This window comes from Talpa occidentalis, unplaced genomic scaffold (assembly GCF_014898055.3).
Source record: "Talpa occidentalis isolate TD23 unplaced genomic scaffold, MPIMG_talOcc4v2.1 talOcc4.18, whole genome shotgun sequence".
NCBI lineage: Eukaryota > Metazoa > Chordata > Mammalia > Eulipotyphla > Talpidae > Talpa > Talpa occidentalis.
This window is the reverse complement of record NW_023601851.1, coordinates 17,993,005-18,064,431: the sequence shown is the minus strand read 5'-3', so window position 1 is coordinate 18,064,431 and position 71,427 is coordinate 17,993,005. Positions and strand designations below refer to the sequence as shown.

At 48.5% G+C, this 71,427-nt stretch overlaps 2 protein-coding genes and 1 pseudogene across 4 annotated transcripts in view; 2 read left to right on the top strand and 1 right to left on the bottom strand.

Moving 5' to 3' along the window:
* The window catches only part of LOC119250747 (zinc finger protein 43-like), a 9,446-nt gene extending 6,509 nt beyond the window's left edge, over positions 1 to 2,937 (bottom strand). Inside the window, exons 1-2 of one of the 3 annotated variants that reach the window (XM_037518369.2) lie at positions 2,899 to 2,937; positions 1,219 to 1,366 (exon numbers count right to left, since the gene is read on the bottom strand). In XM_037518369.2, the coding sequence (XP_037374266.2) occupies positions 1,219 to 1,233 (15 nt within the window). In that variant the 5' untranslated portion in view covers positions 1,234 to 1,366; positions 2,899 to 2,937. Of the gene's footprint in view, positions 1 to 1,218; positions 1,410 to 2,898 lie in introns of those variants that run through there. The other 2 variants (XM_054697729.1, XM_054697732.1) reach the window with 2 other exon arrangements.
* Positions 2,938 to 33,087: 30,150 nt separating this feature from the next.
* Positions 33,088 to 47,684, top strand: LOC119250746 (zinc finger protein 260-like). Its single transcript, XM_054697724.1, is given in 5 exon segments — positions 33,088 to 33,122; positions 34,063 to 34,207; positions 44,349 to 45,855; positions 45,857 to 46,189; positions 46,191 to 47,684. Coding segments are annotated over 3 exon segments (2,055 nt in total). The 5' UTR covers positions 33,088 to 33,122; positions 34,063 to 34,207; positions 44,349 to 44,461; the 3' UTR covers positions 46,519 to 47,684.
* LOC119250802 (olfactory receptor 11L1-like) lies at positions 42,225 to 59,009 on the top strand (annotated as a pseudogene).
* The last annotated feature ends 12,418 nt before the right edge of the window (positions 59,010 to 71,427 follow it).

Sequence of the window (71,427 nt, the reverse complement as noted above, 5' to 3'; positions counted from 1 at the left end):
TGTTACCCGCTCTGGCTCTGGTGAATTCTCTCACCCTCCCTTGCTTCTGACTGTACTCAGTGCTTGTATGAATAAATAAATAAATCTTTAAAAAAAAAAAAAAGAAAAAGTGAAATGTAACGATTACACTTCCTGACTTCAAAATATATTAAATGCCAATGGTAATGAAAACATTATTTTACTGGAACAAAACCAGAACTCAGAGCAATGGAAGGCAATTGAAAACTCAGAAAGCAAATACTATAAATACGAAGAGTTCACCTTGGACAAAGGAGCTAAAATCATACAATTCAGACAAGACAGCCTCTTTAATAAATAATACTGGGATGGGGACCCCTGGCGGCCAAGGGGTTAAGAGTCAGTGCTATATATACAGCATGGCCATTCCAGGCCAGAGAGCTGACTCACATGTGGCACAGCAAACCTCACCTGTCTCCCTCACTGCTTCCCTCAGCAGTGCATTGCAGTGGATCTATGTGTTCTGCTCCTTACTTTCTTTCTGGTGGACCCTCTCAAGCCCAGAACATCTGGTCTACACCCCAGTTCTTCCATGCATAAATATATCTTCCTAAAAAATGGTTTCAGGAAACATGTATAGTGACTTGCAAAACTAAGAAGCAAGACCCATTCAAAACTCCATACAGAAAACTAATTCCAAATGGCTGAAACGTTTGGATATAAGAGCCCAAAGCATGAAGTACTGAAAGCAAATAAGGGGTACACTATAGGACAGCTGCTACAAAATGCATTAGGGAACACAACCCCAACACCAAGGGAAAGAAAACCAGATTCAACATGTGGGACAACACCAAACCTAAAAGCTTTTGGAACTCAAAAGAAACCAGCATAGAAACAGAAAGGCAACCTATAGAATATAAAAAAAAATATTTGCATGTCACACATCTGACAAGGAGTTCATTCCAAAATTTATAATGTTTCCGGGCCTCCCTTGTGGCGCAAGGGGTTAAGACACAATGCTAGGAGGCTATTCCCAGTCACTGCAGCATGAGTTTGAGCCATTAGAGCAGTACAGTCCCTACAGATAACGGTGCAGAGATTTCTTAAAGAAATAAAAATATTAATTCCATATGATCAGCAATACTTCTATTAAGTTATTTACCCCAACGTGAAAACTCATTACAAGATTCATCTACACCTAAGAGCAGAGCAGCACTGTTCCCAACTGCCCAGCTAAGCTAAAGAAAACAAATCACTCACCAGAGATTTATCCATTGTCCACTGCTCTCAAAGATGCCAGAGGACTCTGGAGGCGGCGCTGGGAGAGGTGATGGAATCCTGCAGGAAAGGACTGAGGCAGCTGGTCCCGGGGCCTGGAGTCTCCTGTCCAGAGCGCTCCACACACTGCCTGGGAGAGCAGAGTCACTGCGCGTGACAGCTGTGCTTACACTCTGAGAAGGAGCAGGAAAGGACCCACTAGTCCATTATTAATACTATTTGGGTTTACAATTTACCGTAAGTTAATAAAAACTGATGATTCCTAGATGAACTAGTAGTCCATGTGAAGAACTAAAAAGAGTTTCAAAGATGATTAATCACTTAAAAAGGGTTTTCCCTGGTGGCCAAGGGGGCGGAGCCCAGCGCTGTGAAACCGTCCGCAGTCTCTGCAGCACGGGTTTGATCCCCCACGGCCAACCCGGGAGAATTCCACATCTCGCAGCAGAAATTGCCTGTCTGGCCCACTGCTGCCCTCTGCAGTGTATTTCAGTCAGTCTGCCTGTTCTGCTCCCCGCTCTGTCTCTGGTGGATCCTCTCACCCTTCCGTGCATCTGGGCCTGTACCCAGGTTCTTGTACGCATAAATAAATAAATCTTAAAAAAAATCACTTAAGGGCCTCCCTGGTGGTGCAACGGTTGAGCGTTGGGTTGCAAAGCTGCCCGCAGCCTCTGCAGTGCAGGTTCGATCCCGGGCTGCTCCCCGGCCACCAGAGGAGGGTCCCACATGGTGCACAGACCTCTCCTGCCGCCCGCTGCTCCCCTCAGCAGTGTATTTCGTCGGTCTGCCTGTTCTGTTCCCTGCTCTGTCTCCGGTGAATCCTCTCACCCTCCCGCGCTTCTGACTGTACCCAGTGCTTGTATGTATAAGCAAACAAATAAATAAATAAATCCTAAAAAAAATTAAAAAAATGAATTAAAAAAATTGGACACAATTTCAAAGGAAATGGTGCACCTTATGCACTTCTTTGGCAGGACGGACTCTCCCAGGAATGGTTCCGAGAGCCCGGCTTCATGTCCTCGTACACCCCGGTGCCCATGCCCTGGATGTGCCTGGGTGTCCCCCCAGAGAAAGAGGGCGCACACGCACGGGAGGAAAAGCACTTTTCCAGGGGTCTGGCCTCCGGGACATCGTCCTCCTGGGGAGACCCGGGGTCACGGGCAGGCACGCGGCGGGGCGGCGGCCACGATAAACGGGCACAAAGGACGGGAAACTCTTACCGCCGGGCTGGTCAGGGCCGGGACCTCCGCAGCCCGCGTGTCCTCGGGCCACGCCGCGAGGGACGCGAGACCCCGGAACGCAGCCCCGTCCGCGTCCGGAGGGAAACGGCGCGCGTGCTCCAGGGTGAGCTCGGGGTCTCCAGGAGAAAACGCTCGGGGACCCGCGGAAGCCACACCCCGGGGCGGGCGCACGTGGTGGGGGGTTCCGCATCCCACGACAGCCGTCCCAGGGCGTCACAGCGCACGGAACTCCCGGAAACGCGGAGGGGCGGCCGTCGGGGGGCTCCCCCGTGTCCAGGGCAGGGACCCCGCTCCCTCGCCCCAGCCTCCCGGCGGACCCTCCGGCGCCTGTTCCGGGCCACGGGCCCCCTCACCCGCCTCAGGCCTCCCCTGGCGCCTCCCCTGGCGCCCGCCCCCGCTCCCGCACGCGGGTCCTCAGCCTCACCCCAAGCCCAGCCTCGGCTACAAGGCCGCTCGCAACCCGCGGCGGGGAGCAGCGACCACGGAGGCCCAGGGGCCCCGGAAAGACGGGGAGGACGCGGGGCCGCGCCTGCGCAGACGAGGCCTGCGAGGCAGGACGCCCCTGGGCGGAGCCCTGGACAGGAACCGCGTGTCCTCAGGAGACTACATTTCCCACAATCCTGCGCGCCGCGCGTCCGGGAGCGTCAGGGCGCGTCCTCCCCCAGTGGGGCTCAGGGACATATTGGGTGGTGGGGCCACGTGAGCGCGGCCTCGCAGACTGCCCGTGCGCCGGAACCGAGTCTGTTTGGCGAGGAAAAGGAGGAGAGTGTTTTGATGCCAGAGAAGTGGGTTCCTCTCACTCTGCTCTCTCCCTGCGCTTGGGGAGCTGCACCCCCAGGAGGGTGTTTAGGGCACACTCCCTGGACAGCATCTTGAATAAACCCATGTGAAGGCCTTTCTTGTGTCATAGCTTTGCCTTTCTGGGCGCTGGCGAGGGTCCCACATGGTGCACGGACCTCTCCTGCCATGCCCGCTGCTCCCCTCAGCAGTTATTTTGTCAGTCTGCCTGTTCTGCTCCCTGCTCTGACTCTGGTGAATTCTCTCACCCTCCTGTGTTTCTGACTGTGCCCAGTGCTTGTATGAATAAATAAATTAAAAAAATAAAATAAAAGTTAAAAATAACCATCTCTGTGAACATCTAAACATTTCCTGTGAATGTTAATATAAAGGCACAAAGTTGCTTTACTACAACACAAAACAAAACAGAGTACCTGGTTTTGATTTTCTGATTGAAATTTCTACCCCAAACAAATTATATAACATTAAAAGAATAGATTTCCTATGGCCAAAACAGGTTGAAAGGCAATCAGTAATGCGTCTTTCATATTGCATGACTTTTTATATTCATGAAGAAATATTTGGTAAACATATTCAATTAACTCTAGATGAAGATGACAGCTAGTAGCATTTAATCTACCATTTAGCCTGCATTCTACTGTTGTTCCTATAACTATGTGACTTATGTGGTACTTTTTGAACAACAATGCTTTCTAGATGTCATCACTTTCCTGGAAAATCTATTTATCAGATGTGAGTGAGGGACATGTTTTAGTCACTTCAGCAAGACTATCACTTTGAAAATAAGGATTCTGCTTCTACTTTTCTTCAGTTTTTACTTCTCCTTGGCACAGGCCATAGTCATCTGGGTTCTTTATTTTTTTTCTTTTTTTAAAGTCACATCATGATCATTGTGGGGGAGAGGGGGGAGATACATTACAGGAAATTCTTTTTTTTATTATATTTTATTTTTTTTAAGAGGCATGTTTTATTTATTTATTTGTTTGTTTGTTTATACATGCACTGGGTACAGTCAGAAGCCCGGGAGGGTGAGAGAATTCACCAGAGCCAGAGCGGGGAGCAGAGCAGGCAGAAGGACCGAGGTACACTGCTGAGGGGAGCAGCGGGCGGCAGGAGAGGTCTGCGCACCATGTGGGACCCTCCTCCCATGGCCGGGGAGCAGCCGGGGATCGAAGCGGCACCGCAGAGGCCGCAGGCTGCTTCGCAACCCAGCACTCAACCGCTGCGCCACTGGGGAGGCCCCCATTACAGGAAATTCTTAATTAAACATTACAATACAGGCTTCTCAGAACCTCGACAGAAATAGAAAACTGGCTCACCCTTTTGTCCAACTTTAAATTCTGCAATCCAGGCCGTGTTAGTCACCATTAAAAAGCAATTTTTATATCCTCTGAAATCATCACTCCTGATAGTTTCACTCCACTCCTCGGAACGAGTGTTTCAATGTGATAATTCATGGCATTGGACCATTTTATCTAGTATTTTAGTTTTAGCTATCTCATACTTACATAATTGGAGTCCCAAGTATGTATCTTATTCTTTTGCTTTCTTCCCAGTGATTCCCACAGGAGGATATATAACTGCACATTGCAAACTGCCGAGATGTGAGCCCCCAACCTGAAACTCTGGGTTCCATGGCTTTAGAAACTACATTCTCCGGTTTCCTCTCCTGTGTCACTGATAATCCCTTTTTCTGCTTCACAATTTGCTGGGTGCTCTTCAAGTCATAGTTTCTGGTGTGAGTGGGGTCACAAGACTCATCGTTGGAAGACTATTCATATTCTAAGTAACATTCTATTCAATACCCTCTCATTCTATCACATTTGAGTTCATCAGCTGTTAAATAAATATACCTTCAACAGACAGGCACAACCTCTAACCCAGATAGATTATATAACTATATACAGTGCATGTCAAAATGCAATTCATCTCAAACTAGAGCTCGACAATGAAAAGACTCCATCTCCATAACTAAGCCTTGAAAGCACGCACTCTGAAATAACCTCCATGGTTTTCTCTCATCCTAGCTAAACATTCTCTGTGGCTTTATCTCACTATTTGATATACTTATTTATTGCATTTTCCTTCCTCACAGAACATAATTTCAATAAAGCACAGAACATTTCTTTGATTATAGTATTTCACAAATACAAAATTTACCAGCGTCTAACACTTCCCATGAAAGTGCTGAAAGAATAAACAAATGGCTGAGGAATATACCTGAACAAAAACGGTCCATTGAGAATGCAGGAATATTGCAAATATGGAAAACATGCCTAATGCAGAAAAAGTTAGAGAACAGTCAGGAAGGAGACACCAGACAGGTCTATGAAAATTAACCACCATTCAAAAACTAGGGGAAGACTGACAAGAGTCATAATTGAAACTGACTGATGAACATGTCTGATTCAGGCAGACAAACTGTCCAAGGTTTGGGGATTGGTATAAGTAGCTCCATATGGTCAATGTCTGCCAGTCTCAGTTCCTTCCAGCCTCCCTGAAAGATGTACATTGACTGACATGAGAAGTGCTGGTTTTGGGGTTCTTTATGGTCATTGGCTCTGCTCCCTCCTTCAAGCTGAGGCTCACCTCAACATTATTAACACAATGTACTTAAACAAAAAACAATTTTAGGGCCTTCCTGGCGGGGCAAGGGTTTAAGCACAGCACTGCAAGGCTATCCGCATCTCCTGCTGCAGGAGTTCAACCCCTGGCCAGCCAGGGAGCCACCCACATGGTGCAGCAGACCCTCTCCTGTATTGTCTGCTGCTCCTCTCAGCAGTGTATTTCAGTCAGTCTGCCTATTTTGTTCCCCACTCTGTCTCTGGTGAATCCTCGCACCTCTAGCCTGTACCACAGTTCTTGTATGCATAAATAAATAAAACTTAAAAAAAACAATTTTGGTCCTTGATCAAGTTGCATACGCTTCAGTTTTGGATAAATGACAAAAGCAGATGCAAGACTATGCATATATTTAACAGTGTAGAAGACAGTGGTTACACTTGAGGATTACAAAGGTGTTTCCTTGCCTGGTGACACCAGGGACTGTAGGTCTCCAGCATCAAATCCCAGTACAGGGTCATCTGAGCATCACTGAGGTCCCGCCACACCTCCCAGATGAAGTTCATAGCCACGTCCTCAAATGACACCATCCCCTGTGAGGGAACATTCTTCTTCACTTCAGGGCCATCAGCCTGGGTTAGAGAACAGCAAGCGTGAAAGCATAATCTTCTGTGGGTCTTTGATCTTGTGTAGGATGTACTGGTGGTTTTTTTTTAAAGATTTATTTTTATTTATTTAAAAAAAATGTTTATTTATTTATACAAGCACTGGGTATAGTCAGAAGCGCAGGAGGGTGAGAGGATTCACCAGAGCCAGAGCGGGGAACAGAACAGGCAGAGTAACGAAATACACTGTTGAGGGGAGCAGTGGGCGCAGCGGGAGAGGTCTGCGTGCCATGTGGGCCCCTCACCAGTGGCTGGGGATCAAACCTGCGCTGCAGAGGCTGCGGGCAGCTTCACAGCCCAGCGCGCAACCCCTGCGCCACCAGGGGAGGGCCAAGATTTATTTTTTAGGAACCTACCTGGTTGTGCAGTTGGTTGAGCGCAGCACTATGAAGCTGTCCACAGCCTCTGCAGCACGGGTTCTATTTCTGGCTGGCCAGGGAGATTCCCACATGGCGGGCCAGACCTCTCCTTTCTCGCCTGCTGCTCCCGCCGGCAGTGTACTTTGGTCCTTCTGCCTGTTCTCCCTGCTGTGTCTCTGGTAAATTCTCTCACCCTCCCGTGCCTCTGGCCTGTACCCCAGTGCTTGTATAAATAAATCAATCTTTAAAAAAAAAAAAAACTGGGCCTCCCGGCTGGCGCAGCAATTGAACGCTAAGTTGCGAAGCTGCCCACGGCCTCTGCAGCGCCAGTTCGATCCCCGTCTGCTCCCTAGCAACTGGAGGAGGGTCCCGCATGGCGTGCAGACCTCTCCTGCCGCCCGCTGCTCCCCTCAGCAGTGTACTTCGGTCCTTCAGCCTGCTCTGCTCCCCGCTCTGGCTCTGGTGAATTCTCTCACCCTCCTGCATTTCTGACTGTACCCAGTGCTTGTACAAATAAATAAATATTTTTTTTTAATAAAATAAAAAACTTAAAAAAAAGATTGGTATTTTATTTGTGCATACAAGACCTGGGATGCAGGCCAGAGGTACTGTGGGGCATTGCAGGGCTTCAAGAAGCTTCACCAGAGACAGAGTGGGGAGCAGAACAGACAGACTGACTGAAATACACTGCTGAGGGGAGAAGCAGGTGAGACAGGAGAGGTCTGCTGTGCCATGTGGGTCAGCTCCCTGGGTTGAAATGGAACTTGTGCTGCAGTGGCTCCGGATAGCTTCATAGTGCTGAGACTTAACCCCTTATGCCATCAGAGAGGACTCTGAACTGTCAATTTACTCTAAATTTTGATAGGAAGAGACTACACAGGAGAAAATATCCTTACCTCTGGATTAACTCATTATTTCCTCAAAGCACTTTTAATAGCTTACCTTATAAATTCACACTTCATCATTTGTAAACCCAGATGTCATGAAAGGTGAGAACAATTCCCTGACCTTGAATTGCATGTCTACTTAGTGAAAATAACTTTTATTCTAACATTTAACATTGTTGATTCATATTGTACTGTACTTACATTAAAGAGGAATTATATCTCTAAAACAAAAGAATGAAAACATTTTCGTAATGTATAAAAGTGTATATCTTCTTGAAAATAGAATAAATGGGTGAATCAGTCAGTCAGAACTGGTCATTAGCTTCCACCATGTCTTAACATTGTTTTCTCATTGCTTTTTGTTTGATTTTAAGAAACAAATATAGGGGCCTGCCCAGTGGCGCAGCGGTTGAGTGCTGGGTTGCAAAGCTGCCCATAGCCTCTGCAGAGCCTGTTTGATCCCTGGCTGCCAGCAAGGGTCTCACATGGTGTGCAGACCTCTCTGGCTGCTCCCACTGCTCCCCTCAGCAGTGTATTTTGTCAGTCTGCCTGCTCTGTTCCCCGCTCTGGTGAATTCTCTCACTCTCCTGTCCTCTGACTGTACCCAGTACTTGTATAAATAAATAAATATATATATTTTTTTTAAAGAAACAAATACAGCACATAAAACTCTGATGATATCCACTCTACCTGAAAAATGCAACCTACAAGAGAATAGAAAGCAGCCCTGGTCAAGGACTCAGACCTTGTAAGAACATATATGCCATGAAAAAAGTGCTAATCAAGAGAAAGTCATTTTCAGAGGGCCCCACAACCAGACAGAGCATGCTTGGATCTTATGGGGACTGTATGCAAATATCATTATATTTAGACAAGCACAGAAATGGTAATTCCAGAACAGTTCCCAGTGTGTTGACTTTCTTTTTGCCCTGATTTATTCTCCCATAAACACAAGACAATCCAAGAATGAAATACAATATGTAAAATATCAACCTTGAGATCACCTATTTTCATTTCTATGAGAAATATTAAAAATAAGATATCTAAGCAGGAAGAAGAATATATTCAATTCTAATCACAATATTTTTAGGTTAAGCATACAGAGAACTGCATCTCTTCACAGATGAGCAAAGGGAAAGAAAAACACAGCAACAAGATGAATTTTACACAGTTTTTTTCCTTGTTTTATAAATATTTTATTTTATATAATTCTTACATCATTTTTCATTTTTGCACAATGTATGCGTTATCATTTTGGTTATATTCCCCATACAATTGCACCCCCTCCTTATTTTGACCCTAGTTCTTCCTCCCTCCTTCCCTCCCCCCACCTTATTGTGTTTCTAGTTTATAGTTGCTTGTTGATTTTGATTTTTTTTTTAAGGAGAACTCTTGTTTTTTTTTTTTTTGTTTGTTTGTTTGTTTATTTATTTATACAAGCACTGGGTACAGTCAGAAGCGCAGGAGGGTGAGAGAATTCACCAGAGCCAGAGTGGGGAGCAGAGCAGACAGAAGAACCGAATTACACTGCTGAGGGGAGCAGCGGGCGGTAGGAGAGGTCTGCACACCATGTGGGACCCTCCTCCAGTGGCCAGGGAGCAGCTGGGGATCGAACTGGCGCTGCAGAGGCTGTGGGCAGCTTGGCAACCCAGCGCTCAACCGCTGTGCCACCGGGGAGGCCCGTTGATTTTGATTTTTACATTGTATTAATTAGTCTTTTTCTTGGTCCTTTATAGGTTTTCTAAATTCCTGCTATGAGTGAGACCATCCTGTATTTTTCTTTATCTTTCTGACTTATTTTACTGAGCATAATCCCTTCCAGCTCCATGCATGTTGCTGCAAACTTCATGCTTTTATCTTGTAATCAGGGAAATGCAAATCAATGAGATACCATCTTACACCAGTGAGAATGGCACATATTAAAAAAACTAGCAACAACAAATGTTGGCGAGGATGTGGAGAAAAAGGAACTCTCCTGCACTGCTGGTGGGAGTGCAAACTGGTCCAACCACTATGGAGAGCTGTGTGGAGATCCCTCAACCTACTAAAGATAGAGCTTCCATAGGATGCAGCAATTCCACTCCTAAGTATTTACCCAAAGGACACAGAAACATCAATTCCAAAGGGCACCTGCACCCCTATGTTTATAGCAGCACTGTTTACAATAGCTAAGCTATGGAAACAACCCAAATGCCCAAAAATAGATGACTGGATCAAGAAGATGTGGTACATATACGCCGTGGAATATTATTCAGCATTCAAAAAGATACAGTTCTTTTTCCACATCCCCCTCACACCCATCCCCAGGGCCTCTCCGTGAAGGGCACATGGGGGGTGATGGGCGACTGTCCAGCTGTCTAGACAGGGGCTCAGGGCACTGTTATGACTGATGGTGCCCACCACAGCAGACACGACAGGTGGGGAATGGAACCTGGACATGAAGATTTGTCTATTCACGTCCATAGAGGTGTGAGCCAGACACAACATCACAGCTGCACACCGAGTGTGATAATTACTCGCTGAGATGCATTGCAGGACACTCCAATTAACACAGTTAAGTAAACACACACTTTCCCTCTAGAGGAAGGTCCCTGAGTGCTGGAATCTGGACAGTGTCCAACACGCGGACACGAGCTCCAGAGCTCAAATAGCCCAGCCCTGAGACCCTGTTCTGTCCATGAGGCGGCGCAGGACGGGTTGCAACATCCTGTGAGTGCTCAGAGGCTCCCCACTAGCCCAGGCCCTGGACTGAGAGGCCGGGACGCCTTCTGTCCCACCATGGGGACAACCTCAGGACACAGATGGACACGGCAGCCAGAACTTTCCTCCCCAATTTGCAAGTATTCAGTTCTTTGGCAGTTTTCAGAATGGAAATCATTCAGACTTGAATGTTTTTAGAATGCAAGCTTCATTTTAGACGTGAGAAAGCAAGGTAATTAAAATGCTCATTTTATAAATCATGAAAACGAATAAATTCTGAAGAGGCACAAGTTTCTCAGTGCCCCACTGCCTTATCATGCTGGATGAGTCTCAACCAGAGGAAATATTCTCTCCTTGAACTTAAAGTGTTCAAAAGATTGACTTGTACCTTTATATATTAGAATGTTTTGATGAACGTGACAATTAATGCTGCATAACTGCCATTTGAGCATTCAGCACCCTGAGTTGTTGTGGGCACTGTGTAAAAGACAACAGCTAATGGAAATACACTGTGATGAAGAAATTCTGGGGGAAATTTAATATAATACTTATTGTTAAAAATCAGATGTTATGCCTTTTGCCTACTTATTATGACAGACCTAAGAGTCAAATATAAATTCTGCAAATTTTACAGCAACATTATTGATTATTTTATGGCTCTGGCACTAAAGAGAAGTTGGGTGTGGACTCAGGTCTCTTTACGGACATGAATTTGGGTAAATTTCCCCAACTCCACCACCGAGGGGTCGTGACTGATACTACACAGGAAGAGAAAATATCAGAGTTTCTGTCATCAATAATGTATGTTTCATATCACTCGTAAGATGTCGACATCTTGGATCACTTCATATCCTGATTTGTTTCCTTGTTTTATTGAATTATTAGGAAGAATTCTACCAACATGTTGTAATTGTTTTAAATTACTATGTGACCTTAAAAGTCCTGCCTCCCCAGGGACTGCCCCTCTGCCACCCCATGGAGGGGGGGTGAGATTGGGGGAAGAAGAGAGGGCAGGGCTGCCCCATGTACACACGTCCCTACTCAATCACGGGCCTGGGGGAGGAACAAACCTGCACCCAGGGGACCGCGGCCCTGGAAGCGGCAGGGACAGCCACAAGCACAGACCATCTGGCTCAGCCCTGGAGCGGCCTCCTCGCATGAGTTTGAGGGGGACTGAGTTTGAGGGGCACTGCATGAGTTTGAGGGGGACTGAGGGGCCGGGAGGGACCCGGGGTGGACGAGCCCATCCTGCAGGAGGGACGTGTGGGGGTGTCCCAGGAGGAGACTCTGTGGGAAATGTGGTCTCTGAGTCCTCAGATGTGGGGAGTCAGGGGCAGGGAGATGAGGAGATGAGGGGACAGACCAGGAGTCAACAGTGAGGCCACAAGGGCAGGAATCTGACAGAGGAAGCATCAGGACTTGCCGCATGGGGCACCGAGCCCAGATCATTCAGTTCCAGGACAGTGTCGGGTCCCGGGGAGTAGGAAAACGGGGAACCCCCACACCCCATCTCCCTGCACACCCGTCACTGTGGGGCATCCCCAGACCAGGGCTGTGCTGGGGGAGCAGGGACAGACTCTCCAGGGTGGGGAGGGGCTGGGCATGGTCAGTGTCCTCTGGGGCTGTGCCCTGGACAAGCTGGGCGGAGACGCTGGGGCCTGGCAGGAGGGGGAACTGCGGGCCTGGGAATGACTAGGCACTGGTGGTCTGTCAATACTGTTCACTGAGAGACCTGATATTCAGGTTTTATCAAGGTTGTTTAAAATTTCATTTCTTTAGAAATTTATAGACACATGTTTGGACAATACATCAATAGCACATTCACATGAGATAAAATATGAATTTGCTCAGATAACGATAAAGCATAAATATATTGCAAGATTGTTTTATGCAGATAACTCATTTTGTGTTCAATATTGAAAGATATGGGAATGTTTTCTTCCTCTCTATTTTTTACACAGATGATGGCTGCTCCAGTGGTGACCAATCTCACAGCTGTGACAGAATTCGTGCTCCTGGGGTTCCCCACCCAGGGGACCATGGGCTTCCTGCACCTGCTGCTCTTCTCCCTGTTCTACCTGTGCGCCCTGCTGGGGAACGGGCTCATCGTCCTCATCACCACTCTGGACTGGCACCTTCACGCCCCCATGTACTTCTTCCTGAGGAGTCTGTCCTTCTTGGATTTCTGCCTCATCTCAGCCATGGTCCCCAAGTCCATTTCCAACTCTCTGAGGCACAGCAGCTCCATCTCCTTCCCGGGCTGTGTCCTCCAGGTCTTCATGATGATTTTTTCAGCAGGTACAGAGATGCACCTGCTCACGTTGATGAGCCTTGACCGCTATGCTGCCATCTACCACCCCCTGCACTATGAGGTCATCATGATCAGGGACAGGTGTGTGCAGCTGACAGCTATGTCCTGGCTGGGTGGGGGTCTCCATGCTGTGATGAACACAGCTGGAACCTTCCCCTTGTCCTTCTGTGGGTCCAATGTGGTCCACCAGTTCTTCTGTGACCTCCCACAGTTACTGGCTATTTCCTGCTCAGGAAATTTAATGAATGAACTTGTCCCCATGCTCATCACTGTGGTCTGGGGTATCTGCTGTTTCATATTCCTTGTCATTTCCTATGTCCACATCTTCTCTGCTGTCAGGAAGATCCCATCCACAGAAGGGAAGGCCAAAGTCTACTCCACCTGCCTTCCCCACCTGCTGGTTGTGGTGCTGTTTGTCTCCACTGGATGCTTTGCTTAACTGAGGCCGACCTCAGGGACCCCGTCCATGTCTGACCTGGTCATTTCTATGTTCTACACGGTGGTGCCCCCCACCTTTAATCCCGTCATATACAGTCTGAGGAACCAGGCCATGAAGTCGGCTGTGGGGAGACTGATGAAGGGGAGACTCACCAATATGTAATAGAGAAGATGACTTCATGTCCCCTTTATGAGAGACTTATTTTAAATTTTCTCATAACATGGTTGGCAGAACCTGAGGGGAACCAGGGAGGCTGGAGGAGGCCTCACCAGGGATGGTGGTGTAAGCAGAAAAAGTGGATTTACTTATTATCCTCCTGCAGGAGTCGGGGGCAGAGGCTGGTGTCTGAGGAAGAGGAAGTGTAAGCAGGTTTTGTCTCTGAACTTGGGGTTTCCTGAGTTGAGGCCCCAAGTTTTTGCAGCCTGGAGCCCAAACAGGTATCCGGAGGAATGCCCTGTAACCTCGGTTCCCACCAGCCCTTGTGGTTGTAGGTGGGCTGGGCCTTGTAGTGACCATCACGGGATCCCCATCTGCCAGGTCTCAGGGCCATTCCATGGGACCCCTCAGTTCCCTGGTCTGTTGGGAACTCTCTGCTGGAACGAGGACACTGACCTGTTACCCAAAAACTCAGGGTCCTGCAGTGGGGAGCTGACTCTCCCATGGGCAGCCGGGTCCAGCCAAGCCAGGGGGCAGGTGTACTGGGTGTCCTGTCCCGGACAAGCACTGTCTTTTGCCCAAATCCCAGTGGACATCATCAGACCTAGAGGAGTGATGGCCACCAGAGTTCTGGCTTCTCTGATGGCTTCAGGCCTCGCTAAGCAGCCCGGCCTTTCCCCTGGGGAGCTGGTCCTGGGGATTGTGGTGCTGCATGTTGGGGTTTCAGGGAAAGGAGAGAAAGGCCCAGGCAGGTCTAGGATACAGGTGGCGGGTCCAGCCCGCCGCTGCAGTGGACACAGGGCTGGGGTGAACGTTGTATCCTGTACTGGTGTAGCTGCCCTAGGCTGACTCCAGGAACCCCAGGTGGGGGTGCACACCACTCCAGAACTACTGGTGGTGTGTGGCCTCAGGGTGGCAGGCCTGGAAGGGGGCCTGTCCAGGCTGCCGGAGGGTCCAGGAACTCGGGTTGTGGCAGGGCCTCAGGAGCAGTGACCACATACACCCACAGCCAGGATGGGACCCTAACACCGCCCACCCCAGGCCTCCAGCTTCACTTCCCCCAGGGTAGTGCCCTCTCGCTGGGCAGCTCTGGACTTTGCCTGGTGGATGTTGCGGACATAAATTGGACAGTGCGTGGGCCCAGGACTGTCCATCCCCTGTGTCCTCCACAAGTATCCCCTGTTGTCTAAGACCCTGACCTTTTGGGGCCGTGAGGTTCTGGGGGAGTCCCACACCCGGAGAGGGCCCCCTACTCTGCTGTGTCAGAGCTGAGTCACAGACCACCCCGAGGACACACCAACAGTGCCGCCTCGGGACTGCCCCGCAGTGGAAGATAAACACAAGCTTCCCTCACACACGACAACAGTTCAAATGTGATGACAGAGTCACTGGTGCTGAGAGTAAATGGCCTTTTTGAATAAAATAATTCTGAGAGACGCGAACAAATTCCCGTGCCAGAAGACCCTCTCGCTCCTGGGGGTTTCTTGGTTTCCCTCCCTCTCCCTCCGCCTCCACATGCCTGTCCCCACCTGCCAGGCCCAGGAGGGCGCAAAGGTGGTGGCGGCGAATTTCCTGCTCCCTGAGACTTGGCTCATCTGGGGTTCTGATAATGGGGCCACACCAGGTTCCCCCTTCTGGTCAGTGGAGGCTGATGGAGCCTGAGGATGAGGAGCAACAATCCAGTCCTCACAGGGGTCAAAGCAACAAAACTGCATCTGGCACACTCAGTGCACTAACGGTCACTGAATGTGTTATAGGACGATGCCAATTAAGACAGTTAACGTCAACAACACATTGCACGTGTCCCTCTGGAGGAAGGTCCCTGAGGGCTGGAATCTGGACAGTGTCCAACCCGTGGACACCAGCTCCAGAGCTCAAATAGCCTAGCCCTGAGGCCTTGCTCTGTCCATGAGGCGGCACAGGATGGGGTGGAACATCCTGTGAGTGCTCAGAGGCTCCCCACGAGCCCAGACCATGGAGTGAGAGGCCGGGACGCCCTCTGTCCTGCCATGGGACAACCTCAGGAGACAGACTCGAAGCGGCAGCAGGAACTTCCCCCGCAGACTGAGGGTATCTGCCCCCAGCCGTTTACAGGGGAGAATCCACTCACACTTGGAAATTTTCAGATTCAAGCTCCATTTTAGACTGGAGAATGCACTGCAGTTAAACTATTCACTTTGTAAATTGTGACAACTGATGCTGACGGGGCCCAAGTTGTCATGTCCCACTGCCCTGTCAGCCTGGGTGAGACTCGGTGAGAGAAAACACATTCTCTTGTAATTTACAGTGGTCAAAGATATTGACTTTTAAAACATTGATCACAGGTTTTAATACATGGGAGCCATGACGATTTCTGCTGCACACCTGGGATGAGCATCGGCACATTCAGTGGGTTCTGGCCACTGAATAAAATCACAGCAATTAATAGAATTGGATGGTGAGGAAGACATTCAAGAGGGAATTAAAAATTACACTTATTGTTCAATTCAGAATGTTATGCCTTTTCTCCTGAACAGGATGACAGGTATGAGTCAGGAAGCAATTCAGTAACTTGTCAGCAACATGTTGACCCCTTCATGGCTCTGGCACTAACATGATGGTGGTGCCCACATCTATTTGTGGATGTGAACTTGGGATTTTTCCCGATCTCCACACTCAGGGATTGTCAGTGTAATTGTGAAATGATTCACAGTATTTAATCAAGGCCAGGAGGAGATATGTCAAGTTATTTTATAAATTTTAGAGATGTATTTAAGTTTACCCGACAGATGTCAACATTTTTGACCACTACAAACCCTGATTTATTTTCTTGTTTTTATAAATTTCTGGAATTATTCCTACCAATGTGTGGCAATAATTTTATATTACTATATCTCCTTACAAATCCTTCCTCCCCAGGGCCCGACCCTCCATCACTCCACCAAGTGGGGAGGGGATGAGACTGGGGGGAGGTGGAGTGAGGACATGGTTGCCCCATGTCCAGACATCCCCACTCACGCACGGGCCTGGGTGGAGGAACAAACCCGCACCCGGGGGACCAGGGACCCTGGGACTGGCAGGGACAGCCACGCGCAAAGACCGTCCGGCTCAGCCCCAGAGCGGCCTTCTCATTGCACAGACTTGCATGAGTCTGAGGGGGACAGAGGGGCCGGGAGGGACCCGGGGTGGACGAGCCCATCCTGCAGAGGGGACGTGTGGGTGTGACCCAGGAGGAGACTCTGTGGGAAATGTGGTCTCTGGGTCCTCAGATGTGGGAAGTCAGGGGCAGGGAGATGAGGAGATGAGGAGATGGACCAGGAGGCAGCAGTGAGGCCACAGGGGCAGGAATCTGACAGAGGAGGTGTCAGGACACGCCTCACGGGGACGCCGAGCCCAGATCATTCAGTTTCAGGACAGAATACTTTCACTGTCTCTCCTGCCTTCCTGCTGGGGACTCTGCCTGGCAGCGTGCTCTCTGCAGTTCAGTTATCATGGCGAGTGTTTTTTATTTTCTCACTCTATGACATCTGCTGTTGTCTCATCCTCATGACAGTGTGATTTACAAGGAAGAGCTAAGCGTTTGGGTCTTCAGTGACGTGTAACCCAACACTACAAAGTGTTGGTTTTTCTTCTCTTGTACCATGTCTGCATTCAGCAGGCTTTTCACACCGCTACGTAGCACGTTATTCCACGTATGTGTCTATTCTACCTGCCAACCAGGTGATAAGCTCTTCAAGGAGAAGATTTTATTCATCCTTGTATTCATAGACTCAAAGACACTTCCAAATTTGTATGGTAAACTATTGTGGTTCTTTTAGGAGCAAATGGGTTAATCTAGAGGTAAGACTATTTCCCCTGAGAATTCTGTTCACAGCACAGTGTGAGTAGGAAGATGGTGCCTCCTGTACAAGAGCACAAGAAGGAGTGTTTACACTTGCTGTGTGACCCAGGCTGACGGCCCTGAAATGAGGAGAAATGTTCCCTCATAGGGGATGGTGTCATTGGAGGACGTGGCTGTGAACTTCCCCTGGCAGGAGTGGGAAGACCTGAATGATGCTCAGAGGACCCTGTACCGGGATGTGATGCTGGAGACCTGCAGTCACCTGGTGTCCCTCTGTGAGGAAGCTCCAGTGTAACACGAGTGCAAGTGCTGTTTTCTACACTGATTAAGTGTGGTCTTTCTTGTGAAATTGGGTGGTGGTGAGGTTGAACATGGCAAACAGACTAGATTGTGGGTGTTCGCCCTAATTCTGAAAAGTTCCAGATCACCTTTGTTGCACAGCTCTTAACACTGCTTTCGTTAGTCTTCAAAACTGAAGTTTGTCTTGACTGAACCAACACTGTTCCTCATCACAGGACATTGTGTTACCGATCCTGAGGAGAGCATCAGGTTGGAGAAGGGAGTACAGCCATGGACTGTGGAGGAAGCCCCAAGCCAGAATCTCTCACGTCAGTCAGTGCTTGCCTGGCAGGAGGCTAGCAGGAGGCTGGGAGAGTGGCCAGTGATATTGGCCACACTGCACTACTTTTCCAGTGTCCAAACCTTGGACAGTTTATCTGCATTTATCGAAGTGATTCTTTATTCAGTTTCCACATAAGCTCTCTCCTAGATTTCCTCCTGCTCTTTTTTTAATGGTTGTCAATGTTGGACTTCACCAGTATGCAGTCCCTGATACTGCAGGAAATTATTCTGCAGTAATCACATTTTCTGTGTTCTCTCTATTAGTTTATTCTCACCGACTGTTTTCTTTAAGGTACTTATTCAGGCTTTTTTTTTTAATTTATTTATTTATACAAGCACTGGGTACAGTCAGAAGTGTGGGAGGGTGAGAGAATTCCCCAGAGCCAGATTGGGGAGCAGAGCAGGCAGAAGGACCGAAGTACACTGCTGAGGGGAGCAGCGGGTGGCAGGAGAGGTCTGCGCGCCATGTGGAACCCTCCTCCAGTGGCCGGGGAGCAGCCGGGGATCCAACCAGCGCTGCAGAGGCTGCGGGCAGCTTCACATCCCAGCGCTCAACCGCTGCGCCACCGGAGAGGCCCCAGACATTTGTTTTTTCACTCAGTATGTTCATGGGAAGTTTTTGACAGTGATAAATTATCTATGAGTGGGGATAAGAACAGTAATCACGGAAGTGGTCTTTGCTTTGTTGAAGTGATATGCTGTGAGAAAGGAAAATATGGGCCTCCCTGGTGGTGCAAGGGGTTAAGCACAGCACTGTGAAGCTATCTGTGGCCTCTGCAGCATGAGTTCCATCCCTGACTGGCCAGGGAGCTATACACATGGCACGGCAGACCTCTCCTGTCTCATATGCTGCTCTGATTTCAGTCAGCCTTTGTGAGGCTGAGGAGAACCCAGAAATCATTCAGTGAGGGATGGGATGTTCTGACATGGGAGGGGAAACCTAAGGTTGTGGTTTCTAAAGCCATGGAACCAAGAGTTTCAGGTTGGGGGCTCATACCTTGGGAGGAGTTTGATCTGTGCAATTCCACCTTCTTGTGGGAATCATCTGGAAGAAAGCAAAAGCATCAGTGAAAGGATGATATAGTGCAACTAACATACTAGATAAAAACTTGAGCTGCTATGAATTATGTAGAAACAGGTACCAAGTATTGCAGTGACTCCAGTAGCAGCCAAGGAGTGTTGATGTCAGAAGGATGTGCAGAAAGCCTTTCACAGTGACGACCACAGGCTGGATGCAGAACTTTTTTTCCCTTCGATGAGCAGGAGAAAGTTGGACAAAAGATGAGGCAGAGTTTGCTGCATATGCTGTCATTCTGAGCAGCGCGTGATGTAACATTTAAATAAGAATTGACAGAAAGGTCTCTCCCTGCCATGAAGGGAAGTACATGCCTTTGAAAACATCTGCAGATGACTGTAGCCAGTGCCGAGGAGACATAAAACTAAGGAAATATATTTATGGGTTTTCTGATTTTCTTGGTCTTCTGCCTTTCCTTTCTAGTGAATTGAACTATCATTTTGTTAAATTTATTGCTTTTTTTCAAATTCCAGACTTCTGTTCATAGAGAAGCCCAAACATTTTTGCCATCATGTTACGTTTATGTATTTCTTCTTTATTTTGAAATGTCCTTCTTTGTGGAAATTTAGAGCTTAGATTGTTCCTTTTCTAGTTTCTTGAGTTTTAGAGTTAATTTAAGCAGCTGAGATCCGTGTTATTGTTAGTGTGCCAGTGCTTGAAATTTACATCTTATTGTTTTCTGAGTCCACAGTTTTTGGGAAATTTGTTTCATCTCCATATTTTCAATATATTCTTTAATTTTTTGAATCGAGGTAACAATTGATTTAGGGAATAGAGTTTCATCTTCTCAGAGGTCTGCCACCACCACACTCAGCACCAGTGCACTCGTGGGCCTTCTCCATAGATCTTTGAACACCCTCCCACCTCTGTACCCACACCCACTCTCCATCCCTCTCTAATACCCACAATTCTGTAGTCATATTTCTAGAGTTTGTTCTGGTTTGTCGGTTCCTTTCTTTTTTCCTCCAGATTTGAAATTGGAGGGAAGTGATCCAGCAAATGTCTTTCTCCTGATTTTCTACATTAGCTATGCTCCTGCTATGTTCCATCCTGTTGTTGCAAATAGCCTGAGTTCATCCTTTTTTATAGCTTAGCTGTCTCTACTCTATCGTGTATGTGAACTGCATCTTGCTTTCAGATTTAAATTTGGCCCTAGTGGTCAACTCACCTTCTTGAACTTACATTATTATTTTCCTTCTAATTGCAATTGGGGCTGGAACCTCTCCTAGAATTGTATTGTCTTCCTCTTCTGCATTCAGTCCTGCCTGTGTGGTCTGCACACATTCAGTGACCTCACGTTAGTGCATGTGGAATATTTTTAATGACTACCCAAAATATGTCATTTTCTATTGTTGTGATCTTCTTTACATTCTGTGATGGTTTTGACTCAGTTTATATTCTTCTGATATTAGTGTGTTCAACACAGCTCCATATTTGATTATCACTTTTCCCAGCATATAGTTCCATCTTCCATTCCTCATGGTGCACTTAAATCTTTGGTGGTTGTGATGTGGATAAGATTGTATTGGTGTCGTTTTCTTATTCATTCAGACACATTGTCATTTCAGTGTGGATTTTTTTTTCATTTATGAATAAACTAATTACAGAAAGGGAGGCCCAGGTATTGTTATTTAAAAATGTTTCCTTTATGATCAGCCTTTTTCATACCTCATTTCCTCTCAATTGCATCTCTGTGTTTCTTTGACTTTGTGTGACATGCTTTTATTCCTTTCTCCTTTTTTGTCTGGTGATTTTTGTCTAATATGTCATCATATTTTTTATGCTTATTGAGTTATATTGATTCATAATACTATTTATTGTGTACAGTATTGTCATCTAGCCTGTGTGCACAGGACATCTAGCCTGTGTGCACAGGACAAAGCCATGTTCATTTCCCTCCCATGTGTTCTCCTGGTGTCTTTATTGTTATAATGTGCATTACGTGCCATATTGAAAAGCTATGAAACCTTTTAGACTGAAAATAATGTAATTTCAATTGCACACACGAAACTCAACTCTTTGACATTCCTACCCTACACCAACATTGTTGCCATCACAACATCTCACTACATCGTATATTCCAGAACATAATTCCATGGGTATTTTTGATGTGGCCTTTCCAAATGCTCAAGCAGAATCAATATTTTTACTACAGGACTGTATCATGCAATTTTGTATATTTTTTTGTATTTACCTTTACCTAAGGATAGTACCTTTTCATAAACTTTTGTGTTGCTGTCTAGAATCCTTTAGGCTTTATAGGAGGAGCAAAGTCATAGTGTTACCTATTCTAACATCATGCCTATGTCCTTTACTTGATATTAATTTTATAGACTATGCATTTAATGTATTTTGTCTTGAGTGCTGTAAATGTGGTAAATAGTCACTTGCTTTCTTCCAGTCATCTCTTCTCATGACATCCAAGTCCTCATGCCATAGTCAGGCACAGAAGATTTGCTTCCAGATATGGAACTGGGAGGAGATGGAATCTGTGCCTTTGAGAATTTACAATTAGTGGAAGACCAGACACGCCAAAGATCCATTGAAGGGCAGAACATTTGTTGCAATGAAGATAGCCAAGCTGGAACAATGACCCAGAATACAACTCTTCCCACAAGAAGAGATCATGTGTGTGAAATGTCTTGGGTCAAGCCGCATTTTATGTCTGTTCCTTGCATAGATAAGGGTGTTTCTGTAAGCAGAGATCTCTACCAGATTTTTAATAATACATATTCTCTGAGAAGACAGTTAGACCATATAGGCAGTCCCATAGTCCATCATGCAATAATCATTCAGTACATTGTGAATATGGGACAGGTGTATACTCTGAGTCAAATAGTACTCAACATCAGAGATGCGAATGGGAAGATAAAAAAATCTACATGGGATCATATTGAGGAGTCCTCAAAACTACTCCAACATCACACATTTCAGGAGAATCCCTGCAACTGTAAAGGATATGGCAACGCTAACAAATGGTGCTCAAGACTCACTCAACATCAGAGAGAGAAATGGCACAAATGTGAAGAGTGTGGTAAAGCCTTTTGTTGGCATCCACAGCTCACGAAACATGTAAGGATTCATACTGGAAAAAGGCTTACACATGTCCACACTGTGGTAAAGCCTTTCTCTACCTGTGTCACCTTTCTGAACACCAGAGAGTTCATAATGCTGAGAAAACGTACAGATGTGAAGAATTTGGGAAAGCCTTTAACCAGCAGTCAAGTCTTACTCATCGTCACTGAATTCATACAAATGTGAAAGAAAAAGCTTATAAATGTGAAGAATTCAGCAAAGCCTTTAAGCAGAAGGCAAAACTTGCTCAACATCGGAGAATTCATGTAAGAGTGAAATGTTCAAAATGTGAAGAATGTGGCCAACTGTTTAACCGGAAGTCAAATCACTCTGCACATCAGAGAATGCACACTGGGGAGAAACCTGCAAATGTAAAGTGATGAGTGGTTTGTACGAATAGATATTTTGCAACCACCATTTTCATGCTAGCATGATACTTTGAAGAAGTAAAGATATGGAAAATTAAGTTGTCATAGAATAATCAACTCTAAATATACATTTAAAAATTGCAGTACAATAATAATTCAAAAACTTCACTGATATTTAAATCAGATATTTTAGGGAGCATAAACCAACATTAAAGCACTAAGTATGTATTAGTATCATTTAAATGTCCAAGGTGATGTGTTGGGGACCAGTATAATTACATTCCACGTACTTTTTGTCAGATGCTTGAGATATTATGAAGAGGTGATGAATATAATTCAGCTCTAAATCAGTTCATTCTCTGGCTTTGTCCCCTTGTGTATGTGAAGTCAGGTGTTTGATTTTTTTTTTTTTTTTTGCTGCCTCAAACATCTGAGAGACTGTCCTAGTCGATGGATTTATTTATATCTAACTTGCAGGGTAAATTTAGGACAGTAATGTGCCATGAATCAGGAACATATGAATGGACATGCTGCTTCTGGTTGACTCAAAACATTGATCTAAATCACCAAGAAGAGTTCTGGGCCTTAATGTTGCCATTGAAGTCAGACAGAGGAACATGTCAAATCATATCACGATGGACTCCTTGAGGAAATGCACAGTTTATTAAAATTGTGATGTTTCTTTATGGTATTAATAGAGAGATGAATATTATTTGATATCATTGCCAAAAGAAATCTTCACAGACACATGATGACAGAAGAGGTGACTGTCCTGTACTGGGCATAGAATTTGTGCATGCACAGTAGCTAAGTAATGACTCTGTTGACCACCAACTTAGGGATCCTGGTTTCAAAAGAACAAGAATGCTTCTTAAATGCCTGCATTTTTATTTTCAACATGGAGCATACAGTGATATTTAAATATTTAGACTATATGTGAACCTAATGCAGGTTTTAATAAAGTCGATTGATTTTTTCCAAAAGATTTAATTCATTCTTTTTTAAATTTTTATTTATTTATTTTTTAAATTTATTTATTTATTCAAGAACCGGGGTACAGTCCAGATGCACAGGAGGGTGAGAGGATTCACCAAAGACGGAGTGAGGAACAGAACAGACAGACAGACCGAAGTACACTGTTGAGGGGAGCAGTAGGCAAGACAGGGGAGGTCTGTCCCGCCATGTGGGTTGCTCCCTGGCCAGCCAGGAATCAAACTCGTGCTGCAGTGGCTGCGGATTGCTTCATTGGTTGTGTGTTAACCCCTGCGCCACCAGGGAGGCCCTGGATAAATAACTTGTAGAAGTATTGCTGACATATGAAATTTCCATTTTTATTTCTTTAAGAAATCTCTGCCCCATTATCTGCAGGGACTGTCCAACTCTCATGGCCACCAGCCATGGGTGAGAGCTCCCTTTTCTCTGCACCCTCTCCAGCGTTGTTCATTTCACTCTTTTTTATTTGGACCATTCTCAAGTGTTGAGGTGGCATCTCAGTGTGGTTTTAATTGACATTTCTCTTACAATAAATTAAGGTGAACATTCCTATGTCTGTTGGACCTCAGAATTTCCTCTTTAGCAAAGTGTTTATTTCCTTTGCCCTTTTCAATTGACTCACTGGTTGGTTTTTCGCACTGGGTGAGAACATTACAAATTTTGGAATGAACCCCTTGTCAGATGTGTTGTGTGTGTTCTATTCTGTAGGATGCATTTCTGTTTCTGTGCTGGTTTCTTTTGAGTTCTAAAAGCTTTTAGATTTGGTGTTGTCCCACTTGTGAAACTTGCTTTTGTTTCCCTTGGCGTTGGGGTTGTGTTCCCTCGTGCATTTTGCAGCAGCTGTCCCGTAGTGTACCCTTTTATTTTCTTTCAGTGCTTCATGCTTTGGGCTCTTATGTCCAAACTTTTAATCCATTTGGAATTAGTTTTCTGTATGGAGTTTTTCTTTTAAAGATTTATTTATTTATGCATACAAGAACTGGGGTACAGGCCGGAGGTGTGGGGGTGAGAGGATTCAATATGTATCACAACCAGGGACAGAGTGAGGAACAGAACAGGCATACTGACTATAATACACTGGTGAGGGGAGCAGCGGGCGAGTCAGGAGAGGTCTGCTGCACCATATGGGTAGCTCCCTACCTGGGGATCGAACTCATGCAGCAGTGGCTATGGATACCTTCATATGTTGTGCCACCAGGGAGGCCCTGTATGGAGTTTTGAATGGGTCTTGGTTCTTATTTTTGCAAGTCATTATTCATGTTTCCCTGCACCATTTTTTTAAAATATATATTTATTTATGTATGCATAGAGGAACTGGGGTGTAGACCAGATGTTCAGGGTTTGAGAAGATTTGCCAGAAACACAGTATGGAGCAGAACAGGCAGATCCACTGAAATACACTGCTCGGGGAATCAGTGAGAGGGACAGGTGAGGTCGGCTGTGCCACATGTGGGTCAGCTCTCTGGCCTGGAATAGCCATGATAGCACTGACTCTTAACCCCTAGGCCACCAGGGGGCCCATCCCAGTACTATTTATTAAAGAGGCTGTCTTGTCTGAATGGTCTGATTTCAGCTCCTTTGTCCAAGATTGAACTCTTCATATTTATATCATTTGCTCTCTGGGTTTTTAGTTGCCTTCCATTGCTCTGAGTTCTGGTTTTGTTCCAGTAAAATAATGTTGTGATTACTGTTGGCATTATATATATTTTGAAGTCAGGAAATGTGATACTTACATTTTCTTCTTTTTCCCAAGATTTTTTGCTATTTGGGACCTTCTGTGGGTTCATATAAATGTGGGGATTGTTCTATTTCCTTATAAAAAACGTCCTTGGTATTTGGTAGGTATTGCATAAGTTTGTAAATTGCTCTAGACAATAAGGCCATTTATGATGTTAATTCTCCCCACCTAGGAGGATGGGACATCTTTGTATTTCTCTGTCTTTTATTTCCTTTAATAGAGTTTTTTAATTTTCAGGGTTCAGGTCCCTCACCTCCTTCTTTCACTTGAATGATACAGTCACAGTTATTTCATTCCTTTCGGTGTGAATGTCAATGGAAATGCCAGTCATTTCACACACGTTCTCTCTCATAGCTTGTTTATACTTCCAGAGAAATGAACCAAAAATGTTATCATGTATTGAATTGTAGTAAAATTTTAAAATAGTTGAACCTATATAATGTAACATTTTTTTGAGAAATTACACTCAAAAACAGTAGCTTTTATTATAATGGATTCCACATTGTATGTCTACATAGTGGGTTTGAAGTATGCACATAGTATCACCCACAGCTCGGTTTCCTTCATAGTATTTGAATAATCTTGAATTTGTTGACAAGACTACATTCATCCATGTAGTGTGTATGTGGTCCCATTTTTATTAATTGAAACATAACATTATATACTGTGTCCTGTGTCTTTCCCTTTTTTAACCAAACCATTCTTGTCGGCTATAAAACCTGCTGTGCTCATTCATTTAGGGTCCTCTTTGATTCATTTTAGCTCAGATCTGTAGGGAAAACCTTGGTCTGTAATATCGTGGGTGTTTGAGGAAATGGTCACATAAAAGATAAAGTATATTAAAAGCTCAGAGAATTATATCTGGTTCATACATGAGTCTAATGAAAGTTGTGGGAACGGGGTCTCCCTGGTGGGGCAAAGGCTAAGCACAGCACTGTGAAGCTGTCCGCAGCCTCTGCAGCACGAGTTCAATCCCTGGCAGGCCAGGAGGCTGCCCACATGGCGCAGCAGACCTCTCCTGTCTCGTCCGCTACTCCCCTCAGCAGTGTACTTTGATCAGTCTGCCTGTTCTGTGCCCCACTTTGTCTCTCTGGTGACTCCTCTCACCTCCCGCACCTCTGACCTGTACCCCAGTTGTTGTATGCATAAAAAAAAAATCTTTAAAAATGATCGTTTTTGTTGTCGCTTTGCTTAGTATTTGATCATTACCTACAATTTCCTTTCAGTCTTTCATCTCCATTTCTACTATGAATTTTCCAATTGTCCTGCGTCCTTGTTGTACAGATATGTGCCCTGGGTCAGATTTGACGTCACTGAAATTATAGTGTCCACGGTGGTTTTGTGGGCATATGTGATCCTCTGGGCTCATTAGACTGTTGCTGTGTAAACATGGATGTCACTGCATAAGGGCATTCTTCTTTCTCAGAAACAGGTCTCCCCCTTTTTTTTTTTTAAAGATTTAATTTATTTACTTATACATAAATTGGTGAGGTATGGGCCAAAGGTGAGGGTTTGGGGGGGTGAGAGTATTCACCAGAGACAGAGTGGGGAGCAGAACAGGCAGATCTACCGAAATAAACTGCTGAGGGGAGCAGAGGACGAGACAGGAGAGGTCTGCTGCGCCATGTGAGTCAGTTCCCTGGCCAGGGATCAAACTTGTCCTTAAGTGGTTGTCATAGCTTCATAGTGCTGAGACTGAACCCCTTGTGCCACCATGGGGCCCCTCACAACTCTCTTTTCACCTTGTGTCCTATTTAGAGTTCTGCTGGTGGCCATGTAGTAACTGTGTAATTTGATTTCAGGAACCCTTGACCTTCAGAGATGTGGCCATCAAATTCTCACACAAGGAGCAGGAGGGCCTGGACCAGCTACAGTGGAAATTGTACAGGGACGTGGTGCTAGAGAACTACAGAAATGTGGTGTCCTTGGGTGAGGAGAATATCCCTCTAGATTTCCTCATCTGCCCTCAGTGTTTCCTGTACCGCATGTGGATGTGCTCCAGGGATGCCCAGGATTGTCGGATACTTTCAGGTCCCTATTTTAAAGAAAAACAGTGTGGGTTTGTTGGAAAGTCTCATGATGTTTCATCATGGCTTAAATTTCTCCTGTCTTAGGATGATCTGCAACCTTCTCTCTGTATGAGTGCTCATTCAAGAAAATATGTGACTTAAGTGTTATTGCTACAAGCAAAATCCCAGCTTCTCTATCACATTGCTAGGACTCAGAGGTGTAGAAATGGTTCTTAGGATATGAAAATTTCAATGATTTCTGGTAAAGGTGCTGTCAGAAAAAGTATTTGCAGTGATCCTTTTCCAGAACCTTCTATACTGTCCCCTCTAATGAACACAATACTGTATTGGGAATTTGAGAATCTTCAGGCCATGTCATATCACCTGTCCTAATAAACAGGTCTTGCTGTGTCTACGCCCGAGCTGGTCATCTTGTTAGAGCAAAAAAAATGGAGCCCTGGGATGTGAAGAGAAGTCTTAGTCTTGCTCTCCCTGGGGGCGTCTCCTCTCTGACACTTGAGTCCTCTGTCTTTCCTTCTTACTGAATTGAACTTAGGTTTTGTCCATTTTGTTGATCTTTCAAAATCCAGACTTCCTTTCATAGAGAAGCACCTGATTTTTGGTCATAATGTTCTATTTATGTATTTCTTATTTTTTTCAATGTCCTCCTTTCTGCCAATATGGAGTTAAATTGTTCTTTTTCTAATTCCTGGAGGTGTGAAGTTACATTGCTCAACTGAGATCTCTCTTATTGCTAGTGCAATTGTTTAATGCTTTAAATTTACCTCTTAGTATTGTTTTCTGAATGACAAGTTTTGGGGAGTTTGTTTTTTTGCAATGTTTTCTCAGTATTGCTTAGTTTTTTGGAATCGAGGAAACATGGGTTTACCTCACTCTTCATGATTCAGGGAATAGATTCTCATATTCTCAGATATGTGTCACCACCATACCCACCACCAGTGCATTGTGGGCTTCTCCATAAATCTTTGAATCCCCTGCCACTTTTGTACCCACACCCACTGTCCTTCCCTCTTTGTACCCTCATTCTGCAGTCCTATTTCTAGAGTTTATTATTTTTTTTTGTAATGTCAGTTTCTTTGCCTTGTTTTTCCAAAGTCCAAATAGGAGTGAATTCATCCAGTAAGTCTTTCTCCTTCTGATTCTTTTCACTGAGCATAATCCTCCCCCAGCATTCCATTGTTGTTGTTGCACGTGGCCAGATGTATCCTTTTTAGTAGCTCAGTAGAAGTTCATCCTGTCTATATACCACATCTTTCTTTTCAAATTATTTTTCACCCGTTTGTCAACTCTGATTCCTGAATTTATAACATTATTTTCCTTCCAATTGCAATTGGGCCTTGAACCTCTCCTTGATTTTATTGTTTTCATCTTCTGCATTGAGTTCTGTCTTTGTTTGTGGCACACATTCAGGACCTCATCTTAGTGTATAGGTAATATTACAATGACTTCTCAATACAGGTAGTTTTCTGTTATTTTCTGGGGTCATTCTTTTCATTCTGTGATGCTTTAGACTCAGATCATATCATTAGAGTGATCCACACGGCTCCATTTTCATGATTAGTCTTCATAGAATCTAGTTCCATCCTTACATTCCACATAGTGCGCTGGAAGGCTATGTTGAGTGTCATATAGGTAAGATTGAATTGGTGTTATTTTTAATTCATTCAGACACATTTGCCATTGTATTGTGGACTTTTATTTACACCAAAGTATTACTGAAAGGGAGGCGTTAACTTTATTAAAGAATGGTTCCTCTATTCTCAGTCATTTTATTTTTTTTATTTTTTTTAAGATTTATTTATTATTTATTCAAGCACGGGGTGCAGTCAGAAGCACGGGAGGGTGAGAGAATTCACCAGAACCAGAGCGGAGAACAGAACAAGCAGACTGACAAAGTACACTGCTGAGGGGAGCAGTGGGCGGCATGAGAGGTCTGCGCAACATGTGGGACCCTTGCTGGCGGCCGGAGATCTAACCAGTACTGCAGAGGCTGCAGGCAGCTTCACGACCCAGCACTCAACAGCTGCGCCACTGCGGATGCAGTATTCTCAGCCATTTTATACCCCATTTCCAACCTACTGCATCACTGTATATTTTTTGACCTTTTCTTATATGCTTTAATTCCTCTCTCCTTTCTTGTTGATTTCCCTCCACTTTCACACATTTTGATGTTAATGGAGGTATATTGGTTTGTAATATTATTTACAAACATTGTAAAGCATTGTCATCCAACCTATGTACACATAACATCAGTCTCTGTTTTCATTTCTTTTCCATGTATTTTACGGTATTTTTTTCTCATGGGCATTCCATAGCATGTTGAATAGTTATGACAGTCTTTTCTAAAGTGAAAACCATGTAAATTCAGCTGCATACCAAAACTCCACTCTTTAACATTTCTACCCCTACTGACATCACAAATTATATCTCATGATATTTGTATTCTATAACATGAATCTATGATTTTTTTGTTGTGCCATATTTCCAAATTCTGAAGCAGAAACAATATTTTTACTATAGGGTTATATCAGTATTTGCTATGTATTTACCTTTCCCTAAGGACGTTAACCTATTCATAAGCATGTGTGTTGCTGTCTAGTGCTGATGTTACCTATCCAAAATCATGTCAGGGGTCTTTATATGGTATTAATTTTATGTCTTCAATATTTAAAGTATTTTGTCTTGAGTGCTGTGTGTGGGGTAGTTATTCCTCGTTGTCTTCCTGCCCTGTCTTCTCAAGACAACCAGGTCTCCATGCCACAGTCAGGCACAGAAGATTTGTTGCTAAATGTGTGACCGGGAGGAGATGGAATTGGTTTGAGAATTTACAATTATTGATAGACCAGACATGTCAAGAGACATGTGAAGGGCACAACAGTTGTTGCAATGAAGATTCCCAATATGGGACAATTATCCATAACAAAATTCCTCCTGTACAAAGTGATCCTGCGTGTAAACCATGCTGGGTAAAACTCCATTTTACGTCTGTTGCAGGTAGAGATAAATATGTTTCTGTTAGCAAAGATCCATGTGACATTTTTAACAAGACACAATCTCTGAGAAGAATGTTGGAACATATGGGAAGTCCCCTAGTCCATAATGCAAATGATTATTCAAAACACTGTCATAAACTTTCAGTCATGTCATTCTCAACATCAGAGAATTATAAAGGAAGATGAAAAATCTACACAGGATCCTATTGAGGAGTCCTCAAAACTTTTCCAGCATCATGTACTTCATGAGAAACTCTACAATTGTAAAGGATATGGCAAAGCTACCAAATGTGCCTAAGACTTACTGAACATCACAGAGAGAAACCTCACAAGTGTGAAGAGCATGGTAAAGCCTTGTATTGGCATCCACAGCTGACTAACCATCTAAGGATTCATGCTGGAGAAAAGCCTACACGCGTCCTGATTGTGGTAACACCTTCCTGTGCTGTGTCACCTTTCCCGACATCAGAGAGTTCACACTGGGGAGAAACCTTACAGATGTGAGGAATGTGGGAAAGCCTTTAACCAACTGTCAGCCTTTAACTATCTTAGCATCACAGAATTCATACTGAGGGGAAACCTTACAATTGTGAAGGATGTGGCAAAGCCTTTAACAATAAGTCATGTCTTACTCGACAACATAGAATTCATACAGGGGAGAAACCTTCCAGATGTGAAGAATGTAGGCAAAGCCTTCTACCATCCATCACATTTAAGTCAACATCACAGAATTCATACTGGGGAGAAACTTTACAAATGTGAAGAATGTGGCAAAGCCTTTCACCGCAAGTCAAGTGTTACTCTACATTAGAGAATTCACATCAGAGAGAAATGTTAAAATTGTGAAGTCAATTTTTTTACTTTAGTCTCTTTTTTTCAAGATTTATTTTATTATGCATACAAGAACTGGGGTATCTGCCAGAGGTGGGGGTGTGTGAGAGTATTCATCAGAGGCAGAGTGGGGAACAGAACAGGCGGATTGACTGAAATACACTGCTGAGGGGAGCAGCAGGCGAGACAGGAGGGGTCTGCTGCACCATGTGGGTAGCTCCCTGACCTGGAATCCAACTCGTACTGCAGTGGCTGCATATAGCTACATAGGTTGTGTCTTAACCCCTTGTGCCACCAGTGAGGTCCCAACTTTGGTGTCTTTAACTGGAAGTCCAGAAGTTTAACCAGAAGTGTCAAAGTGATTAACCAGAAGTCAGATCATCCTAAACATCAGAGAGTGCAAACCAAGAGAAACTGTAAATGGAAAGTGATGAGTGGTTTGTCCAAATATGAATTTTGAAGCCACCAGGTTTTCATACTGGAAACTTGAAAGAAGTGAAAATATGATTAAGTAATTTATAATGCAATTTAGATTCATATTAAGATATTGCAATACATTAGGAAGTGAGAAACACTTTACATTCCTTAAGTCAGAAAATTGTTATGGAGCATAAGCCAACATTAAAACACTAAATATTAGCATAACTGAAAAGTCTGAGGGCCTTCCTGGTGGTGCAGAGGGTTAAGTCACAGCACTATGAAGCTATCGTTTGGTCCCTGGCCAGGGAGCTGACCACATGAAACAGCAGACCTCTCCTGACTTATCTGCTGCTCCCCTCAGCAGTGTGTTTCAGTCAATCTGCTTGTTCTGCTCTGCACTCTGTCTTTGGGAATCCTCTCACCCCGTACACTTCTGGCCTACCCCTCTGTTCTTGTATGCATAAATAAATAAAATCAATCTTTAAAAAATAAATAAGAGTTCAAGACGATGGTTTGGGGCCCTGTATAGTTATTTTCTTTGTCCTTTTTTTATCAACCATACTTGAGATATTGTGAAGAGACCTGATGAATATAATTCAGCCCTAAATCACTTCACTCTATGGCTTTCTCCTGGTATGTAGGTGGAGTCAAGTGTTTGACTTTCATGTGTCAAACATCTAAGGGACCCTCTCCAGTTGATGAGTTTCTTTACATCTTAATTGCTTGGGTACATTTATGATGGTGTCATGTATCATGGATGAAGAAAATCTAAATGGATATGCTGTTTGTGTCTGACTGAAAAGGTTGATCTAAATCACCCAGAGGAGTGGTGGACTTCATTGTGGGCATAAAAGTTAGACACGGAAACGTGCTGAAGTTCAACTCATTTCATCATTTTCTCCTTCAGGGAATACACTAACAGTTTATTAATATCCTCATGTTTCTTCATGGTAGTAATGGAGCCATGAATATTATTGGACGTTGTTGCCAACAAAAATCTTCACAAGCATGTGATGAAAGAGCAGGTGAGCTTTTCATAACAGCGTAGAATTCTTGTCCATTCACATTAGCTAAGCAAAGCATCTTTATGTTGAACACCGACTCTGTGATCCAGATATCAGAAGGTCAAGATGCTTCTTAAATACCTGAATGTTGATTTTGATGAAATGTGTCTTGGTATCTGAATGTCTTATTTAGACTATATGTGAACTTCTTATGTATATTTTTAAAATTTATTCATACAAGAGCTGGGGTGCAGGCCAAATGGTGTGTGTGTGTGTGTGTGTGTGTGTGTGTGTGAGAGAGAGAGAGAGAGAGAGAGAGAGAGAGAGAGAGGATTCACCAGAGACAGAGTGGGGCATAGAACAGGCCGACTGACTGAAATACACTACTGAGGGGAGCAGTGGGCAAGAAGGGAGAGGTCTGCCATGCCCTGTGGGAGGCTCCCTGCTGTGGAGGGGGCAGATAGCTTTTCAGTCAGCGCGGTGCTTAACCCCTTCAGCCCCAGGGCGGCCCTGTTGAGCTCTCTTCCCTCAGAGCCCTGAACCCATTATGGGCCCTGCAGTTTTCACGGGCCTCGCCCACCTGCTGGTTCTCCTCAACCTCCACTCCTCCCACTTCCAGGCCGCAACCCCACCCCGACGACGGCCCGACGGGCTGCGCAAGGGGTTGTGGGAAATGTAGTCTCCAGCCCCGTGGTTCCCGCGGAGGTTTCTGGGCGGGGCTTCCGCGATCTGCGCAGGCGCGCCCCCCCCCCCCATCCGTTCCGAACGTTCTGGCGCCTCCGCGAGCGCTGGGGCGCCCCGAGGTGAGCGCGGGTTTGTCCCGGGAGGCCGGGCTCGGGTGAGCGGAGACGCCGGGGGTTGGGGAGCGGGGGCGCGGGCGAGCGGGGGCCCCGGCCGCGTGGAGTCGGGCGCTTTGGAGCCGATTCCCCCGGAGCGCGCGTGGGGGCGGGGCAGGGCCGTTGGGGAGAACGTCCCGGCCTTTCCGGGGTGTCCCCGGCGCGGCCGCCCGGCCCTGACCCCGGACGCTGCCCGGGGTCTTCCCGGGGCGGGGGACGGGGTCCCCAAGGCGGGGGCCCTGGGGAAGCGCGGGTCCGCCTGTGCGCATGCGCGCTGACTCCTCTGGCCCCCGAAAGTCGGGCGGTGAGGGAGAGGAGAGCCAGGCTGCGTTTCTGGGGGGGTTGTATTGCGCCCGGGGCCAGATTCATGGACCCAAGGTGGGCGGGTGACGTTGCTCAGGTTGCCAGGATGGAGGCAGCCCCTGTGGGGGCGGGGAGGTCCCGGGGGAAACTGGGTTTGGGGGGGGGGGGGGTCCTGCTGCGTTAGAGGCTTGTTGTCTGAATTTCCAGGCTCCTTTCGCATTCCCGCCCCCAGGCGGCGTCCTGCTGGCTTCTGCATTAGGCCTCCTCCTGGAGGTGCGCACCCAGGGGGACTGTGTCCCTGTTGGGTGTCCACGGAGAGGAGGGCGGGAAGCGGCGCGGAGCCACTGCCGGGTGTCCTGGCAGAACAGTGCGTTCGGGGCGTCGTCTCGTTGGAAATCGTGTCCACACTCTGAAGTGACTCATCAGCTTTGAGACGGTTGTTCTTGGCGTGACTGTTGATCAGGCAGTGGGAAGTGTCACCTTTTGTTAAGTTATGGTGAACCGTGAACCCACGTTCTGCCGCTCATGGACTCGCGGGGCCTCTCCTGCCCCTGCTAGAAGTGTCACACGGCCGTCACCCGCAGTGACTCTCTGGTGTCTCCAGGCAGCGTGTGGCGGGCTCTGGACAGGAGACTCCAGGACCCCGTGCAGCTGCCTCCGTCCTCTGTGCTGGACCCCATCGCCCCTCCCAGCGCCGCCTCCAGAGCCCTCGCGCCTCTGTGAGAGCAGCGACAATGGACCAATCTCTGGTGAGTGCTGTGTTTGCTTTAGCTCGCGGTGCATTGACTATATGGGAGTATCTCAACGGACACGTAAATTAGAAACATAGTTTTCTCCAGGGACACATTCCTCACCAGAGAAAGTTGTGGCGTAGATCCAGGCACTTCACATGTCCAGCATGTGTAAAGATGGGGCTCTGCCCTGGTGCTCACGCAGCGCAGAGTCAGAGTCTGTACCTGGGTCGCGGTTGATGACGCTGAAGGTGTGGACTGTGGCTCTTCACCCCGCTGGACAGAAACACTTCCCAGCTCTGCGCTGGTCCGGTGCGGGGTGAGGGAGGAGGGGGAGGATGGGGCCTGAGGACCTGAGTGCAGAATGGGGGTGAAGGAGCCACATGTCTTTTAAAAAGGACAACTGATTTTTTTTTCAAGATTTGTTTATTTATTTATACATGCACTGGGTACAGTCAGAAGCACAGGAGGGTGAGAGAATTCACCAGAGCCAGAGCGGGGAGCAGAGCAGGCAGAAGGACCGAAGTACACTGCTGAGGGGAGCAGCCGGTGGCAGGAGAGGTCTGCGCGCCATGTGGGACCCTCGCTGGTGATCCAACTGGCGCTGCAGAGGCTGCGGGCAGCTTCACAACCCAACGCTCAAACCCTTGGGCCCCCCAGGAGGCCCCAACTGAATTTTTAAGGTTTCTGTGCAGTAGCTAAAATCATATACTGTGTCCTACACAACTCTCGGAGACTTTCATGCAGGCATCAGTCTTGGCATGTGTGCCGTTGAGTCCAATGGGGGATCCTTACATACCTGCCCCTGCCTTTCTCTCAGGTGGCCTGCAAACCGAAGGTGCCCAGTAGACTCTTCAGAGTCCTTTTTTCTGGCCGTTGTTTCCACTGCTCCTGCGCATTTCTCCTTGGTGTGGACTGAATGCATTTCTAGTGACACTCACTACACCCTAAGTTGCTCTCCAGTCCAGTTACACTCTCCAAAAGTTCCTGCCATGTTTGAGAACACCATGTGTGACCTTTGGGAAATTTCATTTTTTTTAATTGTTTTAAAGCTTCTTATACTTTTTTTCTTATTCTTTTACTTATTTTCCCTCCTCGATCTGTCATTGACATGTGTAGCACTAAAAGCCTTCTGCTGAAATAGTTGCCAGTTTTTTCCTACAATCCTAATGGGTCTTGCCCTACCCCTAGTTTCCCCCTCTAGCAAACCACTCTGGCCCGTCCCCCGTCTTCCTCCCTCCCTAACTTCTCCACCCATTTCCCTGTTCCCTCTGGTGGTCATCTTTACCTTCAAATGACCCTGTTCAAGTTTTATTCAAGTATTTTGGCTGTAAATGTTTTTTGGGTATTTATTTTCCACAGATGAGTGAAGCCATCTCATATGTGTCTTTACTTTTTGGCTTATTTCACTCAAGAATAGCACCTCCCGGGGCCTCCCTGGTGGCACAAGGGTTTGAGATGCAACCGATGGGGCTGTCTGTAGTCTCTGCAGCACAAGTTCCATCCCCCGGCCAGCCAGGGAGCTACCCACATGACGCAGCAGACCTGACTGGCCTGCTGTGTCCCTCGGCAGTGTATTTCGGTCTATCTGCCTGTTCTGTTCCCTGCTCTGTCTCTGGTGAATCCTCTCACCTTCCTCCCCTGCACCTCTGGCCTGTACCCCAGCTCCTGTATGCATAAATAAATAAATATTTTTTAAAAAAGAAAAAAACAATATCACCTCCTTGCCCACCCATTTTATCCTCAGTGTGGCCCTTTGCTCCTTCCTCACAGCCCTGCAGTGCTCCCCTGCGTGTGCTCCACACTTCCTGCCCTGCCTCTGCTAAAGGGATGTAGATTGGGCCATGACTGGGCAGTTGGAAACACAGCTGCTCTGCTCATGGATGGGATAAATCTTTTTGTGTTTGAGTTTTCCCGTGAGGATAATGTGTAGAAGTATTGCAGATGATATGGAATTTCCGTTTTTATTTCCTTAAGAAACCTCTGCACCCTCATCCACAGGGTCTGTTCCGAATGTCATGGCCACCAGCCGTGGGTGAGAGCTCCCTTTTCTCTGTGCCCTCTCCAGCGTTGTTCATTCCATATTTGTTTTTTTTTTTTTTAGTGTTTCACTTTTTTAAATACTATTTTACATAATTTTACATCATTTTCATTTTTGCACAGTGTAATCATTTACATCTTTGTTGTAGTCCCCATAAAATTCTCACCCCTCACCCCCGTTTTGTATAAATCCATTCATTTTCATTTGGGCCTTCTCAAGGGGTGAGGTGGCATCTAAGTGTGCTTTTAATTTACATTTCTCTTAAAATAAGTTAAGGTGAACATTCCTATTGTCTGTAGGATGTCAGAATTCCCTCTCTAGAGAAGAGTGTATGTAGTTCCTTTGTCCATTTTTTAATTAAGATTTATTCATTTATGCATACAAGAATGGGGTACAGGCGAGAGGTGCAGAGGGTGAGAGGATTCGCCAGAGACAGAGTGGGGAGCAGAACAGGCAGACTTACTGAAACACACTGCTGAGGGGAGCAGTGGGGAGTCAGGAGAGGTCTGCTGCGCCATGCGGGTTGCTCCCTGCCGGCCAGGGATCAAACTCGTGCTGCAGAGGCTTTGGAGAGCTTCATAGGCTGCGTCCCAACCCCTTGTGTCACCAGGGAGGCCCCCCTTTGTCCATTTTTAATTGAGTCATCAGTTGGTTTCTCGCATTGTTTGGGGATGTTATAAATTTTGGAATGAACCCCTTGTCACATGTGTGGCATGCAGATTCTTTTTCTGTTCTGTAGACTGCCTTTCAGTTTTTGGGCTGGTTTCTTTTAAGGTATGAAAGCTTTTAGGTTTAGTGGTGTCCCACTTGTTGATTTTTGCTTTTGTTTCCCTGGGTGTTGGGGTTGTGTTCCCTAGTGCACTTTGGGGCAACTGTCCTTAGTGTGTCCCTATATTTTCTGTCAAGTACATCACCAAATATTTAACCCATTTGGAATTTTATAGATTGATTTATTTATCTATATAAGAGCTGGGGTACAGGCCAGACATGTGGTGAGTGAGAGGATTGACCAGAGACAGAGTGGGGAACAAAACAGGCAGATCTGGTGAAATACACTACTAAGGGGAACAGCAAGGAGACAGGAGAGGTCAGGTGTGCCGTGTGGGTGAGTTCCCTGACTGGGGATCGAACTCATGCTGCAGGGGCTGTGGATAGCTTCATAGTGCTTTGCCTTAACTCCTTGCTTCACCAGGGAGACTCCATGTTGCTGTATTAACTCGGTTGGAATTTGTTGAGGATTTTCGCTTCTCTGTTCTTTGGTGGTGTTGGTCTATTTTTCCCTTTTATGCTGTCTTTTTTTGGAGGGTATCAGGGCAATGCTGACCTCGTCGTATGTGTTGGTGAGTTTTCCTCCATCTCCAGTGTTTTGGAAGATGCAAATTTCTTTGTGTTTGCTTCTGTCATGGTCTCTCTGATGATTTCTTTTCTGTGTCCCTGAATGCTTGAGTATCTTGTGCTTCTGAATGTAGCTAGTCCCTGTGTTCCGATCTGGTCTCCCGTCTTCAGTCTGCACTTCTCCTGAGTGAGTCAGTCAACTGTGTTTTGCCACTTCTGCCAGTTACACTTGCGCGTGGGCCTCCTGCCCAGGCCTAGTACCACAGGCTCGGCTCCCACCTGACTGCGCCTGTAGCCGTCCCGATGGCACCTGCTGCTCATGCAACATGCAAACCTCGTCCTGTGTTGTGCCCTCCCGTGTGGAATTAGATCCTTCTCAGCCCAGGTCTCCCGCCACCAGAAAGGGATTACTCTGTTCCAGAGTTTAGTCTCACCCAATGCAGGTTACTCTTCAGTATTACCTGATATCTTAATGGTTGCTAACAACAGCACCGCCGTGCATGCGTGCATGCGTGTGAGTGTGTGTGTTCACTTTCTTTCACATTACAGTTCTCATTCTTGGCCAAACCTGATGGATGTGTTTTCTCAGTGATGAGGTTGCTCCCTTTCTGCCTCCGACTGGCCAGGGTGTGGTGACACCTCAGAGTTCAGGGGGAGAAAGTACTCAGGGGTCAGTGGGACACGTTTGAACAAGGGTCATGACACAGACACTCGCTGAGTAAAACCAGGTAGCGCAGATGTTCATCATTTGACCTTTGGTTGTTGGGAGTTTATGTCAGTGATGCTCAATGTAGTTTTTAATAAAGAGCTTCAGGTTTCTGTCATCAAGTCTGGAGTATAGTAGGTGTGTTTGCATTTGTCATACATATGATTCTTGCTGAAGTTACGGTTAATGGTAGATTTTTTTAATTTTGATAGATGTTTATAGAATATTGATAGAATGAATATATTTTGCAACCTAATTTTACCAGCTCTTCTGTCACCTGTGACCATGCAAGTGTTTCATTTTATAAAACTTTGCACTGTGGGGAGCAGCAGTGGCTGCTCTTCTGCCCAGCATGACTGTTGCTTCTTTTTCTCCTTTTCCTAGAAAACGTGGCCCTCCATTCATTCATTCATTCATTCATTCATATTTTAAAAGATGAATTTATTTATGCAAAAACTGAGGTATGGGCCAGAGGTGTGGGAGGGGGGAGGATTCACCAGAGACAGAGTGGGGAGCAGAACAGGCAAATCTATTGAAATACTCTGCTGAGGGGAGCAGTGGGAGAGTCAGGAGAGGTCTGCCACACCATGTGGGTAGCTCTCTGGCTACCAGTGTTATACAGCCATCACCACCTTCCAGATTTTTTCATTTCCCAGTAATAAAATACTGTACTCATTAAACTCTTGCTCCCAACTGCTCTGTCCCTCAGCCCCTGTGTCCACCATTTACTTTCTGTTTTCAAGAGTTTGACAACTCAGACCTGTATGAATGGAGTCTTATTACACCTTGTTTTCTTGGTGAATCTCTTATTTTATTGCATTGTTAACTGTTTTGTCATTTCATAGGTATCGTACAGGAGTGCATTCATATTGTAGTGTGTGTCATTGTTTAGTTCCATTGTGAGGCTCATTAATAATATCTTATGTGTATTTTCCAGTCTTATTTATCCATTAATCCATCACCTGGGGCTTGGGTTGATTTTGCTTTGGGCTGTAATGACTGGTGGTGCAGTGACAGTAGGTGAGCAAACGTCTCTGCCCGTTCCTGCTGTCCCTGCTATTGGTGAACACCCCGGGGTGGGGGTGGGTCCTCCTGTCATTCTGAGTTCCCTTTTCCCAAGAATCACCTTCCTGTCTTCCCTCCTGGCTGCATCATTTATGTTTGCCCCAACAGTGCGCAAGGGAGCCAGGTCCAATTTTTGCCAGTACTTGTTCTTTTCTTTCTTTTTAAATCATTGCGATCCCAGCGGACGTAAAATCTCATCTCTTGTACTTCTGATTCATTTTTCCTTCGTGACTGATCGTATTGAGAACTTTCATGTTTTAGGACCCGCTTGGGTATGTGATTTGCAGAGCTGTGTATTCCAGTCCTTTACTCATTGCTGCACATTTCCATTTTGAACAGGGTCGAAAGCGTGAGGGGATTGTATTGTCCCATTTCATCATATGGTCCTTTTATGGCATCCTGAGCCCACTCCTGCTGGGAGGTCCCCGTGAGTTTCTGTGCGCAGACATGAGCCATCCACCTTCTCTTTCTTTGCTGTTGTTTTATTTCTCGTATTAGTGTTTTAATCAATGAGCCTGTAAATAAATGCATTTTTGTTTTCCTAGAACTGGGATGTGCCGGGTTACCTTGCAAGAGTTGCTGTCAGTGCAGCAGGCTCATCGTGTCCTGGATGCTGTTGTGTCTTTGCATTTGTTTTATTCATTGTTTAACCCTCCAGGTTTCTTTATTCCAGCGAGTCTCTGCCCTTGGTTCCGCTACATGCATTGCTTACTGTTTTGTCATTTCACTGGCAGCGTACAGGAGCTCCTGTGTGTGTGAACACGGGTGTGTGTTATAGTCTGATCACTGGGTTTTCCTTTCCAGAGTCGCTTTACTTTGGCTTTCATTAGTTTTCCAAGAATGAATTATAACTAGTTATGACCATTTTTATGTATGTTGTCTTTTGTTGTTGTTGTTGTTACGTAGCGTCACCCAAACCCATTGTGAATAGGGGACACTGAGCGTCTTTGTTAGTCCTTCTCTCACTGGGAATGTTGATGTCGCCTGTGGCTGTCAAGGACTTGATTTGTGTTGAGGAAAAATCCTCTGAATCCTTTTTTAGCTAATACAAATGGAAATTTATTTTAATGGGTTCCTATTCTATATGTATGTGGAGGTGCACAGGATTTACTACACAGGAAAGGAAATGATGGAATAAATTTACGGATTTCATAAGATGTTTGTTTTCTTATACCGTGTATCTTATTTTTCAAAACTCTTTCATTGCTATGATCTATTTTTTTCTTTCTCGAAATATTTGTCTCTTCTAGTTGTTTTTCTTCTTTCAATACCTTTTGTTCTGGTCAACGTGTTCTCCCCTACGGTGATGAAAACTATCAATAATATCCTGGAGATTCCCATATTCTTTCTTTTCTTTAATATTTATTTTATGTATGCATATAAACGCTCGGGTGTAGGCCACAGGTGCAGGGGGTGAGAGGATTCACCAGAGACAGAGCGGGGAACAGAACAGGCAGACTGACTGAAATACACTGCTGAGGGGAGCAGCGGGGAGACAGGAGAGGTCTGCTGCGCCTTGTGGATAGCTCCCTGGTTGGGGATTGAATTCTTGCTGCAGCAACTGCCGATAGCTTCATAGTGCTGAGACTTAAACTCTTGTGCCACCAGGGAGGACCTGATTCCCAAATTTCTGTTTTCACCTTAGACTTCCTGATCTACCAGACACATGTCCAGTTGCGTGTGGAATTCCAGTGTCTACCAGCCCGTCATGCAGACAGCATATTAGGAAAACATTCCTCGTACCTCAGCCACCAAGTTATTACCAAGTTCTCCTCCCCTTTGTCCTTCCATTTTAGAAGTGATGACCTGATCTGTCTTCTTCTGACTCTGTCAGCTGAACATCTTTTCTTAAAATTTTATTTTATATATATTTTACATCATTTTTTATTTCTGCACAAGTTATGCATTTTTCATCTTGGTTATAGTCCCCATACATCCCACCCCCTTATTTTAACCCTAATCTCTCCACCCCCCATAGTGCATCTCTGGTTTATACTTGCTTGTAGTTGAACATCTCTTACCTTTGCTTTTTCCCACCTCATTGCTTGAACATCCTGGTTTCGGGTTCAGTTTTTGTTTACTGTGAGTTGGAGATAGCAGGCTTTGAGGTCACGGGAGTAAAATATTGGCACAAAGTTGCACATGCTTTTCATTTGTTATGAAGCTCCTTTAGCACATGATTCCGGGTGTGAGTCTGTTACACCTGCCAGCCAGGCTATCAGCTCCTCAAGGAGCCAATTTTATTCATCCTTTTATTCTTAGAATCATAGACACTTCCAAATATATAAGGTAAGCTATAGTTCTACTTGTAGGACCAAAGGGGTGAATGTAGAGGCGAGGCTCTTTCAACTGCGAATTCTATACAGGACCGAAGACCCACAAAATAAGATGTGTTTGCACTTGCTCTGTCTGACCCAGGCTGCCGGCCCTGAGATGAGAAATGTTCCCTCAGAAGGGACGGTGTCATTTGAAGATGTGGCTGTGAACTTCACGTGGCAGGAGTGGCGGTACCTGAGTGAAGCTCAGAGGACCCTGTACCGGGATGTGATGCTGGAGACCTGCAATCACCTGGTGTCCCTAGGTGAGGAAGCTCCAGTGTAACACTCTAGTGCAATGCTGTCTTCTGCACTGATAAGTGTGCACTTGCTTATGAAACTGAGTGTTGGTGAGGTTGAACATGGCAGGCAGTGTACATTGTGGGTGTTTCGGTTTTCGTTTGGAAAGATTCAGATTGGCCTCTTTTGCACAGCTCTTCACACTGCATTTGTTAGTTTTCAAAGACTGAAGTTGAACTTGATCGAAGACCAACACTGTTTCTCATCACAGGGCACTGTGTTACCGATCCTGAGGAGAGCATCAGGTCGGAGCAGGGATTACAGCCGTGGACTGTGGACGATCCCCCAAACCAGGACCTCTCAGGTCAGTCAGTGCTTGCCAGGCCGGGGGGCTGAGAGGAGGCTGGGAGTGTGGCCAGTGATATTGGCCACACTGAGGTGCTTTTTCAGTGTCCAATCTTGGAGAGTGTGTCTGCATATATCAAACTGATTCTTTATTCAGTTTCCAAATATTACTCTCTTGTGAATTTCGTCCTGCTCTTTTAAAAATGGTTGTCTATGTTCTTAAACCAGTATGCAGTCCCTGATACATGGGGATGATTCTGCAGTAATCACATATCTCTATTCTCTCTCTTAGTGTATTCTCATAGACTGTTTTCTTTAGGTTCCTGTTGAGGAATTTTTTTTTTTATTCTTTCTGTATGTTTATGGGAAGTTTAGCCAGTGGTAAATTTTCTGAGAGGGGAGAGCAACAGTACTCACAGAAATGATCTTTACATTCTGAAGTTATACACTCTGTGAGGAAAGAATATGTAATAAATACATTTATTAATAGAGAGGTAAAGCCACAGAGGATCTTTGACCAGCATGAGTTAAACAAAGTGGAGGATGTTGTTTTTGTGTGTGCTCCATACGCATCATTATAGAGATTAATTATTTTCTTTCAGAGCTCAGGTGAGGTGAATGGGTTGCACTGACATGTCATATCTATAGTTCCCTCTGCAGTCTGGGATAGAGGCTATGTATTGCTATTGGAGATGTCACTGAGCAGGTGACTAACTCAAAAGGGATAGAGAGGCGTTGACTGGAGAGTTATTTAGAACATGAGTAGTGTTTCAGGGCAAGCCTTGTGACCGCCCTCATAGTAATTGTGAGGCTGAGGAGGACCCAGAATTGTTCAGCGTTGGAAGGGATGTTCTGTGACATGGGAGGGGGAACCTGAGGTGGTGGTTTCTAAAGCCATGGCACCAAGAGTTTCAGGTTGGGGGCTCATACCTTGAGGAGCAGTGTGACCTGTGCAATTCCCACCTTCTCGTGGGAATCGTTGGGAGGAAAGTAAAGGAATCTACGACAGTGTGATGTAGCTGAGAGTCACACACAACATAGAAACTGGAGCTGCTATGAACAAAGCAGAAACACAGGTTCCAGGGAGTGCGTTGAGACCACCAGGGTGTTGATCTCAGAAGGATGTGAGAAAAGACTTTAATGCTGATAGCACAGGATGGATGCAGAACTTTTTTCCTATCACTTAGCAGGAACGTGGGACACAATGATGAGGCGGAGTTTGCTGCATGTATTAGGATTCTGAGCCTTAATGTGATATGATATTTAAATATGAACTGACTGGTCTCTTCCATGGAGGGAAGCACATGCCTCTGAGAATCTCTGCAGGTGACCGTGGCCAGGGCCAGAGTCGAAAGAAGAACTAAGGAAATGGAGAAGCAGAGTCCTTGTGTCTCAGCAGGCCTCTTGCTTAAAGTGCCTGGGCAATGACTGGGTCTCTCAGTCCACAGGTTTCTGGGAAAGCCATGGCCTCTGCAGGGCTTGGTTATTCAGAAAGTACCCTCAAGAGTTGCACAGGGTCAGTCTAAGAAAGAAAGTGTGTAGGATCTATGTTGGGTGAAATGCTTCTTGTTGAAATCGACAACTCTAGTTAAAAGACTATATTTAACAAATATTTATGATTTTATAAAACCATTGTGAAATTAGATTTACTGCTTTGTTATCCTGGTTTGGCATTAGAAAATCTGTTAATTGGGGCCTCCCTGGAGGCCTAGGGATTAAGTCTCTTAGCTCTCACTATTATGGCCTGAGTTTGATCCACAGTGAAGGAGTTCACCGACTTTGGCACAGCAAATCTCTCCAGTCTCACCTGCCGCTCCCCTCAACAGTGTATTTCAGTCAGTCCGCCTGTTCTGGTCAACACACTCCCCTACAGCACGCTCCCCTACAGCACCCCCACTCCTGCACCTCTGGCCTACACCCCAGATCTCCTATGCTAAAGTAAAAAATACCAAAAAAATCTATTCTCCCCATAATTTACTATGGGCAAAAAGCATGAATCAGAAAATCAATACCTGTGAATTATTTTGTAATATAGGAACTTTTGTGCTGCTTGGTAGTATTCACTCAAAATGATTCCTTTTTAGAGACATGGTCATTTTTATCTCACTTTAGATGTCCATACTGTGGATCACCTGACTCAGGACAGCCCTGCAAATCAGGGCAGACATGTGTGGCAAGTTCTTACCACCAGCAGCAAAATACCATCCAACGAGAGAACTGACTTAATGGAAAAAAGCAATTTGCACTCAATTCATTGTTTGAACCATAGTATCAAAAATGAAAACAATTCAGCGATGATGCCTGAGGACTTTACTATACATAGGACCATGATGATCCCTGGTGAGCCTCATGAAGGGCATGCTAGAGAGAACGAGGAGGTTTTTAGTAGAATGAGGGAACCCATCAAGTATCCTGAGCACCTTAGTCACCAGGTGATTCAGAACTTTCAACAGCCTTTTGAATTTTGTGAACAAGGAAAAGTCGTGAGTGAAGAAATAGTATTTACACCTAGAGGAGCCCTTCTGGAAGGGATTGTCCGTAAATGCAATGAGTGCAGGGACACCCGTGATGAGGTGCCTTTCGTTGTCCGAGACAGAACCCAAGGAAGACAGACTCCCTGCAGTTGTAATGAAAAGGGGAGAGCTGCGGAGATGACTCCAGTTCATTTGAATCCTCCTAGGTATCTTGAACATAAGCAGCAGAAATGTTGTGAAAGTGGGGCCAGTCTCAGAAAAACATTTCACACCTATCCGCGTGAGAGTACCCAGTTAGGAAAGAATAATTTGGGATATAAGAGATATGGTGAAGCGGCCTCTAAAACCTCTGTTCTGACTGAACATCAGAAAACACAAGCAGACGATCAACCTGATGAGTGTGGGGGCACCGCTGAGATTTCCTTACAGAGGGGATACCAGAGAAATCTCACTGCAGTGAAGTTGTTTGGCTCTAACGGTTATGTGAAAACTTACTCATGGAAGACTGCCCTCACTTTACATCCACAGTCTCAAACGGGAGTGAAGTGCTACCCGTGTCAGGTGTGTAAGAAAACTTTCAGGTGGAAACCTGCTTTTAGTGTCCATCAGAGAACTCATACAAGGGAGAAACCCTATGAATGTCAGGCGTGCAGGAAAGTGTTCTCCTGTAAGTCAGTTCTTGTTCTACATGAGAGGACTCACACTGGAGAGAAATGCTATGAATGTGAAGGGTGTGGGAAAGCTTTTTCCAGGAAGTCTCACCTTACTGAGCATCAGAGAATTCACACTGGAGAGAAGCCTTACGAATGTCAAGAGTGTAGGAAGACTTTCCTCTGGAAATCATCCCTCAGTCTCCATCAGAGAATTCACACTGGAGAGAAACTCTATGATTGTGAAGGGTGTGGGAAAGCTTTTTCTAGTAAGGCACACCTTATTAGACATCAGAGAATTCACACTGGAGAGAAACCCTATGAATGTGAAGGGTGTGGTAAAGCTTTTTCCAGTAAATATTACCTCAGTGAGCATCAGACAATTCACAGTGGAGAGAAGCCTTATGAATGTCAAGAGTGTAGGAAGACTTTCCCCTGGAAATCATCCCTCAGTAAACATCAGAGAATTCACACTGAAGAGAAGCCTTATGAATGTCGAGTGTAGGAAGACTTTTCTCTTGAAATCAAACCTCAATAAACATGAGAGAATTCACACTGGAGAGAAACCCTATTATTGTGAAGAGTGTGGGAAAGCTTTTTCTAGGAAGTCATCCCTCAGTCTCCATCAGAGAATTCACACTGGAGAGAAACTCTATGATTGTGAAGGGTGTGGGAAAGCTTTTTCTAGTAAGGCACACCTTATTAGACATCAGAGAATTCACACTGGAGAGAAACCCTATGAATGTGAAGGGTGTGGGAAAGCTTTTTCCAGTAAGTGTTACCTCAGTGAGCATCAGAGAATTCACACTGAAGAGAAGCCTTATGAATGTCAAGTGTAGGAAGACTTTCATCTGGAAATCATCCCTCAGTAAACATCAGAGAATTCACACTGGAGAGAAACCCTATGATTGTGAAGGGTGTGGGAAAGCTTTTTCTAGTAAGCCACACCTCATTACACATCAGAGAATTCATAGTGGAGAGAAATCCTATGAGTGTCAAGAATGTGGGAAGGCTTTCCGCCAGAAATCATCCCTCAGTAAACATCAGAGAAGTCACAGTGGAGAGAAGCCTTATGAGTGTCAAGAGCGTGGGAAAACTTTTTCCAGTAAGCAAGCTCTCACTGGACATCAGAGATGTCACTGGACAAAATCCCTATGATTGTGAAGAGTGGGAAAACTTTTCAGGAAGTCAGCCCTCACTAGGCATGACAAACTCCACACTGGAAGGAAATGCTATGAATGTCAAGAGTGGACAGGCAGGCCTACCCTGGTGGTGCAGGTGGTTGAGTGCAGTGCTGTGAAGCTGTCCATGGCCTTTGCGGTGGGAGTTTGATTCCCTGGCTGGCCAGGAGCAACCCCATGGTGCGGCAGACCTCTCCTGTCTGGCCCGCTGCGTGTATTTCAGCATTGTATTTCGGTCAGTCTGCCTGTTCTGTTCCCCGCTCTGTCTCTGGTGCATCTTCTCACCCTTTCACACATCTGGCCTGTACCCTGGTTCTTGTATGCTTGAATAAATAAAAATCTTTTAAAAATATTCAAAGTTAGGAGCTCAAACCACATCATGCAGCTGAGATCAATGGGAACTGACATAGTTTCAATCTTAATTGCTTGGAGTTACCTGGTTCACTCTGTTCTCCCAAGTTCATGCAGTGATGATGTCGTTGTTCCTGTTGCCGTTGCTTCTAGTATCCTCTTAAGTTCCTGGGCGATGCTATGCCTGTCCACAGCAGCTGTCTGTCTACATGGCACACTGCATGTTGCGTGGGTAAGTGGTCTCTCTGGGTTTTCTAACTTAGTCGTCACGTTCTGTCCAGTACTCTAAGTCTTTGTGGTGCCCCCCGATGCTGGAATTGCTCACCACCAAAATGTCCTCCTCTAGAAGGAAATGTTGAACTGTGTGCTCTTGGCTATAGGTTGAGGTCTGCGGCTGTCTTTACCTACCTTTCATGATGAAGGTCTTTCGGGGCCTCCCTGGTGGCCTCGGGGTTTAAGTCTCAGCGCTATTACCTGCTCTGGCCAGGATTTCAGCCCTAGCTAGGGAGCCGCCCCACATATGGCCGCAACATGCCTCTCCTGTGTCACACGCTGCTCCCGTTAGCCATGTATTTCAGTGGTTCTGCCTGTTTGTCACCACACTCAGTATCTGTTGAATCTTCTCACCCCCGAACCTCTGGTCTACACCCCAGTTCTACAAAATAAGGTAATTTTGTTGGAAGATTAATTCTGCATACAAGATCTGGGGTGCAAGCCGGAAGTATGAGGGGGTGAGAGGATTCTCCACAGAGAGAGTGGGGTGCACAACAGGCGGATCTACTGAAATCCACTGCTGAGGGGGCCAGTGGGGACACATGAGAGGTCTGCTGTGCCCGTGGGTCACCTCCCTGGCCAGGGATTGAACTCGTGTCTGCAGTACTGAGAACAGCTTCATAGTGCTGAGACTTCACCCCTGCGCCAACAGAGGCCCCTGAATTTTTTTTAAAGGAAAGGATTCTTGCCTGTTAATTTTTTTTATTAAATTGTTGTTCATCTTTGTGCAATATTGGATTGCTCCCCTTCTGTATAATTCTTGCAAATGTCCTGTCTGCACCGCCCCTGAGACCCGTCACCCCAGGCCCTGGTGCTACTCCTCCCCTCCTGGCCCCTGTTCTGCCCCATCCCCTGCTGGCGTCTCAGCTCTGTCATCTCCCTGCGAGTTTTGTCTTTTTCCCCTGATCCTTTCTTCATTCCCCTGTATTCCTCCTGGAGGTGATGATGTAATCCAGGTCTTTTTCCTTCACTCTTTGTTCAGAACATAATCCCTTCCACCGTTGCTGGCCGTGCCCTGAATGTGGTCTTTGTCTGAGTCAGTTCATACCTTGGGGTGAGTGGTCGGTGTATTAGGTGGTGGCTGAGGATGTCCTTGATGTAACTCTCGCTACCACTCCCCCCTCAGGGGCCCCGGGCACCTTCTGGTGTGTTTCTTTGGCTCCGTGGTGATGTCGAGCGGAGAGTTTGTGCGGCAGGCCCGGAGTCTGAGGCCTCGGGTGTGCTCTTCCTCATTTCTTGTCTTTGGTACGAAAGTACTTCCAGGTGGAGCCCAGAGTTCCACAAGAGCCAGAGATTTACTCACAGGAGTAAGGACAAGAAAGCTCCCTGACCAGAATGGTCCCGAGGGGTGGCTGCTGGGGCCGAGAAGCAGGGGCTCCCATGGCTGTGGCGGGCAGGGAGCGGGTGCTGGTCGTGGGGGTCTCTATGGCGTGTCTCTTGCTGAAGGGCTTGGCCTGAGGGCTCTCCTGAGGCTCCGAGGCCCGCTGAGTTTGCCCCCGTTACTCGCCTGCATGTCCACACCTAGCCTCGGTCTGTGGATTTGCAGTTGTGCCCTGTGTAGGCTACTCGGCATCCTCTCCACAGGGCTGGGCTCGGGGCCCGTCGGTCAGGGATTGTTTCGCTGATCATGGATTTGGGACTTGGGCGCCCGCTCCTCCCTGTCCGTGCCCTCTACGCAGCTTCCTCCGTCAGGAACATCTCTATGGCCAGAGCCCCCATCCTGTGTTTCCAGGTCGGTGACTGACGGGGTGTCTGTCCCCTGAGAGCATCTTCCCTGATTCAGGGGAGGTACATTGGTCCCTTTAAACTCCACCTGGAGTGTCGGGGCCACGGGCCATATTACACAACACGCTGTGGGAGGTTGCTGAGGTTTTCACCCCTAGGCCGCAGGCCGCTTTCCACAATGCTGCAGGCTCCTAGGTGTCCTTGAGCGCCCATTAAAAATGGAATCGGGCCCCTCAGCCTTCACCTCAGACCTGGTCCAAAGAGGCCTGCAGGGTTTGCTAAGACAACGCTCCTCTGCTAGTGCCACGTTCCCTGGAAGTGTCTGTTGCTGTGACGTGACCCATGTGGGCTGTTGCAGCAAGTGTCACTCTCTGCTCTGAAGGTGAGGGGTTCAGGGGACTCGTGTCACTTCCCCCTAGAGGTGTGTTGGGGCGTCCAGGGGTGTGGCGGGTGAGGCTTCTGTGGATGGGTGGGCGGAGGCCCAGGAATGGCCTCCACCGTGCTCCGTGGGGACCTTGCCCAGCTCAGCCACATCCCGGGGTCAGGACGTGCAGGATCAGCACAGCCCAGAGACACTGTCCACGCTCCAGCGGTGAGGACACTACAGGAACCCTGAGGAACCCTGAGCTCCAGGGGCAGGGAGTGGACCGGGGCGGGGAGGACTCCCCAGAGACGAGTGGGGAGCAGAACAGGCACATCCACTGAAATCCACTGCTGAGGGGAGCCGCGGGGAGACAGGAGAGGTACTGCGTCCTGTGGGTCAGCTCCCTGGCTGGGGATGGAGTTCTTGCTGCAGTGGCTGTGGACAGCTTCACGGTCTGAGAATTATGGAGCAGGGAGGCTATGGGTCCATTCTTGTGTGGGGTGCTTATCCTTCGCATATGGGGACAAGAGGTGTGTGCTACTTGCAGGTCTGTGCCATCTCCCTTGGTCGCCCCCACCCCTAAGTTCATCCCCTGGATGAAAGGGAGTGTACCCATAAGACCGAGGTGGATGGCCGGTCTTGGGCTGCGAGGTTCTCTTTCTCTGGAGAAGCAGAACTGCTCGGGAAGAACATGTTCGTCTTGGTAATGTTGCCAGGCTAGAAGACAAAGAATAGTTTGACTTTTAACCCTTTGCACTCCGAACCATTCTGGACATTGGCTACCAGCTATTCGATGCTAGTTTGCGGCGGAAACGTGCATTTACAGACCCTCATATTATTTATTATAATTTTGGAACCAAGTAACGTATTAGAATGATATTGGACTTACATAAATTGGGTGATATCGAGGAATGTATATGTCCAAAAAATAATATTTTATTGTTTATAATTCTGTACAGTATGATAAATTTTGTAACACTCCCCGATATGCATTGCGGGCTGATTAGTGGAGCTCATCTTTACTACTACTTGTGTCATGAGACTCATTCGTGGTTGGACACTTTGCCATTGTTCTAATAAAAATATGAATAAATGCATGGGTTGAAAATTTTTAATTGTTATTACTAGCTGACAAGATGATATTTACCAAAATAGCTTTCACCAAACAATTTATTCACTAAGAAAAGAATCACTTTTCCGATTTTCTCCTCGTTAGATCATTGTGCACTGCTCGAAGCTTCAAACCAAAATGACCTCAGCTTTGAAAATCTTTTCCTCCAGATGTAGACTTGTTTATTTTTAATTATATATCTCACTACACAGTGCACACTATGTTTGAAAACTGACCTTTCTTCTACAAACTCCCCTTATCTCTCTTTTCAAGTGGCGTTGCGAAGTGCTCGGACCATCGTGAGCACGCATCTCACATTCTCGTCCGACACAAAACCCGCTGACATTTCTTGTATATATCTTAGTAATTTTACGATATTTTGATTTAATTTCTTGTGCCATTTCAAGATAAAACTTTAGGGAAACATGCATGTCTCAAAAAGGTGCGTTGAAATAACTCAGTTCCCCATAATCACTAATAAATTGCAATGTCCCCTGAGAGGGGACATCCGAGTGATATGCTAGAATTCCAATGTCCCCTGAGAGGGGACAGCGGAGTGCAAAGGGTTAAGCAATGAGCAGAAAGAACGCAGGTCTGTTTTGGGGGTGTATGTAAGCCTTTGGGACACCCTGGTTTCAGAAATAAGAGTTATACGACAGAGTGAGTGTATGTAATGCCACCAAACTCTGCATTGAAAAACATATGCCTTCCTAAGTACAAATAATGAACTAGAAGAGGAAATTAATAAAGCCATGCCACCTACAATTGCACATGCAAAAAAAAAAAATAACTGGGAATAAATTTAACAGAGGAAGTGAAAGACTTTTACAAGGAAAACTATCAAACATTGTAGAAAAAAATAATAGAAAGCGTAGAGAAATGGAAAGAAAGACCCAGCTCATGGGGTGGAAGAATCAACATTGTCCAAAGGGCCATCCAACCCGAAGCCCCTTCTAGTATCACTGCAACCCCAATAAATATCCCGATGGCATTCTTCAGAGGAATAGAACAAAGATTACTGAGGTTCATATGGAAACACATAAGACCCCAAATAACCAAAGCTTTCCTGATTAAAAGTGGGTGGAAATGAAGGAGTCACACTTCTGATCTCAAACTAAAGGTAAGGGCCTCCCTGGTGGCCCAGGGGTTAAACACAGTGCTCTCAAACTACTGCCAGCCACTGTGCACAAGTTGGATCCCAGCCGGCCAGGGAGCTGACTGCCATGTGCCTCAGACCTCTCCTGACTGGCCTGCTGCGCCCCTCAGCAGTGTATTTTGTCAGTTGGCCTGCTCTGTTCCCTGCTCTGTCTCTGGTGAATCCTCTCAACCCAAGCATCTACGGCCTGTACCCCAGCTCTTGTGTGCATAAATAAATAAATCTTAACTATTTGTTAAACGAGTATTTTGGAAAGCCAAATAAATAATTGAGCTAGAGTTACCTTATCAAATCCTTAGTTATAAATTAATCTGACTTGTGATATCATTTTGAAGAATACTAGTAATAAGTATGTGTAGATTCATGAAACAAATCTGTGAAAACTTGGATGTGTGCAAGATTATGTGGAACATCCTGAGAGACAGAAAATACATCCCAAGAGCAGGCCAGGAGGAGCTGCTCACCTTCTCACAAGCAGGGATGAGCATCAAGCAGTCTCGGGCGGGGAGAGGCCGCGTTGTTTCCAGCTAGTGTCATGAGACTTTCCTGGGCTTGGCTGCGGTGACCGACATGTCGGCCAAGGTGAGGTGAAGTGTGGACTCTCTCAGTCCTGAGGAGAGAGTGATCGGGGCCGTCCTCCTGCAGAGAGCTGGGGTGGAGGACGTGGACGCCGCTCGGGGTGCCGTCTAGCCGTGACTCTGCGCACCCTACTCGGCGGCCTTTCAGGGTGAGCTGAGGAAACAGTGTGAAGGGCACGTGAAGTCTGTGAAAAGGCCCCTGGCGCTTGCCGTGGTCACTGCTGAGTAGCCTGGGAACGTTTTCCCTCTGAGCGAGCCTTGTGCTGGCTCCGACTGCTCCCGGCCCTCCAGGGAAAACCTCGGGGAAGCCGGAGCCGCTGCCTCAGGGGCCTGAGTCCTGAACTTGGCGGGGGGTGGCGAGGTTCCTGGGCCAGGTGGAGTCGGGCTGTGGAGGCGAGTCGGCCCAGAACGTGTGGTGCCGGGATCGGCCCTTGGTGGGTGGATTCCTCCATTGGGCACGAATGTCCTCAAGGCGCTCGCGGGGGATTCTCTCCACAGCGGCTGGCGAGGCCCGCGGAGGAAACGGGGTGATGAGAAGCCAGGGGTGGCGGTGGGCAGGGGCACCTGCACCCGCCTGGGCAGAGGCAGCCCTGGCACCGTCGCCCGCGGGGGCTCGTGCCGTCGCGGGGTGCTCCGCGGGGGGAAGGACCGTCCCGGGTCCCCGGCGGGACCGTCTCCCCCCCCCCCCCGAGCTCCCCCATGACCCGCGTGTCCTCCCTGTGTCGCGAAGGTCTCGGCGCCTCCGGAGCGTCACCCCGTGCTGGCCACGTCCTCCCCGCACGCCTGGGTCTGAGCTGGCGGCGCCTCCTCCAGGTTCTCAGTCCTCCCTCGACTCTCCCGGGGCACTGCTCCTCCGGAGCCACTGTACACGGGGTGTCCCCAGGGGTCGTGCGGGCGGCAGTCCTCAGAGTGTGGAGAGACGCGTGCGTGCGGGGGTTGTTCTGTGTCTGTCACTAACCTCCTTTGTCTTCTGGGGGGGCATGACGTCGAAATTGGGAATTTAAAAAGTCCTGTTGTTACAGGAGGTGGGGGGAGTGCAAAGCCCCCAGAATATCCGCTCCATAAAGGGTCTGCATCTGCTGCATCAAGAAAAAGCATAAAAAGGGGCCTCCCCAGTGGTGCAGCAGTTGAGCGCTGGGTTGCGAAGCTGCCCGCAGCCTCTGCAGCGCCTGTTCGAACCCCGGCTGCTACCCGGCCACCAAAGGAAGGTCCCACTTGGCGTGCAGACCTCTCCTGCCGCCCGCTGCTCCCCTCAGCAGTGTACTTCAGTCCTTCTGCCTGCTCTGCTCCCCACTCTGGCTCTGGTGAATTCTCTCACCCTCCCGCGATTCTGACTGTACCCAGTGCTTGTATAAAGAAATGAATAAAAAATCTTTAAAAAAAAAAAGCATAAATTTAAAACAATCTGGCCAAACGTCTTGAGGAAGGGATGGTTGCTGGAGCCCCATGGGCAGGAGGGGAGCGGCTGAGCCCTGCACAGTCGGACCAGGTTAGCTGCCCCTCTTGTGGACCGGACTGCGGCCAGGGAAGCAACAGCATTTTGCTGCCCCCAGGCCCTGTGTGCAGAGCCCCTCAAGCCTCTCAGTGCCGCAGAATGTGTCCAGGTCAGCCGGCCCCTCAGGAAGGCTGTGAAACATAAACTGGACAGTCAACAGAGTCATAGGTCAAGGAGCTTCCATTTCTCCCTGTTTAAGGAGAATGATTCTAACAGTGAAATCGGAGTTGTTTAGAGCCAAGTGGAGTTTCGGGTTCATAAGAACATCCAGAAGTTTCTGATGACAGTAATTATTGGCAGTTTTCTCTATGAGAGCAGTCATCTCAGCTTGGGAAAAATTTACATGTTGGGCAGATTGGTTCCTGGGAGATGATACTTAGAAGGACAGCACGGGATGGGTGCACCGATAAAGGAAAAGTTATTTCATGTAGTGTCCAGGATGTCGTCGTCATTCAAGACACCATTTGCATCGCTCACAGTAAAGGACCCCAGGTGCTATAACGTGGAACCTGGAACACCGGGTGCTTCAGCCTCTAAACTCCCTCCCTCTCTCATGGGGGTGCCTGTCTGGCTGGGGGCCTCTACGTGATCATTTGGGAGCTTCGGCACCTCAGGTGTTGATTCCGTCCTCCTGCTTGTCTGTGGAGTCCTCTGGCTGCAGCCAAAGGAGGGGTGGGGAAGGACACTGTGGGTGAGGTGGGGAGGTTTCACTAGCAGACCTCTCTCCTGCCCCTGCTCAGGTGGCTACAGCTCCCACAGGCACCGCTGCGGTGGAGACCCGTGATGTGATATTGTGGCGTGCAGAGACCGTGTGGGGGCTGCGGGTGGGAACCTGGGGGCTTGGCTGGCATCTTCCTGGGCTGGGAGGACCCTGGGGGTCGGGGCTCATTACTGAGCGTGACCCTCCGTGACCCGCCTCCGCGGACTGGTCTCCCGGCGCGTCGTGGCAAGTGGGTGCACCTGGGGTGGGTGCACCGGGCCAGTCCTGCTTCCCACCCGTGTGTTCATCTCAGGGACGCGCCTCAGGGTTTGGGGACCGCGGGGTGACATAGTCCAGGGCCGTCGCCTCCTCCCCGCCCAGGTCTGGCTGGCGGGAGAGCACCCCGCCCCCAACCGGGTCTGAATGGCGGCCCGAAGGAAGGGGAGCCGGTCTCTCCACCCCACCGTGTGCCCTGGGGGCAGGTGATGAGGCTCTAACCCGGGACGCCCAGCCGCTACTCTCCAGAGAGGACCTTCAGGAAGGAGGCCACAGGGCCTCCCTGGGGAGCAAGGGTCAGACACAGCTCTATGAGGCTGTCTGCAGCCTCTGCTGCACGCGTTTGGTCCCGGCCAGGGAGCTGCCCACAGGGCGCGGCAGACCCCTCCTGTCTCCCCGCTGCTCCCCTCAATAGTGTTTCAGTAGATCCTCCTGTGCTGCTCCCCACTCTCTCTGGTAAATCCTCTCACCCCCCACACCTCTGGCCTGTACCCCAGTTCTGGTATGTATAAATAAAAAATGAGGAGATGAACCCTCCACATGATTAGGTCACGAAGGGCGGGAGGCAAAGTCCCTCTGTGCTCACGCTTCTTTTCCACTAGGGTAAATTCAAACTTTTTTTTTGGAAGAAAGGGGATCAGGCGGCTTCCTGGGTGCAAATCTTCACTTTATTTTTTTTTTCAAAGATTATTTATTTATACAAGAACCGGGGTACAGGCCAGTTGTGCGGGAGGATGAGAGGATTCCCCAGAGCCAGAACGGGGAATCAAACTGGCAGTCTGACAAAATACACTGCTGATGAGGGGAGCAGCGGGCACAACAGGAGGGTTCTGCCGCACCTTGTGAGACCCTTGTAGGCTGGCCGGGATCGAACTGGCGCTGCAGAGGCCGCGGACAGCCTCAAGGAGTCTGCGCCACCAGGAGAGGCCCCAAAATCAGACTGCGGGTTCACAATGATCTCCGGGTCCCCTCTTGGCTCCCCTCTTGGCTCCCTGTTGGCTAGTTGCTTTGGTAACTATCAGTTCAAAACCACATCTGATAGAATTAAAGTCTCCCATTAATTTGAGCAGAGGCCATGCCAGGGACTTTATTGGTTCAGGTTGTCCTAAATTGCCTTCTGAGTGGAAACAAGTTTTTTTCTAGCTGGCCTACGAGGCTGAGATTGAATAGGGAGGGAAACCCGCATGTTTATTTCCATAAAGGCTCCAGGGAAGCTGTGAAATCAGATGTGGGGCTGGCACCTGGGAGGTTCTGCCCGTGGGCAGGTCTTGTTGACTGAGCTCATTGTAAATCAGGTGATCCAGTCCCTGGAATAGCCAGGACTTGATGTCAGCCCCGAGCAGGTCACCCGCCACCTGCTCGCACCCCACCCCTGTCACCCCCCACCCCCGCCAACCCCCCACCCTGTCACCCCAGCTCCCTGTCTTGCCGCGAAGGGCTAGGCCCAGCAGATCCTTTTTCCCTTGTGTCCTTGACTGCGTTTGTGGGGGACTTTAGGTGACTCGGAAATGGGGCCAAATGCCCTGTGACCCAACCACGTTGCCCATGCTGACCCCGTCAACCAGGCCCTGGTGGTCTCGCCATTTAAATTCTGCCTTTTTCTGGTCACTGCTCATGTCACGAAAGTGGGAGCAATGGCAGGAAAGGACCATGTTGCAAAGTGAATTGCATCACTCGCTGCCCTGTGGGGTCATGCTTCCCCTCAGCCTGGGCTCCTGGACTGGCCTGGGGTCAGCCTGCCCGGGGCAGGGCCCAGGAACAGTAGTGAGCAGAGAAGGCCAGAGACTGCGGTCTGTGCTGTGCGCAGGAGCTGAGATGGGGTCAGAACAGAGACCCAGATTTCTGGTGCCTCTGAGGAGGAGGGGGAGCGGCTGGGAGGGAGCAGGGCAGGCCGGCCCTGGGCACAGAGAGCAGACACCACGCAGCAGGGCCAGCTCCTGGGTGTAGCCAGCAGGTGGAGCCAGGGGCCTTTTTCACTGCAGAGCTCCAGGGACCATGGCTCCGGAGCCCTGAACTGGCAGCTTTCTGCAGCCTCACGCCCAAGCCCCTCGCCAAAGTGTCTGCTTTACGCTTTGGTTTCCAGCCTAGCAGAGGCCTCTGCTGTGGCAGCTGCTCTGTTCACTTTCCCATGAGGAAGGACGGGCGTGCCTGGGGTGCAGGGAGACTGGAGCAGTCGGGTGGGAGGGGCGGTGCTCCTTAGGGGGATGCGGCATTTCCAGAGGGGTGTTGGTTAATTTGGGCAAGAGATTAAATAAAGCCACAGCTGGCTCAGGTGCAGCCTCTGCAGGAGAGGGGGGTGGACGGGGTGATACACCGCCCATCGGGCTCCTGGGGAGACAGAGGGGGGCGGTGAAGGAGGGCCTCTGAGTACTTCAGCCTCATCACTTTCCTACACAAAAAGTCTTGGAAGGTTTTGGAGAAGCGCCTGAAATAGTCACTAGGGGAGAGGGAGGGAGGTGGAAGGGCCTGCGGCTGGAGCCCTGGGCCTGGGCATTACAGAGTTGACATCACGCTCAGTCATTGATGAGGGAAGCCCCTGATGGCGGGCGGATGCTGGCTTTGTCCAGAACTAGGCTAGACCTCGAAAAAAAGGGAGGGGTGACTTGTTGACTGGACACAAAGTCCGATGACTAAGCTGGTGTGCACCTGGGTGAGAAGGTACCGGTGGAAATGCAGGCTGGCTCAGCCCTGGCCACACAGACACACACAGACACACTCAGATGCTCAGGTGCCCGGAGGAGGTGTCTGTAAACACGGAGGGCAGAACACAGTCTCCCGGGGCTGGGAGACGGGCCAGGTGTGACCTGTTTCCAGACGAGGGTCACCTGTGGAAGGAAAGGGCCTGGGCTCAGGCCCTTTCCAGGAAAACATAGCAATTAATTTTTTTAAAGGTTTATTTATTTATGCATACAAGAACTGGGGTACAGGCCAAATGTTGGGGGGGTGGGTGAGAGGATTTACCAGAGACCAGAGACAGAGTGGGGAGCAGAGCAGGCGGATCTGCTGAAACACACTGCTGAGGGGAGCAGCGGGGAGACAGGAGAGGTCTGCCTCGCCCCGTGGGTCACTCCCTGGCCGGGAATTGAACTCATGCCTTAGTGGCTGGTGACAGCTTCACAGTGCTGAGACTTAACCCTTGCACCACCAGGGAGGCCCAGCTATTCATTGTTTTTCCTGAGTTTGGCTCAGTGAGCCCCTTCTTACCCGTGGTGTTGAACCTGGAACTTCTAGATCTCAGAGAGCCTGGTGAGTGGCGCTTGCTGAGGCCCGCCCCCAACTCTTGAGCCCCTTTTGCCTATCTGGTTGAAACCACAGTGGTCTAAAAGCCAGGTGGAGCCGCGCACGTTCTTCCAGAAAGCTGTCGTGGAGACAGGAGTGCTCAAAGACAGTCTCACGTTCCAGACAGTACTGAGGAATTTCATGCCTTGCCGGCAGTGCTTTCCAAGGTCTCTTCCCCTCCGCAGGTGATGGAGCCCCCAAATGTGTCTGCTGTCACTGAGTTTCAGCTGCTGGGGTTCCAGAAACTTCTTGAGTGGCAGTCCCTGCTGTTTGCCATCTTTCTGTTCATCTACGTGCTCATGGTGGCGGGGAACGTCGTCATCATTGCCGTGGCGAGCCATGACCGGCGGCTGCACACGCCCATGTACACGTTCCTAAAGCACCTGTCCTTCCTCGAGGTCTGGTACATCTCCACCGTCGTGCCGCCGCTGCTCGCCGGCCTGCTGGCCCCGGGCCACGCCATCTCTTCCACACCTGCATGGCCCAGCTCTACTTCTTTGTGTTCTTCGGGGCCACCGAGTTCTTCCTCCTGGCCACGATGGCCTATGACCGCTACTTGGCCATCTGCAGCCCCCTGCACTACCCCTCCTGATGTGCCCCAAGACCTGCACCAAGCTGGTGGCCGTCTCCTGGGTGTCCGGGGTGGGCACCGGGGCCCTGCCCTGCCTGATGATCTCCAGGCTGAACTTCTGTGGCCCCAACCGGATCGACCACTTCTTCTGCGACCTGCCCCCACCCTGATGTGGCTCTCTTGCTCCAGCGTCTACCTCACTGGGATGGTCATCTTTGCCCGGTCCGTCTTGGTCTGTGCGTGTGCTTCCTCCTCACCCTCGTGTCCTACATCTTCATCGTGGCCGCCATCCTCAGGATCCCCTCCGCTTCCGGCCGCGCCAAGACCTTCTCCACGTGCGACTCCCACCTGTCCGTGATCACCATCTACTACGGGATGATGATCTCCATGCACGTGCGCCCCAATGCCCATCTGTCCCCCGAGATCCACAAGATCATGTCTGTCTTCCACACCGTGGTCACCCTGCTGCTGAACCCCGTCATCTACAGTTTGAGGAACAAAGACTTTAAAGAGGCCGTCAGGAAAGCGATGACGAGGAGGGTCCGTGTCTGTGGCCTCAGAGCGAGGGGCAGCTTCTTGCTCAGGTGAGGCCATTCAGTGGGGCCGGGCGCGGCCCGGGCTGCCCGCAGGTGGGGCAGCTGCCCGCCCTCCCGCGCCAGCTGCCCGCTGCAACTCTGCCCGCCCCGCTGGCCCCACCCACCCTCGAGGGGTCCCGCCACGTGGCCGAGGGCTTCGCGTGGCCCATCCCTGCGCATGGCGGCCCAGCCCGTGCGGCCGGGGACAGAGGCCGCCCTCAGCCCACGGGGCATCAGCGGCGTCGCCCCTGCCCACGCCCGGGCGTCGGCTGCAGCGGGGGAGGCACGTCCCGGCCAGACCGTGGCCACCGGCCGCGGCTTCCGAACGCCAGACTGGGCAGCAGAGCCGGAGATCCCGGCGTTTGCCGAGTGAAATTTTAGGAAAAGAATCTCGGCGGGAAGGCGAGGGCGGGCTGGGGAGAGGCAGAGGCGACCTGACCGCCTGACCGGCCAGCGCAGCCAGGAGGCACAGCCGCAGAAAGGGCGCTGAGGCCTATGCCGGGACAGCGTGGGGCGGAGCCGGGCCAGGCCCTGGGGGGCAGGGGGAGGGGTGACCCGCCTCGCCGGCCAGGGATGCCCAGCAGGATCGGCGGCCTTCCTGGCCGGCGCTGTGGCCTGTTCCCATCCCTGCCCCAGGGCCGCCTTGCGGCGTTGGTGGGGCTCCCTGTGGGTGGAGGAGCGAGCTTCGGGCTGAGGCGGGGCTTCCCCAGGTCCGGTGGTGCTGGGGCTCCGAAATCCCCTGGGTCCCTGGGAACAGGATGCGCCCCTGAGCTAAGCTGGGGCCCTGCTGGGTGTCCCAGGCATGACTGAGTGCGGGGCAGGGGCTGGTGGCTCCAGGACAGCGGGGGGCAGAGCGGGCAGACAGGCTGAGGTGCTGCTGGGGGGTGGAGGGGCCTGAGCGTTGGCTGCCCCTTGCGTCAGTGCCCACTGGCCCGCCTGCGAGCCCTCAGCGTTCCCTGCAGTGGAGCGCGATTTGGGGACTGGGGCGCGTCCCGTCACTCCAGCCGGGGCGCCGCTTCTGCTGGTTTTCCCTGCAGCCCCCCACCCCTTGCGCGGAGGGGACCCCACCGCGCCCACCCCGCCTGAGTCCAGTCTTCCTGGCTCGCAGCCCGTGCGGAGGGGGGTGTGCGGGGAGCCCCAGAGCCCCTCGGAGCGGGGCCTGGGCCTGGGAACTGAAGAGGCGGGCAGAGGGCTAGTGTCTCCGTCTCCCCTTCACCCCTCACATCGGGTCCTCACCGGACACACCCACTTCTGCTCGCTGGTTCCCCTCACCGCCCCCCTGCTCCTGGCGGGACCATCCCCACAGGGGACAGACAGAGGCTGCTGGGGAGCCAAGGGGCTTCTCTGGTGTCCACAGCGCCCGCCAGCGCCTCCTCCGTGGCTCCTCAACCTGGCGCCCTGGCAGGGTGAGCAACAAGCACGCACCCCCACCCGCCCCATCACCCCTTCCCAGCGCGCCCTATTCTGGGGCTCCCCTGCGAGGCGCGGCCATGGTTTCGCAGCTGAGGGTGGCCCCACGATAGGTCTCAGGCCCCCATGGCTCCCCTGCGTCACAGGTGCCCCCAGGTGCCCGGAGGAGCCCAGGGGGTGCCTGAGGAGCCGGACCTCACAGGGGTGGTTTGGAAAGGGGGAGGGGGCTCCACGCCCCGCTGTCCCCAGTGTGCCTCCCCTGCACTCCCTCTGCGAGGCCCGGGTGGCTGTGCCCCAGGATGGGGGGCGACCCCGGGGACCCCAGGGGCACCCACAGACACCAGGAGGGCTCCGGGCGCACCTGGAAGGCCACCTGCGCTGTCCCCGGCTCGAGCTGCTGTTCCGGGTTCTCTGGGGGCTCCGGCAGGGCGCGGGGTCCCCAGCCCGGACCCAGGCCTGGTGGGCAGCAGCGCCCCCCAGCCCCCGGCCCCCACCCGCGCAGGGGACGGGCGAGGCCGCCTGAACTGGTGTGGGGAGCCAGGTGGGGGATCAAGCCCGGGGCGCCCGGCCACGGCCCATGGGGGACGGTCCCGGGGGGCCCCCACTGCTGCCCAGGCACGGCCCCCGCCTCGCGGTCAGCGCCAAGCTCCACGGCCGTGGTCACTCCATCCCCCCAAGACCATAGTCACCTCCCCGCCCAGGAATCCCTCGCGTCCACCATGCCCCTCACTGGTGGACGGGGATCGCTGCCCCCCCAACCCAGTGCGGGCCCTGACCCAGGGCAGCGGCGTCTATGCGCACCCGACTCTGGCGGGGGACCTGTCCTGGCGGGCGCAAGGTCTGAGGCTCCTCCCCCACCTCAAGTGTGGCCCTGGGCTCCCCACCACGCGGCCCCCAGACAGCGGGGTGTCGGCACCCGAGCCCCGGCCGCCGGCTCCCCGAGAGGGTGGGGTGGAGCCCCGGGGAGCCCTGGAGGAGTCGAGAGCGCGGTGGGCCCAGCGCCCAGGGATGGACTTTCCACGCCGGCCGGGGCGCCGCATCTGCCGGACACACAGCTGGGTGCTCTGGGGCCTGGGCCCGGGGTTGGGGCGCGCAGAGTGGTGCGGGCCTTTCCTAAACCACGTGTGGCAGCGTCAGCCCAGGACATGGCGGGCGGAGCTGGTGGCAGGTGGTGGTGCTGCAGGGCATGAAGCCTTGGGGGGAGGGGTGGCCTGGCGGTCCAGTGGATTCCAGCCTCAGTCTCCGCAGGGACCCGCGCCCTGCGCGCGAGGACACAGGAGGGAGTTCTGCTTCCCGCGTCCCAGCTTCTCGTGGTCAATAATTATCTTCCTTCCCTTTGGCCTTGGATGCTTTCTGGTGAATTTAAGTTCGTAATATATTTCTTGACCTTCTGGATCAACAGTTGGAATGCACGACTTCTGGCACATTGAGAATTTATAAAGCTGTTGCTGTTGAATCCCCACAACTGTGCCAGCAGCAGGTCACCATGACAAAAAGAAACAGTGATATAAATCATTTAGTAACCCAAGTAAGAGAAAAATCAGACATCAACGGTTTTAATTATGATTAAATGTTTGAATTCATACAACTTAGAACAGTTAATGTTTTATTAACTTATATATTCTAATTATGTTGTACAAGGTGTCAAAAATGTTGGCAGTGAAGTGCATGCGTTTAGAATGGTCTGATCCAGTTTCTTGTTCAAGGCACACACTGGAGTCTCATCGTATTCCATGACGTTTATTGGCCAGTGGAACAGCATCATGAATTAATATTAACAGAGTCACTTATCGGCAATAAAAATAAAAAGGCCAATCACTTAACAGAGCAGTAGGCCGTTGTCAGCCCAGAAGTTCAGAGGTCAGGATTCTGCCACCTCTTCTACCACCCCTGGCTGGTCTCCGGATTTGCCTGGTTCCTCCTGGAGCTCCCCTGGACTGGACGCAAGGTCAGCCTGACTCAGCCCTTCCCAGGTGAGTGTCTGAGAGCGACTGAATGTCGGATATCTGATTGGAACTGCATTTCATCATGAAATATTTGGCGTGAAATTTTCAAATATGGAACATCACAGACGGGAAAGCAAAGGACCATGCAGCGGAGAGGAGCTGAGGCCAGACAGCAGCCTCACCCAAGGGGCACTTCACTTCCTAAATGAGATCTTCTTCAAATCATGTGCACATCTATGAACACACCAAATGATAGTGTTACCTTTTTGCACATAAATCCGACGACTTTTTTCAATTGAACCTGTTCATAAAAATGCAGACACTGTGTGAGTTTCCTCTTGATGACCTGCCCGGCCAGGGCATTGTCCTGCCATTCCCACCCGCCCACTCTAGGGGATGAAATAAATGCGGACAACACTCCTGTGAAGTGTGGGGTGAGGTCATGGATGGCATCCCTAACAGATTTCTGGAAATATTAGATACAAGGCAGGCTACTAGCTGTCATTTTGTTTTGAATAGATTGTTTCTCAAAAATTCCCACCCAATGATTTTTGTAATATTTTAGTAATTATACTGCGTAGGAACTTAACTTTCTTATTTCTGCTGTCCACCAAGTGCTGATTGTGTTTATGGTAAATGCAGCGGCACCCACAGCAGAGCTTCCAGAAGGGTCTCTGCCACGTCAGGTGTGTGGGTCATTCTCTACAGTGTATCGAGACTGCTCAGATTCTACCTTGAACCCTACGGCCTTGTTTATGCTGTGAAGGCCTCACCCACTAAGTGCAGGGGCCTCTGTCCTACTGTGACCCCTGATCCCACACGTGACCGTGAGGGTCAGTGACATGAGAGGGGAAACCCCCTTAGAGACTGGAGATGCTGCCCCATGGACAACTGAGATAACAACAGATGAAACTGCTGCTGACAACTGCTGACAACTGAGAAGAAACCCAACCATCTCCTCTCTTGGCCGGGAGCTACAGAAATGGAGAACAGCAGAGAGTGGCTGGAAGTTCAATTAACCCAGTATACACGGAATATCACACGGCACCTAAAAGGTAAAAAGAGCAACAACCAAAACTAAGGGTTGGGCCTCCCCAGTGGCGAAGCGTTTGAGCACTGGGTTGCGAAGCTGCCTGCAGCCTCTGGAGTGCCAGTTCGATCCCCGGCTGCTCCCCGGCCACCAGAGGAGGTTCCCACATGGCGCGCAGACCTCTCCTGCCGCCCGCTGCTCCCTTCAGCAGGGTACTTCAGTCCTTCTGCCTGCTCTGCTCTCTGCTCTGGCTCTAGGGAATTCTCTCACCCTCTCGCACTTCTGGCTATACCCAGTGCTTGTATAAATAAATAATCTTAAAAAATCAAAACAAAACAAAAAAACTAAGGTATATGAAGTTATCTTAATATATATGTTATTATTTATTTTATTCAACATTTATTTTATTATTAATATGTATTTTATAATTATAAGAATATAGAGCAGTATAATGCGAAAATTTAAAATAATTGTCTTGTAAAGAGTAATGAACTCATCTTCCTTATTATATTTTGGTGAGTCTACCCTTCAAGAGTCTCCCCACAGCCGACTTCATGGCTTGGTTCCTCAGACTGTATATGACAGGATTAAATGTGGGGGGCACCACTGTGTAGAACATAGAAATGACCAGGTAGACATGGATGGAGTCTCTAAAGTCAGCTTCAAATAAGCAAAGAATGCAGTAGAGACAAAAAGCACCACAACCAGCAGGTGGGGAAGGCACGTGGAGTAGGCTTTGGCCTTACCTTCTGTGGATGGGATCTTCCTGACAGCAGAGAAGATGTGGACATAGGAAATGATGACGAAAATGAAACAGCAGATACACAACACTGAAGTAATAAGCATGGGGACAAGTTCATCCACTAAATTTCCTGAGCAGGAAATAGCCAGTAACTGGGGGATGTCACAGAAGAACTGGTGGACCAAGCTGGACCCACAGTAGGACAAGGAGAAGATTCCAGCTGTGTTCATCACAGCATAGAGACCCCCACCCACCCAGGACACAGCTGTCAGTTGCACACAGCTGTCCCTGCTCATGATGACCTCATAGTGCAGGGGGTGGCAGATGGCAGCATAGCGGTCAAGGCTCATCACCGTGAGCAGGGTCAGCTCTGCACCTGCTGAAAGAATCAGCACAAAGACCTGGACGACACAGCCCAGGAAGGAGATGGAGCTGCTGTGCCTCAGAGTGTTGGCGATGGACTTGGGGACCATGGCTGAGATGAGGCAGAGGTCCGAGAAGGACAGACTCCTCAGGAAGAAGTACATGGGGGTGTGGAGGTGCCTGTCCAGGGTGATGAGGATGATGAGCCCGTTGCCCAGTAGGGCGCACAGGTAGAGCAGGGAGAAGAGCAGCGGGTGCAGGAAGCCCATTATCCCCTGAGTGGGAAACCCCAGGAGGATGAACTCTGTCATGGCCGTGAGATTGGTCACCCCTGGGGCCATCATCTGCATTAAAAAATAAAGAGGAAGAAAACATTGTCAAATATTCCAATATTGAACATAAGTAGGTTGTCAGCATAGGATAATGATTCAGTCTATCTACCAGGTAATCACTCCTTCTATGTCCCATGGAGTCTAGTATCCTCATCTGCATGTGCTGCTGTGTTCAAACTTTCATTTCCATCTCATGTGAGGGGACGTGATCACACTGTCCAAACGTCCTGAAAATTGGTGAAGGCTTGAAGATTTCCACTGACCCTACATAACTTTAAGAATTACAATCTCAAACCTCTCAACAAACCCGACTGACTGTCCCTCCTGACGGCCCCAGTCTTGCAGCTCCCCCTCCTGCCAGGCCCCAGCGTCTCTGCCCAGCACACCTCCCAGAGGTTGTCCAGGGCACAGCCCTAGAGGACATGTGACCATGCCCAGCCCCTCCCCACCCTGGAGAGCCTGTCCCTGCTCCTCCAGTACAGCCCTGGTCTGGGGAGGCCCCACAGGGACGGGTGTGCAGGGAGATGTGGTGTGCGGGTCCCTGTTTTCCTGCTCCCCAGGAACCGACACTGTCCTGGAACTGAGTGATTTGGGCTTGGCGAACCCGTGCGGCGTGTCCTGACGCCTCCTCTGTCAGATTCCTGCCCCTGTGGCCTCACTGCTGACGACTGGTCCGTCCCCTTGTGTCCTCATATCCCTGCCCCTGACTCCCAACATCTGAGGACCCAGAGACCACGTTTCCCACAGTCTCCTCCTGGGTCACACCTACACGTCCCTCCTGCAGGATGGGCTCGTCCACCCTGGGTCCCTCCCGGCCCCTCTGTCCCCTCAGACTCATGCACGTCTGAGCAGGGAGGAGGCCACTCCAGGGCTGAGCTGGACGGTCTGTGCATGTGGCTGTCCCTGCTGGTCCCAGGGCCCTGGGTCCCTCGGGTGCGGGTTTGTTCCTTCCCCAAGGCCCGTGCATGAGTGGGGATGTCTGGACACGAGGCAGCCCTGCCCACTCCCCTCCTCCCATACCTCATCCTCTACTCCCCCTGTGGGGTGACGGAGGGGCAGGCCCTGGGGTGGTATGATTTTTAAGGTCAAATAGTAACATAATTACAACATATTGGTGGAATTTTCCTAATAATTTAGTAAAAACAGGAAAATAAATCATGTAATGAGAGGTCCAAGATGGAGACATCTTTAGACTGATATCGGTAATGATGACAGAAGCTCTGGCATATTTTCTTCCTGTGCAATATCACTAACGACCCCTGAGTGGTGGAGTTGGGGAAAAAAAACCCAAGTTCTTGTCTGTAAAGAGACATTCTTAATCACAATGTAATTCCATTAATTGTTGTCTTTTATACAGTGCCCAGAATAACTCAGGGTGCTGAATACTCAAATGCCAGTTATGAAGCATTAATTGTCACATATACGATGCACCACAATGTTCTGTTCAATCCTTTAAACACTTTAAATTCCAGGACAGTATATTTCCTATCGCTGAGACTCATCCAGCATGGTAAGGCAGTAGGGCACTGAGAAACTTGTGCACCTTCACAATTTATTAGATTTCATGATTTATAAAATGATTATTTTAATTACTGTGAATTCTCAATTCTAAAATGAAGCTTGAAATCTAAAAACAGTCAAGTCTGAATGATTTCCATTCTGAAAACTGTTTAAGAACAGAATACCTGCATTCTGGGGGGGAAGTTCCCGTTGCCATGTCGAGTCTCTGTCCTGAGGTTGTCCCCATGGCAGGACAGAGGGCGTCCCGGCCTCTCACTACATGGTCAGGGCTCGTGGGGAGCTTCTGAGCACTCACAGGATGTTCCACCATGTCCTGTGCTGCCTCATGGACAGAGCAGGGTCTCAGGGCTGGGCTATTTGAGCTCTGGAGCTGGTGTCCGCGGGTTGGACACTGTCCAGATTCCAGCCCTCAGGGACCTTCCTCCGGAGGGAAAGTGTGTGTTTACTTGACTGTGTTAATTGGAGCATCCTGCAGTGTGTCTCAGCAAGTTATTATCACACTCGGTGTGCAGATGTGATTTTGTGTCTGGCTCACGCCTCTATGGACGTGAACAGACAAATCCTCATGTCCTGGTTCCATTCCCCACCTGTCGTGTCGGCCGTGGTGGGCACCATCAGTCATAACAGTGCCCTGAGTCCCTGTCTAGACAGCTGGACAGTCGCCAGTCACACCCCATGTGCCCTTCTCAGAGAGGCCCTGGGGATTGGCATGAGGGGGATGTGGGAAGGCCTGAGGCAGGAGGGAAGGGACAAGGAGAGAGGCAGGAGGGAGCCCAGGGAGGGGGAGTGGGGCGGAGAGACAATGGTCGTCCAGCAGAAGTGAGTGATCACTGGGGTCACCAGCCCTTCGGGAAGAGAAATGTTACTGTCTCTGAAATTGTGTATCCTGTGGTTCTTTTCCAGCCAGCACCTGCCCCTGCATTTACATTACAATTGTCCTTTGTTGGGATAATTTGCTTTTAATCTTTAGGAAACAGTATTTTAGGGTTTATGCTCATGGTGTCATATCCTTAGGTTTGCTGCATGATGGTGGTGACTTCACACATGGAAACAGGCGTTTATCTGCTTGAGTTTACTCTTCTGTAGGGGGTGGGGCAGGACCTGCTTCTCTCTGCTGTGTCTGTCTGTCTGCTTCTCCCAGCACCATCTCCCCACTTTCCCTGCTCCAGTGCCTGCTCTTGCTCCTCTGTCGCAGAGTCACTGTCCATCCTGATGAGGGTGGGTTCCTGGCCCTTGTTATATTCCAGGGGTCTGTTTTTGTCCCAGTGCCATGCTAATTTAAATATTAGAGCTTTATTGTATGGACTGGAGTCTGGAGTGTGCTGCCTCCATTATTCCTCTTTTTGTCAGTGTTGTTTTGGGTGTTCAGGGTCTTTTACATTTCAGTAATGTTTGTTTTATATCCTTGGAGAATGCCACTGAAGTTCTTATTGGGATTACGTTGAATCTGCAAAATTGCTTTGGGTCAGATGGGCATTTGGTAATATTGATTCTTCCAAGCCTAGAGCAGGGAATATCCTTCCATTTCTTTGTCTTTTTTATTTCTTTTAACAATGTCTTTTCTTGAATCTTCACCTCCTTTGTTAATTTACTCCATGGTAGGTAGTCTCGTGATTATAAGTGGGATTATTTTCTTCAATTCTAGTTCATTTTGTGCATATAGAAGGCAGTTGATTTTCGTGTGTTGATTTTGTCAGCTTCCAACTACACTGATGTGGCTCATTGACTTAATTTGTTGTTTTCAGTGGCGTCTTTAGTGTTCTTAGTGTATATTATGTTGTACAACTGTTTAAAATGTGCTTAAATATTTAAATTCATACAATCTTGAGGCAGTTAATATTTTAATTTAAATTTTTATTTATTTTATACACAAGTGGAAAATGTAGGCTATGAATAGTCTCAGAATATGTTTGTAATACCCTGATTCAGGTTCTTAATTCAATACATGTATTGAATTCTCCTCATATCTCATAACCTTATTGTCATTATATCCCATATATTTTATTGACCAGTAAACTATGACATTATCAAAAATTAATTTTAACAAAGTTATTTATCATCAGATAAATAAAATGCCAAGGATTTAAAAAAAAAAAACAGTAGCAAGTTGTCATACCAGATGTTTATGTATCAAGATGATGTCATCTTTTAACCGTTGCTGGCTGCCTCCAAATTTGCCATGTACCCTGCGGGACTCGCCTGGGCTGAAGGCAAGGTCAGCCTGATTCCCTCAGAAGGTGACCTGTTTGAGAAACAGTTAAAGGGCCTGATGTCCAATTGGGACTACATTTTATATTGAAATACTTTGGTGTGAAATTTTCAAACCTTGGACATCACAATGGGAAACCAAAGGTGGATGCAGTCAGCACTCAGGGGCTTTTCACTTCCCCAATTTAAACCTCAAAGTCTTTATGTCTTTTTTTTTAAAGATTTATTTATTTATTTATACAAGCACTGGGTACAGTCAGAAGCGCGGGAGGGTGAGAGAAGTCACCAGAGCCAGAGCGGGGAGCAGAGCAGGCAGATAAAGCACACTGCTGAGGGGAGCAGCGGGAGGCAGCAGAGGTCTGCGCGCCATGTGGGACCCTTGCCCAGTGGCCGGGGAGAAGCCGGGGATTGAACCGGCTTCGCAACCCAGCGCTCAACCGCTGCGCCGCCGGGAGGCCCAAATTCTTTATGTCTTTACCTCTACACTAAATGATAATATCATTCATGATATGTAAATCTGATGAGTTTTCTTGTTTGAAGAACTCCACATGGAAACGCAAACACTCTGGGTGAGATCCCTGTAATAAGGTGCCCAGAAGGACACTGTCCTCAAATTCCCAGGCGTTCTAGGTAATTAAATAAATGTGGATAATCACATGTGTGAAGTGCGGTGTGAGGTTGTGAGTGCCATTCCTCAACTGTTCCTGGAAATATTAGAATATTGTGCAGTCCCCGAGCTATTATTTTGATTTTACAATTATAGTTTGTTAAGTTCCTTTATTGTTTCTTTAAAAAAAAATAATTTAGGGCCTCCCCGGTGGCGCAGCGGTTGAGCGCTGGGTTGTGAAGCTGCCTGCAGCCTCTGCAGCGCCGGTTCGATCCCCGGCTGCTCCCCGGCCACCAGAGGAGGGTCCCACATGGCGCGCAGACCTCTCCTGCCACCCGCTGCTCCCCTCAGCAGTGTACCTCGGTCCTTCTGCCTGCTCTGCTCCCTGATCTGGCTCTGGCGAATTCTCTCACCCTCCCGCGCTTCTGACTGTACCCAGTGCTTGTATAAATAAATAAATAAATCTTTAAAAAAAATAATAATTTATACAATAGCTGGGGTACAGGACAGAGGTGTGGGGGGTGAGAGCCAGATGGACCGAAATATACTGCTGAGGGGAGCAGCGGGTGAGGCAGGAGAGGTCTGCCACACCATGTGGGTAGCTCCCTGGCTGGCCGGGAACTGCACCAGTGCTGCAGAGGCTGCGGACAGCTATACAGCTCTGTGCTGCACCCACTGTAACACCAGGGACTCCCCCTTACTGTTTCTTAAAGAACCCTACCCACTATATATTGTCAGTTTTTAGTGATTTTACTGCACTTGAAAATAACAGCTTTCAAGTCCATGTCTTATTTCTGGTGTCCACTGTGCTTGGCGAGTTTATGGCAAATGCCGGAGGCACCCACACCAGAGCTTCCAGGAGGGTGTCCACCACGTCACGTGTGGTCCTTATCGACAGAAGGTCATGACTACTCAATTCACTATGGATCTCCGGGCCTTATTTATGTTGTGTAGGCCTCACTCACCAACCAAAGGGGCCTCTATCATACCCATGTCCCCTGATCCCACACGTGACCCTGAGGGTCAGTGGCATTAGAGGGTAAGCTGCCTTAGAGACTGGAGATGCTGCCCCAGTGAGAAAACCTCTGCTGACGACTGAGATGAAACCCAACCATCACCCCTATCTGCCGGAAATACAGAAATGGGGAACAGCAAAGAGTGGCTAGAAATTCAAACACCAGTACACACAGAATATCAAAGAACATCTAAGTGTTAACAAGAGAAACCTTTAAAGCTATAGGGGTATATGGATTCATCTTAAATATAGTTTAAAAGTAAGAATATATCTTTAATTATGAAATGGAATTACATGTAACTATACAAATATAAAGGGGATAATGATGTGAAATTTTAAAATATGTCTCATAATGGAGTCATGACTCATCTTCTCTACTACATTTTGGTGAGTCCCCCCTTCATCATTCTCCCCACAGCCGACTTCATGGCTTGGTTCCTCAGACTGTAAATGAGGGGATTAAAGGTGGGGGGCACCATCGTGTAGAACATACAAATGACCAGGTCAGACATGGACGGGGTCTCTGAGGTCGGCTTCAGATAATCAAAGAGCCCAGCGGAGAGAAACAGCACCACAACAAGCAGGTGGGGAAGGCAAGTGGAGTAGGCCTTGGATTTCCCTTCTGTGGATGGGATCTTCCTGACAGCAGAGAAGATGTGGACATAGGAAATGACGATGAAAATAAAACAGCACATACCCCAGACCACACAAATGAGAATGGGGACAAGTTCGCTCATTAATTTTCTGAACAGGAAATAGCCAGTAACTGGGGGATGTCACAGAAGAACTGGTGGACCACGTTGGACCCACAGAAGGACAAGGAGAAGGTTCCAGCTGTGAACATCACAGCATAGAGACCCCCACCCAGCCAGGACACAGCTGTCAGCTGCACACACCTGTCCCTGATCATGAGGACCTCATAGTGCAGGGGGTGGCAGATGGCAGCATAGCGGTCAAGGCTCATCACCGTGAGGAGGCACATCTCTGCACCTGCTGACATAATCAGCACAAAGACCTGGATTACACAGCCTGGGAAGGAGATGGAGCTGCTGTGCCTCAGAGAGTTGGCAATGGACTTGGGGACCGTGGCTGAGATGAGGCAGAGGTACGAGAAGGACAGACTCCTCAGAAAGAACTACATGGGGGTGTGGAGTTGCCGGTCCAGGGTGATGATGAGGACGATGATCCCGTTCCCCAGCAGGGCGCACAGGTAGACCAGGGAGAAGACCAGCGGGTGCAGGAAGCCCATGGTCCCTTG